Consider the following 72,089-nt stretch of genomic DNA (forward strand, 5'->3'; position numbering starts at 1 on the left):
GGACTTACAGTGCTCACATGAAGAAGGTCTCCACTCGTATTATACTTGTAAAGCAAAAATATCTCCAGAGAAAGGAACAATTTCTAGTTCCAAAGGGAAGTGAGTAAGATTAAGCTCCTCAGACGAAGGGTCTTCAGAGGCAAAAATTGCATTCCAATTACGCTGTGGAGTAGGAGAAACACAACCAGCAGTAGAAAGAGAAGGGAAATCCGAAAGCAGAAGAGAGGAATCCATGAGTTGAAGCACAAAAACCTCCGGCAAAGTTGGAGGGGGAGGAGAAAACTAATGGCGCAAACCATCTAGGGTGACAGAAAAACCCTAGCAGACGAAACCACTCTTTCAAAGTGTCGATGCAAAAGAATTCAAAATTTTTTTCATATGCACGTTTCACAAATAGCTGTGTAGTTCCTCTAAGATTGATCAGCCAAATCCAAATACAATCAATGGTTATAACTCTAGTCAAGTATATCAGAATCAAGGTGCAACTCCTATGATCAATTACAAGGTAGTTGAAAGTTCAAATGCTGGTTGTTTGATTGACTTGAACTATAAGTGCACAACAAGAGAGGGCGTGGAATGTTGTTTTTTAAAAAAATTCCTTCAAAGATTATTCTTTTTGAAAAAAATATGATTTAGTGGAAAAAATGATATGACAACACCGATCTCATAAGAACTTTATTTTGATTATTATAAGAGAAACTTTGATCAAAAAGATATTTTTATAATTTTTTATTTTTTATTTTTTTGTTATTTTGTTTGGAGAAAAATCAAAATATGCTTCTAATGCAAAGCAAAGATCACAAAAAATAGATTTAGCAATAAGTAAAATGCAAGAAATAAAGTACAGAAAAGTAAAAGCACAAAACTAAGAATGAACGCACCAAAGATTTATGGTGGTTCGGTCAACAGTGACGTACACTACTCACCGAAGTCATCAACTCTGAAAATTGCAATAAAAAATTTAGTGACTCTCATTTTCCCTCCACAGTAAGGCAAAGAAGCTTATATATATCACTTCCACCTCCTTGGTGGAGCGGAATAATATAATTTCTTTAACCTCCTCAGTGTGATAAAGTAGCCAAGTCCCTTTTATCTTCTTAGTGTGGCAGAGAAGTCAAATCCCTTTCACCTCCTCGATGTGGCGGAGAATCCAAATCCCTTTCACCTCCTTAATGCGATGGAGAAGCAATATCCATCCAACAAAGAGACACTTCCCAAAATTTCTCTCAATCAAAAATGCTGACCTTGGAGGAAGAAAGTGCCAGATCACCGAGCAACCATGTGTAGAAGCCCCTCTCATACACTCTTTTATTCCCACAAGAATTTCTCCCTAAGGAACTCATCTCTCTCTCCCCCAAAGTATTGTTACCTCTTCAAAATCTTCTCATAGAAGCTCTTCCTTAGAAAAAAAAGTAGGAAAAGATTCCCTAAGATGGATTAAAGATGATATTTAAACAAAGGCTCAAAATAACTCTAAAATTAAAGTAAGACAACTCTATTCATAAAGTACGATCATGAATCATATAATATGATTAGTTCAATTCATCATATAAGTAATGAGTGATGATCAATGGTCGTACGATATCAAGTGTCGTATAATGAATTCAATATAATAGTATTTTCACTTTGTATATTGGGTGGTGGTTAAATATCATCTAGGAAGCTAATCATGTCATATTGTATGAATCATGACATTGAATAGTATGATATGAAATCTCAATTAATCCAAATTTGATTTCTTGATTACATGATTAAATTAGGCAAAATTAAACTACATCATCCAGTACGATCATAATCACACAATATGAATATTTCTACTTTTTATTTTAAAATATTACAAATGTAGTAAAATAATATCAGAATGTGCACATACTATCCAGTTATTCTATATCGTGTGCTCAGTATGTAACATGCTTGGTATTAATACAGTGAAATAGTAATATTAAATAATATCAGTATCTAAATCGATAATAATAGCAATTCAGTGGCAGGAGCAATAAAATAATAAAATAATAATAAATCCATGCAATAATAATAAATTTGTATAATATTAAGAAAAAAGTATCAAGAATATGCATTTCAGTAGTCACACAAACAAGTAAGGTGTATTGGCTATCACGATATTTTTTAGTATTATATAAGTATCAGTAAATTATTGACTTAGTAAATAGAGTCGTCACTCTTTATTCATCAGTACAGTAATCATCTCCTTATAACTCCCAATTAATATCAAGTGAATTAGTAGATGATAACACTAAATAATAATATTTAAAAGAAAGCCGGTCTGCCCACCATCCTATATAGGTCAATCAGTCTCCAACTAATGGGTCAACTAGTTATTACCTGTTCGTTTCACACACACTTATTATTATCATAATATTATAATAATAATAGACTAAATATCACTCAAGCATATACTCACATCTACTTTCAATGTATTGTAGCAAATAATGCATAATTGAGCTTAATTAAGAAGATTTAAAAATGTCATAATGGTATACAACAAAGAATCCTATTAGACAAAAATTTATATTTTTAGAAAATTACTAAATTAATAGGAATTATGTAAACGATGTTTTAAAACTTTTATTGTACTACACTATTTTTAGAGGTTAAAATAAATTTTTGGGTAGAAAAAAATTACTATATTTTCAAAATCACCTAGTAAAAAATCTCAAATAAATACTCAAAACGTTCATAATATTAATCTCTATAATATACAAAAAGTTATGTAGTGAAGTTTTGTTAATACAAAGTTATTCATATTTTTTAATAATAAAAATACAAATTTGATCAGAAAATGCCAAAAATATAAAATCTTTTAAATCAGATATAGGGTAATGAATCCTCACAGTGAGAAAAGTAAATATCCTAACTAGCCTAACTAATGAAAATCGCTCTGCTCCCTTCAAAACTGGGTTTTCTTTTCTCTCTCTCATCATATTCTCTCTAATGGCTAAATGTTATGCGAACTATTAAGGAAAAAGAGATTTTAAAACTTCTTTATAATGGTTTGAGATATTTTAATAAAATAATTTTATAATATTAATATAATATTTTATTTGGAGTTATAATGACTCCAAAAAAATTTTGTTAAAGTCAAAATACGGGCTATTATATTAAACATAATTATTCCCCTAATTACATGATCAATTTAGGCATAATTGTCATGAATAATATAATATGATGCATATATCGTACGGTACGATTACACACAAATTTTGAATTTTAAATATTATCTAAATTATGATTGGCGGTTATTTTGATGATTATAACAAATCGTCCTATACGATAAGGATCATACAAGATGATAAGTTTAATCAATCTTATTTAGCACAGATACCCTTACTAGAGTTTTCTGGTTAACTGATCATCTAGTATAATAAAAATTATATTTTACGATTAGTTCAAAAAATATAGATTTTTCTAACTCGCAAACTCATTCTCTTGAGTGTGTGCAAGGTTACTTAGCTTTAGGATCAACCACAATACATATTTGACTCAAGAAAGATAAAAAGTACAAAGAGACTGAAAAATATAAACTATTCTTAGTCTACCTAATCTTGAGTTGATTGAGGTTGCAAGTGAGCTGTGCTCCTAAACTATTAGTGAGCAGGACAAAATAGATATGCAATAGATTCAAATAGCATAGTGGAAAATCCAATAATATTTCTTATCATCAAAATCAGAAGATATGGGTCCAGATTTACAGCAGCTATGGATAAGAGTAAGAAGATGTCACTCTAAATGAAAAAGTATGCCCCTATCTCAAGAAATATTTTGAGCAAAATCTAAAGCAAATCTATTCAAATTTGAGGAGTATGTCTCACAACCCAATCTGATATGACCTTCATACAAACATGACATACAATGTTAAATGGTATCTGGCTAAGTAGGGGCGTAAGTGAGCCGAGCCTACCCGCAAGCGGGCTTAAGCTCGACTCATTTATGGGATCACGAGCCACAAGTCTGGATCAAGCTCAAACTCGAGCTCGTTTATTAAACGAGCTTAAGTTCGAGCTTGTTGAGACTCAACTCGTGAGCTAGCTCGAAAATTATATTTTTTATTTATTAAATATGAATATTATTGAAAATTAATAATAAATGTTTTAATTTTGCATAAGCCTAATTATAAAATTTTAATCAAATCCTGTATCCCACTCGTGCGCATCGAGGTGGACGACCCGAGTACGACAGACTGTGTTGGGCTCAAGGCGGAATTTGAGCTTAACTCTCTCAGACGACTCACTCGACTCTCTTAGATGATGTGCTTGACTAGCTCGAACAACGTTGAGTCACAGACTGTTGGTGGGGGACTCGCACTCGACTCACTCGGATGACGCAGAAGGTGGACGACTCACCTGAACTGCCAAGGCTTGTGAGCCAGCTCAAGCTCATTTACAATGGGTCAAGCTCGAGTTCGAGCTCGACTCAAGCTCAAGCTCGAGTTCGAGCCATCTTTCTAACTGACGAGCCGAGTTTGATAGTGCCATTACTCGAATCGACTTGACTCATTTACATCCCTAAGGCCAAACCCAAGATCTAAGTTTTGGGAAAAAATTGTTAGATTTCTTTCATTTAAATTTTGAATTAGAAATCAAAACTTCTAATTAACTTCCGACAAAAAAAAAAACTCATCCACAAATTTTTATTTTTTCATCATCAAAATGTATATATAATATTCACAATATAGCTTATGGCTACAGTCTAAAATAGATTCATTTAACTAACTAATCATGATTGTATAAAACTTACAAAAATACATATACATACTCAAACAAATTAGATCCTAAATACATAGTTACTCAAGAAGCTCATTCCCCTATTCCTGACCTAAAACCAAATATTGAATAGGTGTGAGAAAATACAGCTCAGAATATCACACCCACCAATCTAAATTTCCAAACATTTTACTTATTATGCATTTAACTGAATTTAAAAATAATTTGTCAAAATTTTATCAATTACATAATATTAATTGCAAATAATTAAAATAAGATAGACTACACACTGAAAGTAAATAAATAAGCACCCTATATATTAGAGAAAAAAAATAATAAAATTATCTAATGCTCTTATACCATCCATTAAAAAAAGGTCCTTATGAGTCCCTGTGCAAACATATTAGAAAATAGACTCTTATGACCCATAATGCTTAGCACATATCAGATATTCAAAAATTCAAACTCTTATGACTTCGTGTGTATTCCACCACACATCAAATCTTCTAAGAATTACACATTTCAAGCAAATAACAATATAATATTGCAAGGTAGTAAAAAAATATAAATAAACTAATTTTAAAATATCACTAATTGCTTTATTAGTAGAAGGATAGAATTAACTGCTGAGCAGAACTTCATAATTTTAGAATATCACCAAATTGCCATAGATTGTTCATAGCACTATTTTGAAGCTTTAATTATACTACAATCTTATTTTTTGGGATTAGAATTATTTTCTATCACATATTTTTCAGTCTACCCAGGGAAATTCTTCTAGAAAAATATCTACATATCTAAAACTATTATATCTATAACATATATGGTGAAATTTTGTGGGTCTAGGGTTTTCCTCATTTTTATTCTACAAAATTATAAATTAAATAAAAAAATCTCAAAATTCTTGTATTTTTGAAAACTGAGGTAGATGAAATGTAACACATCACAATCTAGAAAATTTCTTAAATTAGGCTGACAACATAAAACAGATAAGAGGCACAAAAATCCCACTTTATCTCTCTAAATCCTATCCCTTCCTCTCTCTAAGTGGATGAAGAGGGTTTTAAAATAATTTGATAAAATGATTAGAAATAGATTTTGATATTTTTATAAAAATTGACCTAATGTTGTAGGGCACGAACTGCAATGCTCCACGATGGAGAACTCAGCGCCATAGTGTTAGTTTAAAATCCAAAAATCTACTGGAGAGCTCAGCGCCACAGTGCTATTAACCCAACAACGCAACACTCCCCAAGAAAATTCTAATTTTTTCATACACATGTGCAGAAGCTCCTGAGACCTACTTTACTATAGATTCTAACATGCATAACACTCACACAAACGCTGAAGAAATGAATGCAAAGATTTCACTTCATTTTTTTTTTAATAGACAAGGTCAGAAAATATGCAACTATGTGTCACCACTACAAGTATTACAATATGTTGGTATGAAACACAACTAAAAGAAACTCTTGGCTTGAAGTACACATATAGCTCAACCAATATATTAGTCAACAAGATAGTTGAAGTTAGCACCTTAGAAGTATTTCTTAATGGATTCTCAAGGAACATTTCTGAGCAGTCTTCCATGGAGCTCACTCATGCAAGATCTCATGGGATCCAACAAAATGCTTCTTAGTGGAAAATCATAGAGCACTCATAGTAAAAGCCAATCGCTCATATAATCCAATCAATTTATCTGTATAACTTAATGTTTTGCTGAAAAAAGAACTTGACAATGAACTAATCTCTCTGTGACATTTGCCTCACTCATAATCAGGGCAAAACTAATCTCTCTGTGAAGCATAGGCAAAATAGAATTATTGAGGTGAAATAAAATTTTTTTATATTTTAAGCAAATATATTTATCGAGGGACAAAATAATTAAAATACTTATTTCACTAATATTTAAGCCTCCCACCACATTTTTTTTAACGTAAAGTTCTTTATTAAGGATAAAAATTAGCTCAACATATACTAATCAAAATAAATCTTAAAATCATTATATTTATTTAATAATTAATATAATATTAATTTTAACTAATTAACCATATACTATACTCATCTAAAAATAAATTTAATTATCATCAAAATTTGATCAGCATATTATATCATCTTTTCTTTACTAATATAGCAATTGTCAGAAGTTTTTTTTTTCCAGAGACTTGAACGGGTTAAGATAAACTCACATACATATCACATAAATAAATTTTGAATTCATGACATATTAATTGATAGTTAAAACTCTCAACCAATAAATCAAGATGAGCTGCATTCAATTGCCAAAAGTGAAGGTTATACTTTGCTTCAACCACTGTCTGCTCCTGTCATTTTGAGCCAAACCGAGAGATTTTTAAATAGATTCTCATTTAAAATCTGTACAGAGAAGCACCAATAATATAGCTAGGCAAACTAAGACCTTCCTCTCCTTGGCCTATTGGTTGAGAGCTTAGGCTTCCATCTAAGAGGTCCAAGGTTCGAGTCTATTGGTATGCGTTGTGTGTGTGAGTTTGCCTTAAATTCGGCCAAATAGCATAACCCTTTTGTCAATTCAGCTAATCAAATGCACAAAGTCCAATCAGCAAACATAATAATTCTATGCAGAAAACACTAATCTCAAAGCAAATTCAATTCTTTTTAAGCTCATTCTCAAATAAAATATTCAGACAATTTCTTCTTTTCTTTTTTTCATTAATATGCAAGCTTCATTCATCATGAAATATTTCTTAAATGAATTTAACATATAAATTTTCAAAGGATAAAAATCAATATAAATAGGTATTAAATCAACAAACCACAACTTATAATTGTTGAAAAAATAAGAAACCTCATCTTCCTCAATCAACTAAAACAGCTCAGAAAAGGCCACAAAGGCGAGGTCTGGAGCAAAACTGCCTTCCATTAGCTTTCACTGCAGCCATAACCCCAGCAGCCAAGCCTGCTAACAGAATTGAGGAAAGAAAATGCTGTGGATGGCGCCCTGCTATTTGTGAATATATATTGCCAACACAATATTCTATTATCAAGTGATCATATATTTCAATAAACACAAGAGAAAAATGTATTATAATGTACTATAAATATTAGCACCTTGATTTAATGAGAAAGAAGTCACGGTAAGACCTCCAATTATCAGAGCAGATGCAACTGGAACATACTGCAAGTTTTTCACAAATAAGATCATCAGGCAATATATAAATTTTTGCTGATAGAGCAGGAATATATAAATTTTTACCGATAATGAATCCTTGAGCTGGGAAGGAGGGCCGTCACAGCGCCCACTGATGAGATCTAGTGCGTCCTGAGAAATAGTTATACTTCGGAATGTTTAGTTGGATGTATTCATCGTGTATCGCATTCAATACACTATTTTATTTTACATTGCATTCTATCAAACAGCCCCTTACTAAAGTGATTTTCAAGTGAACATAAAGAAAGCATATAATACCTATCTTAGGTAAAATAAAATTAAAAATTAAATAAAAAATACCTGTCTTAGGCCATCCTGAAAGTTATTCAAGTAATATCTGGAAAGAGCAGTTATTCCATCCTTGATCAATCCAGTTATAGTTTGTCTCCCATATCTACTCATATAATGTAGGTAAATTTAGTACTGTAAAATTAAATAGCAAGGAAAAACAAAGCGAAATAAATGGCACAGATATCCTGATCAAAAAATAAAGAACATGAATCTCAAAGTCCTTGGATTTTTTTAAAGATGAATACAATACTAAATAATTAACATACACTAATCTCAAAATAAATCCAATGACTTTGAAAGTTACATTGACAAAAATAATTGATCAGAATATCCTTCTATAATTTTTATTACAAAAGCAAAAAGGTTTCTCATAAATGAATCCTACAGTTATCAAAGCACCTTACTAAGTCTCCCTTCAAGGCAAGAGTGCCAGTATACTCCAAACTGATCTCATCTCCATGCTCAGCCCACACTAACATACGAAAAAAAACAGATTATCAGCAAACAATTTTTGTTTGGCAGGCACAAAAAATACTGACAACTTTTTCCTAAAAGGCTTACACATCTTGAACGCTTCATCTATATCGGCATACAAAGTTATGCAATCACTGGAAGAAAAAGCCCCCATTCGCTGCAGTTGTGAATTCAATGATTTCCTGGCCAAGTAACACTGACACAACAATGCAAGAAGCATATTACAGAACTGCAGGGAACAAAATTTAGGCTTCGTTTGGGACAGCTTTTACTGCTTCTTAAAACAGCTTTTTAGTTAAAAAATTTAAATTTTTGTGCTAGAAAGCCGCTTTAAGAAGCAGGAAGAAAGCCGTCCCAAACGAAGCCTTACTTGGATTTGTGCCAACATTTAACTTATTAAAGGGTAAAACAAGCATTTTAATACATTAAGACTCACTTAAACAATAAAATCTGTGCCAGGTGACTTTATTACCGATTATCATTAAGAATATATAAAAAGGCTAAAAAAGCTTTTAAATAACATTGAACAAAAACACAGATGTTCATAAAAATTGAAAAATATAAAAGAATTGTCGGCTTATATATCACCTTGTCCGTTATAAAGCCTTGCTTACTGTAGTTATAAGATAAAAAAATTATTCATTCTAATTCAGGGCAGACAATTTCAGAGTATTTTCAGTCCCTTGTGCATTTATAGTGAAAAAAAATATTAATACTAACATTGTTGGATCAAGGAAAGACTTGATTAGGGACTCTCTGTTTTCTAGTTGTATAGAATATTCCCCGAGTACTCTTTCAACAGCAAAAAAAAAAAAAAATGGCCGCTTAATTCAACGTGGAAAATGTTTTACAGAATTAAAAAATGATTAATGACAAATTATTACCCTAGTCATAATATAAAATGTTTCATCTGTGCTATGATTTGTTTAAGTAATAAAGATAGGAAAAATAGTTAATTGAGTAATCTTACTCCTAAACTAACAAAATATGGGCTTGCTCGAAAAATTTGTTAATTGGCAAACATTTATATACTTGTATGCTCAATTTTAATTTTATAAGTCCAAATAAAATAAGTTAAAATGGTAAATTCAGCGCAGTCACGCATTAGTTAATATGCCCTAACAGATAAGCATTCTTTACAAACCTGTGTAACATTTGTCCGATCCAAGCAATCAATGCAATTTGCCCGAGCAACCCCAGTCTGCTCTTGTAATATTACTCCTTCAGCATTGATAAGAAAATATCTGCTCAGCTGGCACAAAAAGAAGTTATGAAAACAATTATTTGTAACTATTGCAAATAAAATCCTCCATGAAGAAAAAACCTTCTGCATACATTAATTTTAACATTCATAACTTGATTACCCTTGTTTTTGGACGTCCTCAGAGATTTCATCATAAAGAATTTTTAAGTTTTCTAACTTTCCCTTGGCGCATTGGTAATGGAAATCGAAAGACACGTATCTGAGAATCAAACACACGGGAAATTTTATTAGTACCAAAAGTTAGTGACAACAGAACTGATTAATAAACTGCATCAACTTATAGATGAAACTTCTTGTGGCTGGGATTAGTATGACCTTAGTTAAACCTTCTAACTATATTCATAACAAAAGCTAATATATACATAACATAAACGCCATGCAAGCTTCAAAGATTTGTTGCACAATTTTCATATTTGAAAACTTCTCATATTTCAACAGAATATGCCAAATTGGTTAGATTAGAAGAAAAAAAGAAATATTTAAACGGAATAATATATAAAATATGGGGTTCAATAATAATATTTTACATATATAAAAGAAAAATATAAATGCACAAATAAATAGTTAATCCACCATAATTTTCTTTTGGAATACAAGAACAATAACATGACAGTTTATTGCAAGCGCAAAAAATATAAATTAACATTTTTTCAAAAGCGTTCTTCAAAATTGAAATAGGCTTCACAAGTAAAAGAATTAATTCTTTTTCAAAGCCTTACTTCGTGCAGGTGAATGTAGGATAACTATGGGCCATTAAAATTATTTTGCATTTCGTTTATGTTTTCAGCATGATACTATGAATGTGGGTGGATCGGTTAGTCATTATGTGATTTCCTTTAGATGTTTTAGCCGACACTTTTCAATAAATTGAGGTACCATTAGATTGTATGGAGAAGATGATAATATGATGAAGAATGAAGGTTTTGCTCATACAAGCTCTTCTCCCCTCATTCTCTTCTAAAGCTCCTTGCCTCTCTCTCTCTCTCTCTCTCTCTCTCTCTCTCTCTCTCTAAACTCTCTTCTTTATTTCCGTCAACTTGTACATCATAATTTGCAAGCTTAGTTCCAATGTCATCAACCTCCTTCCATCATGAAGGACTTGAAATTTTTTTTTTTTTCACTTTATGCAAAGATATCATGCACTAAGTTCGTAATTTGGAAGGTGGGTATTTAAATACATCTTCAATGAGAACCCATGACATTAATTTGGTATTAGAGGTATGAGCTTGCATGGATCATAATTTCATTATATTCGTCCTTATGGAGCATAGACACAAATATGACAACAAAAAGCATGACACATCATGGACATAATAATTGTAAAAAGGACAAAATAAGCCATGGATATAATGTTCTTTTCATAAATTATTAATACAAACATATCATTAGAACCAGTACTTTTAAAACCGGACCGGACCATTCGGTTCAACCGGTTTAACTGCGAACTGGCTGGTCGGCCGGTTACCGTTCATTCTAGAACCGGCTATTCACAGAATCGGTTTTGACCCGCTCGAATCGGCAGTTCGACTGCCGAATCGCAGAATCGCAGAATCGCAGAACCGATTCTGATTTTCGATAACCGTCCGGTTCAGCTACAGTGCGATTTCGCGCAGATCCGACGATAGAGATAACGAAGGCGAAGTGTATACGATCGATAGAGAAAAAAAAACCTACAACTCATTCAGATTTCGGACGTATCGCGTATTTATTCCTCTTCGGCGTATCTTCTTCCTGTCTCGGTGTCTTCGGCTTCTCCTGCCCGTTTGCAAAGCCAACATGTCTCCTACAGTCCTGCTAGTTCGTGAAGACAAAAGCCAACACCGTCTCTGATTGGCACAATATTGCTCGTTCGTGAAGCCAGAAGTTGATTTTAGCCAAGTTTTACAAGGTATTTGATTTGGAAAAAGAAGTTGGTTTATATTCTTAGCAAACGTATGCTCATGGAAATCTGGAACATGTGACACGGACAAAGAGAAAGTGGAACTACGCTCTCAAGGATGGTATCGTGCACATTAACAGTCGAGATATTCTTTTCAACAAGGTATGACTCTAGGTTCTATTTGATCATGTTTAATTTGTTCCTCCAACATTTATGAGTATGCTCTTTCATCATCCTTTCAGAAGTTTTCTTTATGAACTGGAAATAAATTAATATTGTTTACCTAATGTTTTTTTAAATATCTAAGAATCACACTTCTATTAATTGTAGTGTTCTTTTAACAATGTTCAAGTCAGGGAGATTATGTTCCTAAAGTCATCCCATTCTATGGTTGTCATTTCTTACCATTTGTTTTTATTTACTTTTAAAATAAAATCTTTGAGGACCTTTTAATTTTGATATATTCTGTCATGCCTAGTTATTAAAGTCATCCCATTCTATGGTTGTCATATATGAAATTGATTTCTGATGGGAAAAATGAGAAAGTGAATAAGAAATAGAATTTTGTTCAGGACAATTTTTTCATAAGAAAGAAAACTTTTTCATTTATAGGATCTTGTTTAAAGCTTAATATTTCCATTTTGATGAACTATATTAATATGTTTCCAAATCATACCAGGAATCTAATTCCAAGGTAAAATTTGCATTCTTTTATAATCTTAGTTCAAGTATAGCTGAACCAGATAACAGTACTTCATCCTTGTCATGCCCAGGTGGTGCATAGTTCCTCTTAAATCTAAATGTTTATCTTGATTAGGTGCAGCAAGGTTAGGTTTTGTGGAGTATGTCTTGCTTTTTATTGCCCCTCTTTTGAGTGGATCTGAATATTATTCCTAATGGATTTGTTGATAATCCATAACTGATGCCGGTTGATAAGAGTCAATTTAGAAATTTTGTAATGACTTGTTCTAGCTTGGGTATAATTTTGCATGAATTTTGATGCCAGCCAAACTAGACTTGAAGCTGAAGATGATAGGGTGTAATGAATGTTGTTATAGAATGTGTTCATCATACACAAAGATCATGGGGTTTTGAAAAGTAATATGGCATATTGTTCTTTTAACAATTTTCAATCTTATTATTTCTGACAAAAGAAACAAAAACATATTTTTTATCTCAGATTCCTTGAAAAGTTTCTTATGGAGAAAAAATGTTCTTTGTATGAACACCAACTGATAAGAGACTTAACAATGTATTTGCCAGCCAAACTAGACTTTTATTGGTCATACCTACTATTTCTACATTTCTTTGTTCGCAGTTGGTGGACTATCTTTTAACATTAACAATGGATCAACAAAACAATCAACAGGCACCTTCAACTCAAAGTGTATAGGAGAAGGTAGATATCGTTTGGAACCATTTTGTAGAGTGTAAACTGTTGATAGTAGGAAGCAATATAAATGTCTTTATTGTGGAACAACTTATAAAGACATTAATAGGATGAAACAACATCTAGCAGGGATTAAAGGTAACATTGCTTCTTATAAGAAGGTGTCACATGACATCCGATATCAGATGCGACAGAATTTGAATGAAATATCAAAGAAAAAACAACAAGCACAAGAAGACTTATCGCATAGTGTTGATTTGTTAAGTGATGAGCCAGTTGAGGAAGAGAGGGACTCATGTTCAGTCACAAAATCACAAAGTTCCAATATACATGGTAAAGAGATTGATAAAGGGAAGAGAAAAATTGATGAAATTTATAATTTTTTTGCACATAGAACAAAACCGAGATTTCAAACATTCCTAAAAAATGTAATGACAACTAAAGATGTAGTGCACCGTGCTTATTTGACAATTCCTAGGTAGTTTTATGATAGTTGCATTCCATTTAATGCTATCAATTCATCTTTTGCACAAAGAGCTATTGATGCAATTGCTACAATAGGACATAATTACAAATTACCTTCTTACTATAGTTTGAGAGTGAATCTATTACGAGATGTTAAGGAGGAATGCACGTTGTTAGTTGAATATTATAGAAGAACATGGAAAGAAATTAGTTGTATATTAATGGCTGATGGTTAGAAAAATACAAAGAGCATGACATTGAAAATTTTCTTGTTTATTGTCCTCGTGCAGTTTCATTTCTAAAATTAGTGGATGCATCTGATATAATTAAAGATGCTACTATATTATATTCACTATTTAGTGATATTATTGAATGGGTTGGTCAAGAGAACATAGTTCATTTTGTGATAGATAATATAACAAATTATAAAAAAGCTGATGAGATATTGGTCACCTTATGCTGCACATTGCATAAACCTCATTCTGAAATATATTGGAAGAATTTCTTATATTACAGAACTTGCAAGAAAAGCTTCAAAGATTACGATTTTTGTTTATAACCATGTTTTCTTATTAGCTTGGTTAAGGAAAAGAGCAGGTTGGAAAGAAATTGTAAGACCATGAATAACTAGATTTGCAACAATATTCATTACCTTACGAAGTGTGCATGACCATAAGCATGATTTGCAAACATTCATCACAAATGATTCAAGATAATTTAAGACAATGAAGTGGAAAGAGGCAGCCTCAATTATTTTGGATGCAAGGTTTTGGAATGACAGTTTAATTATTTCTAAACTATCAGGATCTCTAACTAGGTTGTTAAGAATTGTTGATGCAGATGAAAAGCCATTTTTGGGATACCTTTATGATGGTATGTATAGAGTTAGAAAAGCAATGACGACCATGTTTAGAAATAGTAAAAGAATGTACAAGTCATTCACTAATATCATAAAGAGAATATGAGATAATCAACTAAGATAACGAATACATTCAGCAGCTTATTTTCTCAACCCTCATTTTCAGTATAACAAGAAAAATTACTGCAATAAGCCTGAAGTTATGCAAGATCTAATAGAATTGATTGGTAATAAAGATATATGTGCTAAACCATTTTTAGCAATGAATGAGGTGAGGCAATTTCATGATAATTTTGAAAGTTTTGGGAAGCCAATTGCATTAACATTGGCAAAAGAAATTCAACCTGGTAAGATGAAAAATTTTGAGATTTCATTTGATATTTATGTGAACTCTAATGCTTTCGTTTACAATGAAAATATTTTCACAAACCAATGCATGTTTATTGATTTGTAGATGAATGGTGGAAGATGTTTGGCTCTAGTGTACCAAACCTACATAAAGTGATTATTAGAATTCTTAGTTAGACATCATCTTCATCAAGTTGTGAGAGGAACTGGAGTGTGTTTGAACAGATTCATACAAAAAGACGAAATCTTCTTGAGCACCAAAGGCTAAATGATCTAGTATATGTTCGTTACAATCTCAATTTAAGAAATAAGTACTATTTGAAACTACTTTAAATATTTGTTTAAATAATGATGCACATCTTATTATTAATTTTTTTATAATAATTATGTAGGTTGCTGCTTTGAAAAAGAAGTTATGATCATTTGAATTACACAAGTATTGAACTTATTGATTTTTAGATCCTTGATGATGAGCTAACTCTAGAAATGCATCTAGATGACTTGGAGATAGAAATTTACAAAGATGATGCAATTCCTATAGATATAAAACCAAACATAGCATCAATTGGACCAACTTCAAGTAAAATTATAGATTAACTTATATCTTTTGAGTGTAATATAAAATAAATACTTATTATTTCACATTAATTATATGTAGATGAAGACAACTTAGCTAGTATATGTGATGAAGATGACATATCATGTGAGGATGCAGAAGTATTTGGGATGCAAGATTTTAGTGGAGGGTTTGCAAATCCATTATTTGATCAAACAAATTTTGTGGATGATTATTAGATTCACCAAGAGTGTTTTGAGTTTTTTATGTAAACTGATATAAACAATTGAATGTCAATTATTACTTTTTTGTCTCTATGGTATTAATTTCTGACTTTATTATCTCTATGAGTTTGACATGAAAATAGAATTTAGACTTTAGAGCGAATGTATTAGAAGAAAAATTTTCATTCATTTTATAATTTTAATAATATTTTTATTTATTATGTCATCCGATTCGACCCCGATTCGACCAGTAGAACCGGTCGACCCGTGAACCTCTCCTTCTTTCATTTTGTTGTCCGGTCCGATTTTCACAACCTTGATTAGAACACTTGATACAAGTATTTTCTACTAAAGAAATCTCGCAAAACAAAATATAAAATCACATGTTTTAACATAAGAAGCTTAACAATAATAAAAGAAAATTAACAATTATTAATAATAAAGGAAATGCTATTAGCCATTAAAGCCTGAAAAAGCAAGCATGTTAATGACATAAGCTTAAAAATGTATTACTAACTAATTTGATCAGAAAATAGCATAAACATTAAGGGAAAATAAAAATTGAAATTATGGTTAGAGTAAAGCTAAAGGTTTAGAGCATTTAGCATTAGTCATAATACTAGAGCAAGAAAGAGATGGAGGATGTGTATATTACAGGCAAGAAGGGACAAAGCAGCTTGAGCATTGGGATAGCTACAAGATGGATGTTGAAGAGAGCTAGTTTGTAAACTTGCAAAGCTACTACAAAAAAAATGGTAGAGATACTAAACTACAACAATATGTTTGTGTTGGAAAAGTGTGAACCTACTGCAAAAAAACAAACAAGAGTTTTCAGACATTCATGTGAAGAGGATCAAAAAAGAAGAGCTTGCGTTGCTTCTAGATGGTCGGCAAAGACAATTAACAACAAGGAACCTACGACACTAAGATGTTCAATGAAGAGGAACGACTCTGAGAGGTTCACGCTAAGAAGCTAATGGGACATGGAAGAGGGAAAACAAACGAAATGCACGGGAAGTCAAAGAGGGAGTACATGACAACTGTGAGTGATCTTAGCATGAGAAATCGAATCAAGTTTTAATTCAAAAAAAAAAAAAAAACCTAAAACATGTCAAATGCCATTAGCCATTAAAGCTTGAAAAAACAAGCATGTTAATGACGTAAGCTTAAAAATGTATTACTTACTAATTTGATCAGAAAATAGCATAAACATCAAGAAAAAATAAAAAATTTAAATTATGGTTAAAGGAGTAAAGCTAAAGTTTTAGAGCATTTAGCATTAGTCATAATACTAGAGCAAGGAAGAGATGGAAGATCTGTATATACAGGAAAGAAGGAACTAAGCAGCTCAAGCATTAGGATAGCTACAGGATGGATGCTGAAGAGCTGGTGTTGTAAACTTGCAAAGCTACTACAAAAAACAAACTAAATTATGTCAAAACCCACTGAACATACATCAATTCCTATTGCGTGTTCCGATGAGCATTTCATGCAATTGCACGAGCATGTGTGAGCATCCCTATATACACACATGCTCATGGATCACATAGCACACTCATTTGCACCACATGAAACATGCACATGCTTGACCACACACACATTGCGTATGGTTGTGCCTAATAAATACACCCAATGTTTTCATCTAGATGCACTTGCCTTTGTCCAAATGTCAACAATTGCCACATGCACCCACAGGACACATATAGCTACATCGAACAACTTACCACTCACTTACTGCACTTTGCACATGCTTTTGCTCACCGCAATGCACCATAACACAACACATCCACACAACCTCCTTTTCACAAATTGATATTTCACCATTCAAGTTTTGCCTCTTCAGTCAGGTCCATCAAACCCGTAATTGTTGACATTAACAAGATAAACATAATGGTTGTGACCTTCCATCCAAACTACTTGAAATTTTATGAGTCATTTGTGTTTACCATCAAGTATTATACATGTTGAACAAAGCTTAATTGTAATCCTAGAGGCAACTTTAATTGGTGTCTAATCATCTCTTTTAAGGCTTCCTTATGTCAATAGATTTACCCCATAGTCATTAATGATTCTACAAGCAACCACTCAACATATAGTTCTCAACTTAGAAGCCATTAAAAATTTCACAACCCTAATTTTTTACTTAATAGTAACTAGTTTTTATTCTTTTGGCATTTTTTGTCTATTACTGAACTTAGTTATTTCCTTAATTACCTTTATTCTATCAACATTTAACATGTCTAATGCATTGTATACACCTACCTGACTTTTTAAATTTGTACTCATCATTTTCATTTTAAAATTATACATATGATTGCATACAATTTAGTTCCCTTATATCTAGAAAAATTCTACAAAATTGTACTACACTTGTTTGGGATGACAGCTCACTTAACTGTCATGGCACTCCCCTTGTTATGCTTGATGAGACAACACCACCTAATGTAAAACGCATGACATGCAGAAAATAGTGAAAAATATCACAACAAAGAACATATGATGCATGAGTACCATGAACGATTAAGGTCAAATGATTTTTATGCAAATAGTTATAGATTAAATCATCCATTCATTTATATGACATATCTCTGAGAACCCCTGGATAAACCATATTGATAAAGCATGGTTCATGCTTGAACTAATCAAATGATTTGCACCTTCACCTCCACCAAAGACCAACAACCCATAACCACCCCTCACCCCCATCTTCTTCTACCTAACACCACAAATCCCTCAAAAACCATCTGACTGACCTCTCCAATACAACCATCTCTCCCAAAACATCCAAAATACAAATCTGGTCTACCCCTACAAATTCTAAACATAATCCCTCTTAATCTCTTCATTAAACCTCAAACCACCAAGCCAAATTCACTATTTTAGCCTTACACAAAAAAATGCCTATCTCACCAATCTCACCCCAACCCACCCAATTAACAACTATTTTAACCAAAACCTCACCTAAATTTTACCTAGCATATCCCATTATCCTCTCCACATCTATTAACCCAACCTACCTTTCTCAACCCTCCGCTCACCTACCTATCCTCAAACCATCACTCCTACCAACATCACCCACCAATTTTCCCCCAAAGGAAAAAGCCCTCCCTTCCACACTAACTCCTCATACCCAAAAAAACCACCCTTTAATATCGAATTTACATGTCAAGTTTGTAATACCAACTAATCCTTCACATCACTTCTTTTATTTTGAATCATTTTGATTAGTATTTGGTTGATTCTAAGTGATGTGAAACATGTATGGAAACATGAATTGCTTTGTGAAATTAATAATAATTAGAACAAAACTTTGCCGATTGTAAATCTTATGTTTCACCAAGTTTGATTCTTGAATCTTTGATTAGAAGTTATATAATCGCATACGGTTACAAATGAGATTAAAAGGATGCTTGAAAATAACAACATAATAAATAAGTAAAACTAACGGCAATGAATAACAAAATCCACAGGTTAACAATTAGAAATGTTCACCCTGAGTTCCCTGACTCTCGCTCTTGAAAGTGGTTTTTAGCAGAGAAAGATTAAAAGTAACCCTAGTGATGCCCTCACAAGACAAGTGACGCTTAAGGTATTGTTCACCGGAGAAGTAGCTGGAGGAGGGGAAGTTGATGGTCGTCCGATGATTTGCCACTGCCCAGTTGGTCGTTGCTCGTCGATCGTCTCGGCAATGTGATAGAGTATGCGATCTACGTAGCTTTCAACTGAATCGTCGAATTCCCAGTCAGGATCAAAGAAGGGTGACTAAAGGATGTCAATTTGTCCTTGGGAGTTGTATGCAAATAAGTGGTCGACTTCAGGATCGGCCATTCATGAAGGCGACGTCGGCTTGTTGGACTTGATCCTTGAAAGGATTTGTGTTGGAGGAGAAGTTATGAGGGATTTGGAGAAGATGGGAATTTCGGCTAGGAATAGGAGGGAGTTGCTCTTTGGAATTAGTAAGGGAAGTGAAGAGGAAGAGCTTTTGGAAAATCTGAATATTAATTTCAGATTTTCTAACGAGGGAAGGACTAATTTTGCAAAGCTAAAGGTTTAGAGCATTTAGCATTAGTCATTATACTAGAGCAAGGAAGAGATGGAAGATCTGTATATTACAGGCAAGGACCTAAGCAGCTCAAGCATTAGGATAGCTACAGGATGGATGTTGAAGAGAGCTAGTGTTATAAACTTGCAAAGCTACTACAAAAAAAAAGGTAGAGATACTAAACTACACCAATATCATTATGCTAGAAAAGTGTGAACCTACTGCGAAGAAACAAACACAAAAGAGTTTTGAGACATTCATGTGAAGAGGATCAACAAAGAGGAGCTTGCATTGCTTTAAGATGGTCGGCAAAGAAAATTAATAACAATGAACCTACGACACTAAGATTTCAATGAATAGGATCGACTCAGAGAGGTTCACGCTAAGAAGCTAATGGGACATGGAAGGGGGCAAACAAACGAAATGCACGAGAAGTCAAAAAGGGAGTACAGGACAAGTGTGAGCGGTCTTAGCATGAGAAATCAAATCAAGTTTTAATTGAAAAAAAAAAAAAACCAAATCACACTCCACTTCATTACATTTTATTTTTTATTTACTTAAGTTTTGATGTTCAATATTTGCCAAATGTTTGACAAAATTTCATAATTTATTTATTCACTTTAATAAAATATCATGATTATTCTAGTTGATATAAACCCCCAACCCACTGAATATTCATCAATTCTTATTGCGTGTTCTGACGAGCATTTCATGCAATTGCATGAGCATGTGTGAGCATCCCTATACACACACGCTCATGGACAACATAGCACACTCATTTGCACCACATGATACATGCACATGCTTGAACACACACACACATTGCATATAATTGTGCCTAATAAATATACCCAATGTCTTCATCTAGATGCACTTGCATTTGTCCAAATGTCAACAATTGCCACATGCACCTATGGACACATATAGCTACATTGCACAACCTACCACTCACGTACTGCACTTTGTAAATGCTTTTGCTCACCACTGCACCATAACACAACACGTCCACACAACCTCATTTTCACAATTGATATTTCACCATTCAAGTTTTGCCTCTTCAATCAGTTCCATCAAACCCGTAATTGTTGACATTAACAAGGAAAACATAATGGTTGTGACCTTCCATCCAGACCACTTGAAATTTATTGGTCATCTGTGTCTACAATTAAGTATTATACATGTTTAACAAAACTTAATTGCAATCCTAGAGGCAATTTTAATTGGTGTTTAATCATCTCTTATTAGGCTTCGTTCTGTCAATAGACTTACCACATAGCCATTACTGATTCTACAAGCAACCACTCAACATATAGCTCTCAACTTTGAAGCCTATACATATTTCTCAACCCTAGAGAAAATTAGAATAAGATCTCGCTTACAATCCAGTGTATGCATTTGAAACTATGATATATTGTCGATACATAGAACTCATAGAAGAGGGTCTAATCAATAATTCGACCTTAATCTCTTTCCACTTGGAGCTAGGTTGTGACCTTCTACGAAACTTGTAGCAGGTTGGTCCCCTCAGCTATAAGCATAAGCTTATATTGAGAAAAAATTAATTAGATATGAGGAACTCAAGTACCCAGCTTCTTCTAAGTTATCAACATAGAAATTCATGATGGAAGAAGAATCATGCTCTAAGAATGACCCTTACAAACTTTGAAGTACAAGTAGAGCAAAAGAAAAAGGAGAGTTTATGTGAAGAAAAAAAATATCTGAAAAAGAAATGAGAACGGTAAGAGGGTAGTGATTAGAGGAGGGGGGGGAGAGAGAGAGAGAGAGAGAGAGAGAGAGAGAGAGAGAGAGAGAGAGAGGATCTTGCACGAGACAAAATTCTATTATTCACTAAATTTCTACTTCCTTCATAAAACCTAATGACACATTGTTTATAGAAAGAGATCAAGCTTTTAATGGCATATTTATGGACAATCACATAATGTCTGACATATCCAGTATCATAATGGAAAGATAAGCAAAATACATAGATTAAGCTTAATAGCCAAAGATTATCGTGGATCAATGTGTCCTACATCTCAAGTCTTGCAAATCTATATCATCTTTAGGATGCCTATCATTAACCATTGAGCAGTGTAGTAATAAGATATGTTAAGGGATGAGACAAAAATGTGGATTGAAATAAAATTAACTGCTATTGCTATGGACAAAGAGGGAATGACATGTTGGTGACTTCATTGTAAATTTCTTTGGGGAAAAAAAATTTCATATGCAAATTTATCTATATGAATATCAAGTGTGGACACGAAGCTTTTTTATGACAAAACATTAAAGAACAACTGGATAACTAAGCACAGTTCTTAATAACAATAAATAAAGAAATCCTACCATATCTAAAAATGTAAATCGACAACCACTTACATACCTTCTATGAACTAAAAGAAGCTTAGGGATCGATCATCCACAGCCAAAAAATAACATAGGCATAATAACAAAAAAATACAAATAAGGTGAACAAAAAAAGGTCTATAAACCCTTTCCCTCCTTCACAAACAAACTACTATATTCAAATAAACAACTAAGCACATATAATAACAAACAATTTTAGACCAGTTTTGACGTTCAAATAAAAAAAAATTGAATAGTAATGGTACCTCACATGCGCAAGTTTCTCCATTTCAGAGGCAAATGCAGAGCTTAGCTGTCCCTCATCTCCATGCTACGTGAAATTAAAAGAAAGAACATCAAAGAATTGAACATGAATAATTTAAAATTAAAGGATATGTAAAAGCTGCCTCTTAAAAAAAGCCCAGAATTTCAAAATGAAATAAATAATTTTCCAGACCATAGACATGGTTTTATGCAAAACTATGGAGTCCACTCCACTGTACGTGTATTTTTACAAAAGATTTTCACCATCTGCTCCTATAATAGTATGAGGTTAATATTATTGTTCATTTTACCACTGCCTGTTTGTATTGTCACGCCTATAGCAAGAGATACAGGTTTTGTTGCTGCTTATAAGGAAATTCATGGGAATTAAATGCAAGTCCTACTCATCTGAATATCAGAAGAATTATGTAATTAAGTTATTTAAATTTTTTATTTTTGGATAAGGTTTAAAGTCATGATGGTTATCTGAAATTAGACTGGGTTAATACTGTATCAACCATATCCTTCTAAATTACAGACAAGAAATCTATGAGTAGATATTTTGAATTTATCAAATTTAATTGAATAAAACTTATTATACTTTTATTTTTCACTTGACCTAAATATTTCTACATATTTTATTATTGGCTTGCCATTATTCCTAATTTGGTTAGTTTTGGCAAAATTAAAATTCAAATTATGGTGATTAAATTACAACTGAACGAAGAATTTGTCTAGTTGAAATTTTCGACTAATTTCTTTGGATTTAGTCAATCATTATTGGGGTCTAATTATTCTATTTATTAGCCTATAGTTTTTTGTGATATATAAATCCTAAGTCCTCTTGCATGATAAACATACATGACATCGTTCTAATTACATTAGGAAACCCTAACCCTAACCATTCTCATCCAATAAGTATCAGAGCTTTAGGTTGTGCAATATGTTACTCAGAAGCGGAGCTAATTTATCAGGGTAACATAACATATTCTAAATGACTGTGATTATGACAACATCGCAAAATCAATTCTTAAATAAACAAAATCAATTGTGGGATGATATTAATTTGGTTAAAGCACGAATTGGCAAGTTAATACATGCAAATCTGAAGTTGATTCCAATCATAATGATGATTCCATCCATTCCTGATTAGAGACAAGAAAATCATCTTGATAGACAATTCAAAATATTTAACAATGATGCTTTTAAAAATCACAAACATCAAAATTTTGATATACACGATGACATAACAAGAAAATTTATGTTGAAGTGTCAACCTATGATAGTAATTGACCTAAAATGTTTACTGGCTAGTTTTAGATTTAGATAACTTATTTAAATGGCAAATCATGTCTAAGGAGTGACAAATGAAGTTCACAAAAACAAAAAAAAAAAAAAAAAAAAAAAAAAAAACAGAAAGAAAGTAATCAGGGAGACTAAAATTTATTAGGATAGCGTGAAAAGATAAAGAAAATGTTAGGAATAGAACACGCAACCACAAGGGCTGCAGGTTTAATTAACTTTTATAAGAAAATATCTTTTTGTCACACCTTTATTGCTCATTTGATGAATTTAATTCATTTAAGGGGCTGAATTTCTTACTGAATACATGCAAATTTGAAGAATTGTTGTTGTATTTTGAGATCATTAAAGATGCTAAAACTACTTTATAGGTTTATGTATTGTTGAAAAGTTGATATCAAAAGATAGATGGCAATTCACCTAATTCCATCACTGGAGCATATTTTTCAACTTGACTTTGCAATTAGATTTTTCAACAAGATGATTACAAGAGAATTTATGGACTTTCTAAAATAATGGGAAAGGCATGTGATAGAAGAAGTTACACTCGATTTTGCAATAGTATATGATCTTACAATATTGAACAAGTATACTAAAAAATGAAAAGGGATATTAGTTACTTTCAAAAGTGGAGTTATAAGATAATAAAGATTATAAGGTGATTCAAAAAAACATTTGAACACTAAACATACATTGTCAGTCAAGTTTTGATACCTTATAAGAACTAAGAAAATCAATCAGAATATATAACTGCATAGGATAAGATCGTGGAGCATACAGGAGAGAATTTATAAGTATTTTAAATATTCGTTAAGAGAGATAAATTGGAATCCCATGGTATATAAGATAAGATAAATAGTTGCATCAAGAAGCTCATAAAAGAGTATCAGAAGATTCTAGAAAAATATTTTATATATCAAGACCTAAAGGTGAAGGAGATGCACAAAGCTACTAAGACAGAAATTTGAATTTAATTGAATTAATGCTTTTGGAGCTTCTAATAATTATAAATCAGCCAGAAGGATTTTTAAGATTATAGGAAGCAAAGAAAAAACTATGAACTTTCAAGGATTTCTATAATATGCTAAACACTGAGGAAATAGAAAAGAAGATTCATAAAATAATTATGACAAAAGATAGGAGCTTTAGAGACTTGAATCAAATTAGATTTACTAATTAAGGAAGAATTTATTAAAATATTGTTTTAATAAATTACTAAATGAGTGTTTAAGGAAAATATCTTTTCAAAGATCACATTAACAAAATCATTAAATATAACATACATTAATCTGGAAAAATGAAGATAAGTTAGCTCTTAAAAATATGCATGAAAGTAAAATTTTAGGTCCATAGGAATTATCTATTGGTGAATTTTTAAAGATATTCGAGTAGTTTGGTTAGAAAATAAGTTTAATGAAATCATAAAACAAAAAAGAAGTTAAAGGATTGGCGAAGAAAATAATTTAGCAGATCTATTAAAGGATAAAGAATATGTGAACAGTTGATAATTATCAGTGAATTAAGAGTTTATGTTACTGCACAGAAATAACGGGAGAGATGATGGAATATTAAATTTTGTATGGATTTTGAAGTTACCTCTTGATATACTAATATTTCTATGAAAGCAGAATTTGAACAAGCGTCTTCAGCATTTTAAAAAAAAAGTTGAAAGCATATTAAATATATTTCAGATTTGCTAATAAGTGCTCTCCTAGGATAGAAAAGTTTAATAAATTAAAAATTGCCACATGATCAAACAACAGAATTACCCCAGTCGACATAATTTTTTCAGAAGTTCAGTTTTTTAAAACTCCTTATGATTTCGCTAAGATCTCATTTTTAAACTTGTATAGAAATTCACAAGTAAAGTAGGACACTATCTGGATATCAGGACTTGTTGCTTTGATAAATTGCCCTATAGTCATCACTCACGTGAGTGATCTTCTCATATGAAAAAATATGCATGTCTCATAGATGTTAAACATAGAAAATCAAGAAAATCTCAAATAGATAGTTTGAAAAGGCCATCAAAAAGATCAACAAAGAGTCTACCAGGAACTTTGCACACCACGCAACACCCACCACTGCCTATGCCGACAACAGTATTTCTCAAAAATAAATATCGAGTCATGTACAATTTGGTGAAAATAAAATAGCCCCTATTCGATGATATTTTAAAAACAAGGTTATTTCAACTCAAGCTGTTATTTTTATGCTATTAAAAATATTCATCTACAAAAGCTCTTAATCATTCAAGATCGTCCATTAAGAACACGAAAGAAGTAACCGTGGTGATGGGGACATCAGATCGTGGAAGGTTTATAAAAGACGTGGCCGCCAGTCTACGGCCACGATCGAGTCTTTATATTTACGAGTCATTTGTATTATTTTATTATTCATGTATTTTCTTATCTGCTTAGGTGTCATTTTATTTCCCCGTTGTACCCTCTTATGAAAGGTTGTCATGTGTAAGCCCAAAGGGCATTTGTGTCTTTTTTGTTTTGAGTCCTTTGTATGAGGCTTTATGTAGCCCTCGTTATTTTTCTTTAGAGGAAGGAATGATTATTATGATATTTTCCTACTCTTGTGTTGTAAGAGCGTTTGAGAGTTCTTGGAGAGAACTTTGGAGAGATCCCTAGGACAGGGAGATCGGATTACCCACCAAGATGGCCGGGTTCGTGGTTCGTTATTTTATTTGTATTGCTCGTGAGTCCCTCCTTCATCCCCTCAAGCAACATCTTCCCCTAACCAAGCTCTACAATTTCATTCCATCCCATCAAGCCGTCGGCCACCATACAACCTCCACACCACCTCACCCGAAAACCCCTCTCCTTCCCCATTCAACACCCACGGCCTCACCTCCTACCCGAGCCCCGTCATCAAGTCACGCACGGATTTCCCCTAAACCGCCGGCCAAGCTCTCATGCCACCGGCTCTAGTGTCTCTCCCCACCTCCTTGAGATTTCCTATTTTGGTTGGGAACTAATTTAGGAATTGATTTGAATTTGGAATTAATCAAATCTAAATTTCAAATCCTTTCCTAGTTTAGAAGGTCTATTTTAGGAAAGTTTCTAATTTAAATCCGTTTGAATTTGAAATTTAAATTGGATTAGATTATTTACTTTCCTAATTCTTTAAACCAAATTAAGAAGCCTTAAATGCTCTCATTAAATATCTCCCATGCCCCTTCATGCCGCCGGCCCCTATAGAGAAGGTTTTGGAATTATTTCCTAATTCCTGTTTAGCTTCACTTGGAAATTTTCTTCATATTTCAGCCACCTCTCTTAGCCGACCCTGCATAAGTTTATTGTTTAATTGATTCCCAAATAAAGCCCATTCAAATTGGAATTAATTTGAACACCTCCATTTTCAAGAGCATTATCAAGTGTGAGGAGTTTTAATCACCTAGCTCCCATGCATGACGGATTCGGAAACTGAGTACGGCATAACTTGGGACGAAGACGGCTTCACCGACATCCTACGATCCACTTTCTTCGACGTGAACTCGAGGATAGATCACACCGTCGAAGACTACGTGGAGCGCATCCTATTTGCCTTGGTGGAAGCCATTGACGAACACTTTGAAGGCGTCGAGCGGAGGATCTCCACCAACCCTTGACGAAGGTTTCTCCTCTCCCGAACATCGTATATCTTTTAGTCTAAACTCTCCTGGTTTAATTGCAGTCACGGCGAACTCTACCACATTGCTCTTGCTTAAGCTTAGTAATCGTAGGATTTGAGTGCACTTCAATGCATCCTAATTCTCATTGTTAGACTAGGGATTAACTTGGAAACTACTACTACGTGTTGTGTTGTTGTTCTATTTATTTTGGAAGTTTCAAAGTTCTTAGCATGTGATTTAAACCTAAGAAGATAACTCCTAATTGTTTTGAATCATTGTTTGAATCCACTAGTAATTTTGTTCCTGAATTATTCTAATCACAAGTTGTGCAAATCCTTTTTAAGTTAACTTGCATTTCAGTTGCATAGTCCTGCATCACATGGATTGTGCTCACCTGCTTAGGTGAGAGATGAAAAAGAAAAATAAAAAAGTGGGCGGTGAGCATGCCAATAATTATAAGGCCATCAGCTTATAGGAAAAAAATATAAAAATTACTTATTAGCCAAGAAAAGAAGAACTATTCCAACAAAAAAGGTTCATTCTAATTTTATTTGATTGAGCGCTCACACATTAACAACCTTCAAATAAGTAACAACTAAAAAGAATTTCAAGTCATCCGTATCCTAAAAGATTGTATATTAAATTTTAGACATTGTTAGTTATATAGAATAAGCATTTTATTTTCATGAAAGAAGCCAGCCACGTACAATGAATTGAAAAATGCAGGGAAAAAATATTATGAAATGTTAAATTTAATATAAAATACAGCAAAAATGAGATTCAAATAGAAAAAACTAATTAAAGTCTGTAGATTTTTGAAAGGATGCTTACCTTATCTGTCAGATCAAGTACTATTATAGTTCCATATCGTTGTATAAGATCATTAAAATGACGCTCAACAACCTTGGCCTGAAAGCACCAGGTTTATTACATTAAGGGGCATATCTTCTGCATACGAAGCTATGCTTGTTAATTGATATGCAAGAATGGAATTGCAGTCTCACTGTTTCTTCATGCCCAATTATCTGAAGTCTTGGTTTGTAGCTCAAGTCTACAATCTGCTCCCAGAGAAGTGGAATGGAACCACGAACCTAATTAAAGAAAAAAAAAAAGAATTTTATGATACCTGACCAAAATTACAAGCGTCATAATAACGGATCCTATATTCAATGAAAAAAGCATATCCTTTAATATCATGAAGTCGTCAAAGTTTAAAGAATATCAACTTATTAGTAATACTCTTTGCATACAAGGTTTAGTTTTCCTCAGTATTAAGCCGGATTAAACTATTCAGAATAAAAATGGCGGATTCCGATAATATCATCCTTTCAGGAAAAAGGTTTTGAGAATTCAATTCACAAAACAGAAATCGACTCCGCATGAATTATATTTAACTAAGGTCGTTTGATTAGATGAAAAAGTAATGTAGAGTAAAATGGAATACACTATAAAAAAAAAGTACAGTGTATTTGAAATATTTGGAATTATTTAGATAAGTGTAGAATAAATATAGATAATTATTTTTTTTTTGTTTGGCTTAGAGTAAAATGAATACAGTGTAAAGCTCAATAAAGATGGTTGTCGATGGCTGGCGGGTTATAGTTGTGGTGGCAAGGACGGTGATTATCAGCATTAGGCAACAACCAATAGTGATACACTGTAGGGGGGTAGGCAGGTGGCAATTGTAGTTGATGGTGGCGGGCGGTTGCCAACAATTGCGGCGGTTGGAAGTGGTGACAATGGAAATCAACAACGGATGGCATTGACGACCGCAATTATAGAGAATGTACAATGTATTTGGAAATCTGGCAAAATTTAACAAGTTTCAAATACACCAAAATTGGACCAGATGGTAAATTCTAAATATTTTAGAATTTTATACTGCATTTCGTCTACTTCATACCAAACACATATTTTCAAAACTCTTATATTTGGTATATTTCATGCCCCTTTTGCTTCAAACCCCACAGCCCCAAAGAGCTTATGTATGGGATAGGGAAACTAGCCACAATGAACTACCAAAAAGGATTCGAGTAAAGTTTCGTATGGAAACAAATAGAAACAAACTCATGACAACCCAGCAAAACTCAATAGAGCTAACATCAATAGTAATCCGAATCAGCTTAAATAATTTCTTACACCATCACCAACAACATTAAACTAATGCAAACCAGTCATCAAGAACATGCAACCGTTGAAAATATTACCAACTACACTATTTGGGCTTAAAAATAGCATGTCTCTACTCTCTACACTTCTGAATCCACAATTAATCTGTTTTCACCCTCCAATGATTCAAAATAAGAGATGAGGTTGCCCATTTAGACACTCAGGATTCTCTCAAAGGCCAAAAGGCAACGAATAACAAGGAAACACAGTACTAAGTTGCAAAAGGCTTCTTGAAGGCTAGCAAAAACAGCAAATTTCCTCTGCTTGAGGATGATTACCAAGCTGCATCGGTCTAGAAAAAGAATTATAACCATACATCATTCAATTTATCTCAAATGTTAAAGTTTGATGCTTGATGCTGTAGAACCTAGTTCACTTGAAAGTAATAAAGAAAATGCCCCCTGTAATTTAATTAATTTCAATTTTGAAATGCACCGCTAGGGGAGTAAATGAACCAAGCCGGCTCGAATTTGAATCGTTAATGAGCTCGAGAGTCAAGCTTATCGACTCACGAGCTTGAATATTAAACGAGCTCGAGCTCAAGTCGACTTGTCGGCTCGTGAGCCGGCTTGAATTAATTAATTATTTAAAATTTAAGCTAACATAAAGTTTTTATTTATTAGAAAAATATATAACATTTACTATACATTATTGTAATTATAACATTGTATAACAGAGTACAAATTTAAAAAAAAATTAAATAGCAGTTGTTTAAGAAAAAGGTTTTGGAGCATGCTACATTCCCCAAAATGTGTACACATAATTAAAGCTGCCTTCTTCGAAAGCAGCACCCTACTTCTTCTTCATTTTTTTTATCGAGCTTTCTTCTCTACAGCGAGCGAGGTTTCTTCTCCACAGGCAGCACTTACCAGTGACAACGAAGCAAAGCTTCAGCTTTTCCGATTTTTCTTTCCGAGCACTCGAGTCTCGAGCTCGAGCTCTTTCTTTGGGCTCGACACGAGCTCGACTTCGAGCTGCTCTTTCAAGTGATGAGTTAAGCTCGAGTTTGCTGCTACTCGAGCTCGACTAGACCAATTTACACCCCTATACATAGCCTCTTCTTACAGAACTTTTCTCATTGCACGAGAAAACAATTGGTATGATTCAACATACGGAAATCCCTTTGCGTGATGAAAGACCATTATGCATAAAGCCAAAATAATATACTAAATAAAAGTGGAATATGAATACCTCACGAACATGCCGCATAATGATTCAAACCTTGGCATTATTATTTAAACATTTATTCAAGAAACTGTATGGATAATCAAAGCATTTCAAATTTTAATAATTTCAAAGAAGAAATTTTGTATAACTTTGAAACTAAAGCCTTTATAAAGAGGCATACCTACAACATGAAATTTCTAATAATACAGGGTTTAAGGAAGGCATAACGCATGAACTCTTACCCCTATAATGTACGGGAATGTTACTACGATTCAAACTCATCACCATCCCATAATAACAAAGAAATACTAATAATTTCACAATACTGCGAAAGAAAACCAGCTTGAAAACAGAAGGTACTTCTCCTATCGGATTATATATGGGCAGTTTGGACATAATGCTATTCAACAGACCTTATAGCTCAAAGGCAGTTGAATTTTCAAGCGTACCTCCAAACTAAAATAAAGTTTATGCATCCAAATAAGAAATTTTGCCAGCTGATTTCACCAATTAATGTGCAAAACATACAATCACCTGCAAGAATGAGAACTTAAACCCTTCCAATTCTAACAACTGCTCTGTTTCAATAAAGTTAGCTGTATCACCTTCAAGATTGGCTCCTCTCCTCCACATTCTTGTCCCTGAAAAGAATGTTTCAACATTAGAAAATGTTTTAAGCATGTTTTAACCGATTTTAGACTACTAAACTTGGATGCAATAAAACTTCTCAAGAGTAAGCATAGCCAATTACCAAGACGACGGTTGCACCTCCGTGAGATCAAAGTAATCTTGGCAGGTGAATCTTTAAGGATCAACTCAGTAGTCTGAAAGCTTAAAATCTTATTAAGGTATAACACAAGCAGTGTTCTTAAAGCTACATATGAAGAACAAAATTGCTATCAATTCCAATATGCGCAAGTCATGATAAACAACAAAGGCACATGAAAGCTAAGGCCAGCTTTCTCCAGAATAAGAATACTGCACATGCGAATATATAAAAGTTCTTTCGTTTAAAAAGAAAGGATATTGCCTTGTATGAAGGGAATAATAAATGCGTCAAGCTGCAAAAAAATGAAGATCCAAGTTAATATCAATCTGCAATGTTTATCAATCAATAGTATGATTATGAGTCACATAAGATGACAACCTTATGCTCAATAAGGTCTTCGAGCAAGTTCTTATTCCAAACATAGCGTGGGTCAGCCTGAAATGTGGAGTAAGCCATTAAAAGTAAATCCCATACATGAAATCACTAATGTATACGGTTCTAGTGAAAAAAAGAGGCCAAGTTGGAATTCTGTAGTTAAGCATAGCATAGACATAGAAGGGAAAGCAAAACTAGTTCTGGACATTGTACTCCATCTCCCAGGCCTCTGGCAAACACAAAAAGATGATTACTGTACGCACAGAATAATATATCTTCCACTCTCCACTTCTGAAGTTTTCCCTTGATCTAACCATGAGTACATTCTAGGCATCAATGTTAAATTCAGCATTTTCCAAAGCCTATCTTAATATTGCAAACAGAACGTACAATAAAAATTATACTACCAAACTTTAAAAATACCAAGGTTCACAATTAAATTAATCAGTCCTAGAGCCAAATACATGCATGATAATATAAACATGCTATAACAGGATGTCTTACATATTTTTTCTTTTATTTGTGTTAGCATAAAAAAACAACACTTTATGAGTCACTGAGGTCACTAAGAAGATCCAATTAACCCCCAAAACATGATAAAAGATGATTTTAGCTTCCACAATTTCACCCCGCTACCATTTTTAGAAATTCAGGTAAAACAATCTCAAGCATGGTATCCAATCAAGAAGTGCAAGGTGAACAGTCATACTTTCTAAGTTTGTGATAGTTGTGTTGTTTGGGTGAGGGAGCTGAAATAGGGTGAGGGTGTCTACTTAATTCATACTCTCAGGGCAAGGAACAAAAACAAGAGAAGGGAAGAAAGACCAAAAGTACAACCATTTACACAGTAGCTAACCTGTTTCCAAAGTGGTTTGCTAAATCTCACTTCATCCAACTTGCATGATCTCTGTAAGCTATATAAAAAAGGCCCACATATTGATTATGTTCAACAGAAATAAATTTATCATGCTATTTCAGGTAAAATTGATGTCATTCAAATTGAAATGGAGCTTAATTGAAGGGAGATACTACTAGGAAACACATGTGGAGAAACGTACTTTAATGTTAGATCTGATTCATAAGAATAATATAAACCAGGTGTAGACTCCACTATCCTCAACAAAGACATGAAGTAATCCTCATCTCTTTTCTGCAAAGGGACATGAATAGATGGCATTAGTCTTGTTTGTTCATATATAATTGCATTTACGAAGGAGTATGAACTGAGGAGGTAGATGCGCAAGGATTTTATGATTGTCTGAGTAGAGAACACCAAAGTCAAAACAGTGCACCTCCTTAGAAGTCCTCCAAGCTTCACTGCAGGATAAAAATTTCATAGTCATCGCAGAATAAACTGGGAAGCCAAGATAGGTTCCAACTTCTTTCCGGGAAGAAATAACCAGTATGTATGTTCCTGTATCAAAATAATAAGTTGAATCTAGATTAAAATAGACAAATATAGAAGCTAGAGTTATATTTTTAAAAGAGTGAGAAAAACTGGTTGGGTGCCTTTCCCTAGTTGGGAACATGGGAGGCTTTGTAGGATGGGGTGTCAACTGTGTTTAGACTCTTGAATACTAAGGAATTACTGGAGATATGGCTCAGAATGTTGATGTTTCACCCCACAGTTGTGTTACAAGAACACGGCAATACTAACAAAAGGACCAACTTCAACCAACTACTGATAATCAAACATTTTAATACAGTAAAAAGTTACGAAGGTACGTGTAATAATCTATGATAGTTTACTATACAAACTATAGCTATTATTTTCCACCTTTAGATAGAATCACATGGGAAAAAATTAATAATTGATACAAAACATAATGAGCAGAGTCATTTGAAAAGATAAACAAGTATTTATCTTCTTTTTCATTTACTACTTACAGACTTAATTAAAAACTATGGAACTTCTCTAATAAAAAAACATGATAGATGATAGGAACATTAGTTTACAATGCATCAGAATTGAAAAACTATTTAGAAGATAATTGCCAATAAACTACTCTTTAGAGTATAATGTCTGCATATTCTAATTGAGATCAAGTTTCGCTAAGGAACAAAAAAAAACATTAGGTTAACCGCAGAGTAAATTAATAAGGCAATATAAAATTCTAGGTTATGCTGTTAAATATATAACTAGATATCTCGGATAAATAGCTAGGTTTATATATAGTATCGCTGCTACGGTGTTACCATGATTCAGATCAAACAACACCAAGCATATCAAACTTGGTTAATAAATAACTACAACTGAAAGTTCACGGCCATATTTATGGTACTTAAAGTGGCAATAAACAACAGAGGAATAAAATAGGCTTAAAAGCAGTTTTGAAGGCTTGTGGGAGTACAAAGGTTTGAACAGCTGTAAAAAAGTGAGATTTATCCAGAAAAGGCATCCGGTTGTCTCAATTAGCTCCTGGCCCACACAACAACTCATCAATCTTCGACAAGTGCCAACAACTTTCAAGAGAAAAAAAAAAGGTGGATTTCATCCAGGAACTAGGCCTTGGAGAGAAAAAATGGCTATTTATACTTTATAGAAAATAGATCTGTACGATTACGTAGTGTTTGCACTAATCAGATAATACATTAAGTTGAATTGATGGATGGGCTCCATCAACACTAGACTAGATATTGATCTACTTGTTCAGATTTGTGTCAAAATACAAAATCCATTAGTATGCTTAGTGTTACTAAGTTGAAATAGATTCATTGAAGAAATACATCAACAAACTCGGAATTTTCAAGACATACTGTTTGAAAATTCATAACAAGTGTTTTTTTGGATAAAAATGAAAATCTCAAAACAGCGAAAGCAACAAGGAGCGGACAAAGTTTGAATCCAATACTTTTTCTGTGCAAGAGGAACCATATGAACAGTACCTTCAAAGGGGCAACGCATCCACAACAATTATTCCTGGTAATGTTTTCCAATAGTGGTATTATTCCATGTAAAACTTCAAGTCACTTTTACAGTGATCGAAAAGATGAGGGTAGAAAAGAAAGGATTTAGATCGACAGAACAAAAAGGAAAAGAAATATATTTTGTTCATTTTTTAGGAGAAAAAAATTATTCAGTTCATTAATGATTAGGAATTGAAAGAAAGAAAAATAAAAGTCATAATTAATTTGACATATATATCCTATGATGCACCGACACTCCGTTTTAAGAGGCAGTGCAGTGTTGGACACGTGTTGGACACGGACATGCGCCCGACACGGCGGGGACACGTGTCCGACACGTTTTGAGCGTGTCCAGGTTTTTTTTTTTTAAACTTAAGCCGGACACGCGTGTCGCGTGTCCGGCTATTTCATATTTTAAATAAAATAAAAAATAAAAAACATAAGGAATAAACACCGGTTCACTCCTATTCACCCTAATCCCGCATTATTTCCGCTGTTTGCTTTCACTGGAGCGAAGGAGCATTCCGCGACTCTTCCTTGAGCAGCCGTCACCGCGAGCAGCCCCTTCGAGCAGAGTCGTCACCGCGAGCAGCCCCTTCGAGCAGAGTCGTCGCCGCGAGCAGCCGCACCGTCGTCGCAAGCAGCCACACCGTCTTCACGTGATTCTTCAGCGTTCCGTCGAGTGAACCATCAGCCGTAAATAAGTTTCTGTAAGTTAGATTTTGATTTTTTTTTTTTTTTTGCCATTCATCATTTCTCTCAATTTATTCTTATTTATCATGTGGATTTGTGTTCACAAGAGATTGTTGTGGGATTTTTCTTGTTTTTACCTAAATCAAACCCTAGGTTGTAGATTGTAGGTTTTTTTTTTGCTTTTGATTTTGGTTGACAAGAACAAAAAATGGTAGAAAATTTGCAAGTTGCAACCCGTTTATATATATATATATATATATAACTAATTAACCCATAGGAAGAAATATGATAAACTAGGATTGAAAAGTAATAAACAATTATTCTTTAATTAGAGACAGATTAGTTTGGATATTATTAAAATTTTCTTGTACCAATTCCTTTTAACTCCAATTTTAGCTCTTTTTGGGAGGAGAGAAATTAAATCTTATTTTTGGAGGAAAACTTTCCTTTCACTTTCTTTCTTTCTCTTCTTACTTTAAGCTCACAACCAAAATATATATATATAACTTTCTTTCTAATTATTTTGTTTAATCTTCAAATCTGAACTCCTATGAGAGTGCTTATAGATGAATGAGTTGTTCTGCAATATGTTTCCTATGCAACCCGACAAAAAATTCCCATGCAAATAAATTGTGGCATAAAACTTTCTGTAAAACAATGAAGAATGTAAAACAATAAAGAAGAAAGCATTGCCAAATGGAGTTAAGTTCAGAGGGAACTTTGTGAAAATTCTATTTTGATTTATTACAATGAGAGAGGAGGAGAGCCTAAGAACTGGGCATTAATCTCAGGAAATAAGTGGCAGGCAAAGGCATGGATTAATGAAGCATTATAAAAATGGTACAGTTAATTAATCAAAAATCTATAAAATGTCCAGATGTCACTTCACACTAAAACTGTTGAAGCATCATAACATAAGATATTGCAGTTCACTTGAAAAGAAATAAAAGAGTTTAATGATACTTATAAAATAATACATCAATCTAAGATTACCTGATATCAATCTTAGAATTCCAACAACGCCAAAAATCTGTGAAACTTTAGTAGGATTTTCGGATTTAGCATCCCCTGCAAAGAAGGTTGAACAAGCTGTGTGATGAGAGTCAACTAGCCTCAATTATAGTCACTATAGTTATTCAAATATGCATCACTTTGATCTCATATAACTTTGATAGAACTTGGAAGTGAAAACAGCAAGTAAAAGAGAAGAACAGTGTAATAACACAAGATAAGACTGATTTTATTATTTCTCTTCAACAAATAATGAAAGATAAAATTGATCTACTATTCAAGAGATAGATCAACTCTCCCACAAACCCTAGACGCCACTAAGAACTCACAACAAACACTAGAAAAATAAACTTAGCAATATCATGATACCTAACCTTAATCAAAACTCCCCCTTAAATAGCCTCAGCCACAATAAAACAAATAGAACATTCCTAAACAATTAAACATATTTTAGGAAGCTTGCCTAAATAATTAAACATGATTTAAGAAACATTCCTACATAATTAAATATGATTTAGAAAACCTTCCTAAATAGCATAAACTCAATTAAGAAACTTTCTTAAACAACTTTCTCTTGATTAGGAACCTTCCTAAACAATTAAAAACTTCCTAAATAGCATAAACACAATTAGAAAATTTTCCTAAATAACTCCCCCTTGATTAGGAACATTCCTAAATAACTTTCTCTTGACTCCTCCTCCTTACATAATGAATAATAGCTCCCCTTGGCCCCACAAGTTGACCCCCTCCCCCCGGGCATATCAATACTCCCCTCCCAAAGAGCCACCTTGTTCTCAAGGTGGAACAAAGGAAATTGCTGCTAAAGAATTTTTTTCTGGTGCTTCCGCTTATCGGTTAATTCTAGGAGGTTAACCGGAAATGTGTTAGCGCTCCCAGGATCCATATCGCATTCAAAATTTTATTTATATTCCTTCACAAAATCAACATGCTTATTCACAGGATCTATAGAGAAACAAGCCCTAAAAACTACTGATAGCTCCTTTTTAAGAGATTGTGGAACCTCAGCAATGGTAGCGGTTGGATACTTGTAGCAATGATGAAGTGATGCATTAACAATAGCAAGAAGCAGCTCCTCGGGAAGAGTAAAAAATCTTGAGCCTATTTCAAGTTCACCGGCCAAGTTTGGGTGCTTGTTTCTAAGAGCTTCCATTATGTTCTTTGCAGCATTAAATGCACTAACAGTAGAAGCTGCCCAACCAAGTGCAGTATTAAGCCTAAATGAAAGTTGGTTGTTTTCTTGAGTAGCTGCAGAATGAGGCACATTCTAACTTACATTTGTAGCAGACACATCCAAAGGAAGGCTTTGAAATTGTTCAAGGATAGTTGAGAGTCAAATAGAGTGGGGAGATTGATGTGGAATAGGTAGCCAGTATCCTGGAACTGATGTCTCTGTAGATGACTAGATGGGCCCAATGTTTAAAATTGCGCATTCGGGTATTGAGGCGTTTTTCATGTTTTTTACTGGAATTGCGCAAAGGCGGGCCTCAAGGCGAGCCTCATATTGCGCAATTTTAAACCATGGATGGGCCTAATATTGAAAAAAAGGAAAAGGTGAATTTATTGTTTTAATAGCTGATTCAGAAGACAAATGTTCTGCAATAGTTGGTACGTGGGCTACTTGTTGTTGACCATAAACAACATTTAGATTGCTGGTATCAACCTTGTTCACATTCACTGTAGAAGCTTCTGAGCCATACTTCCAGTCAGGCTGCTTTCCGGCTTGTAACATGTAGTTTGGCGACCAAGAAACTACCTTCTTGGCTTTTAGGACCTTATCCCTTCTACTGGATTCAATCACAGATCCAGTACATGATGCAAAGATGAAATCAGTTTCTCTTCCAGTTGCTAAGGCCTTTATATATTCCAATATCAACTTGAAGCTCCTAGGATCCTGTATCATTCACGTAGGTCCTTCAGGAGGTCTTTCTCTTCTTGGTTCAAATTGAATTGCTGAAGTAGGTACTAGGAAAGGATCCAACAAAGGATCATCTGGTTTAACAGGTCAAAAAGATGAAAAGGGTATTCTCACTCAGCAAAAGCCCTTTTTTTTTGCTCATTCAAGCAAAATATAATTTGCTTTGGGAGGTTTCAGTCAATGGGTCAGCCTCTAGAACTACAATAAATGACCTTCCATTTCCACAAATAGAGCAAAGTAGACTGTCATATCTATCAAGGGTGGAGCCCAAAGGCAAGGACAGTCTCTTGTAAAGCTAGATATATCCACCTCTTGTAAATATATATCCTGAAAATACAGCTTATCATATTTCTGTGAACTCCAACTTTGCATCAATTCTTCTATCATATTTCAAAGCAAGAACATCTTGAAAGTAAGTTCCTTGGCAAACTTCCCACCCATCTAAAAATTTAGATGATTTGAATTTAGCTAGCAAAAATTTGCTCTTACTGCTTTTTCCAGCCCTTAATTGTGCAAATTTATTGTCATAATCCTGAAATGCCTTGGTGACATTGTATGCTCCTCGGTAGTCCACCCTGTAGAGGTCTGCAGTTATAAGAGAGCGAGCCGTGGCACAGTAAATGCTCTTGTTGCATCCTTCTATGGTAGTCTTCAAAGTTGAAGATTCACCTACATCACCAAGTACAATGTTTACCGAATGAAGCATATCTATCATTTATGAATCAGCTTTCCTTACTAGAGCCTTATACTCAAGGTTGGTTTCTCTCTTCCTCAGTCCTCACCATTCATTTGACATCTTCCTTTTATACCTTACCTAAACAAATCCATCACCATAAGTAGAAGCTTCAATGTCGGGTTGATTAAAAATCCTAACAATGCCACTCCGCAGAGGAGCATCGATATCATCCTCAAGAAACCCATTCTTCTTTAAATTCTGATGAATATAATTTTCTCAAAAGAATTGTTGTAAAGTAAGATGAACCACTATCTAATTCTGAATCCTTAGCTCTTAGGCCCAGCATATATTGTCTCCCCACCTTCTGAAATACCTCTTGGCAAAGTGTCAAAGGCTACTTGCTTGAATTTGGACATAAACTGTATATAAGCTCATGATATTTTTGACCCATTCTTCCAATGCAGTTGGTGAGAAGTCCCCATCTTCTTCCAAACTTTACTCCACCAAAAATCCCTCTCCTTCACCCTTACCCCTCCTTGGAATTGGCTCCAAAGGTGTCAACTCCTCTTCTTCCCCTAAAATTTTCACCTCCTGATCCTCCCTCATCGAACTCCTCCCATCAATCATCTTTCCCTTATTAGATTCAGCCAAGGGAATCCCAATCAAATATTGTGGTTCGATTTAGCAATTAGAACCACCATTAGAGTTTCGAATTGCATCTTCATGAGGTTTTTTAACATCTCCTCCATCCTTCCCAATCGGTTTTATATAGATGAAAATCGTCCTTCCATGGTTGAGAAATTCTCCACATCAGACTTGATTTGCTCCACTTTTCCAACGCCTCCACCTTCTTTGTTGCCATGGGTCCGAAATAAATGCTCTGATACCAATTTGATGGAACTTGGAAGCAAAAACAACAAGTAAAAGAGAAGAACAGTGTAGGAATACAAAGATAGTGTTGATTTTCTTATTTCTCTTTAACAAATAATGAAAGATACAATTGATCTAATATTCAAGAGGTAGATCAGCTCTCTTATAAATCCGATACTTTGCTAAGAATTCACAAAAAACACTAGAAAAATGAACTTAGCAGTACCTAACCAAATCAAAACTCCCCCTTAAATAGCCCTAGCCACAATAACACAAATGAAACCTTCCTAAACAATTAAACATATTTTAAGAAACTTTCCAAAAAAAATTAAAAATGATTTAGAAAACCTTTCTAAATAATTAAACATATTTTAGGAAACCTTCCTAAGCAATTAAACACTTCATAAATAGCATAAGCACAATTAGAAAACTTTTCTAAACAACGTCTCCTTGATTAGGACCTTCTTAAATAGCTTCCCCTTAATTTTTCCTCCTTACATAATGAATAATAGCTCCCCTGTGCCCAACAAGGTAGACCCCCCCGGCATATCAAACTTAAAGTAAATAATAATTAGACCATGCTGCACCGTATAGGCCAAAGTATTTAAACACTAGAAAGATTTACGAAGCTACTACTATTAGCATATGGTTGCTTAGTTGCACCAGCATTCCATACCCCCATAAATGAAATTTAAATTTAATTCATGTTGATCATATTTAAGCATAGAGAAAAGAAAAGAAAAAGATATAAGTGTACATAAAACAAAAAAAAAGATACATTATATTTTCTTCATGATTGAGAAATTTAAGAGAAAATTTTATTTATTCAATTCTTCGCTGAGAGTTGAAAAAAAAGAAAGAAAATGACATATTATAATTAATTTGATATATATACCATCATGGAAATAAAAATAAGTCAGGATTTTTTTGTTAAAATGGGGGCAGTTTGTGTATTATCAAAAAGTTACTTAATCGGTTCCTTCTCTCCACTTTCCCCTTGTTTGGGAGAGAAACAAAATCTTTCATATAAAGTAAATTTTATGTTCTTGTCTTTTCTTTTTCTTCACATGTAAAACCCTCAATCAAATGAAAATATTTATTTCTATTTTTTTCCTTTTTTCTTCAAATCCTAACTCTCAATCACAGTGTAAAACTGTTTGGTGGTTGGGGGTTGAGAGAAGAAAGAAAAAATATATTTTATTTTATTTTTATTGGAAGTTTTAAGAGAAGAAAATTATTTATAAGAGCTAAAAATATCATCATCCCGTCCAAAATTTTATCATGCGAAGAACATAAGAGTATGAATCAATATGTCATTAATCAAACAAGTCGAATCAATAAGAAGTTGAGTGACAATGATGAGCTCGTCAGCTGGCCCTGTCATCAAACAAAGAGCATGCATAAGGGGTTTGTCCTAAAAAATAAGCAGCAAGTAAAGGGGATCTATGTTGTAACCATGGAACTTAATACCATCATTATTATCTCGCAACCAAAGGAAGGGGACATGTATGGGTCTAAGTTGAAAGGTTGGCATCCAAGCTCATCGCCAGCACCTCAAAAATCAGACAAAGCTCATAGATGAAGTCTAAATAAAAATTTAAGCATCTAATAGCACTGCTACAAGCTTATCACCAAAAGAGCAAGTAGAAAGTGTATGAACTAGAAATTTGATGGTTAAGCTCACCATTGCCAGCTCAAATAGGAAATGAACTACGTGCAAGGGGGGATGGGCTGAAATATTAGCATTGAGATCACCATTTCCACCTTGTCGTAGAATGAAGGGTGCATGAAAGGGTGCTAAGCTTAATGTTTAGCAATTGGGCTCACCACTGTTGCTTGCAGGCCAAACAAAGAGCACGCTAAGGAGCTCTAGACAAAAATCTAGAAACCTAATATCAACATTGTAGCCTCAACAACGAACAAGAAGCATATTACGATGATTGAAGCTAAAAACTAAACATACTTATTCCATATATTCTTCCCATTCTCATTGCCTCAATCATCATTTTCTGAGACTTGCATAGTATACAAATGAAGATTTAAGAATATTTACAAAAACCATGGACCATTTTATCATCTCATAAAAAGATGTTCCTAACCTCCTATACAATCACCTTACAAGAGGGGGTTGACAAAAAAAATTGTCGCCAAGAGGCGAAGAGGGCAGTGGCCCATTATCACCTCTCAGGCACTCAGCCCGAGGCCCATGCAACATCAATGAACCACACACAGAGCCTTAGCAGGCACCTAGAAGTTGCATGTCATGATAGGCTAGGGAATTGTGTTTCAAGCTATCTAGGTTTTTTTGCTTCAAATACGGAAATAAAGTCAATTTTGACCCATAATCAAATCCAAGTAATCATATGAAACAAGGTTTAAAATTGCACAATTGGGTATTGAGGCATTTTTTGTTTGTTAGGTGAGGCGTCAACCTCAAGGCGTTTTGAGGCGCAAGCCTAAAAATCATAAATTTGCATAAAGTGAAACTAAAGGTTAAAAATGATTTTTATATAATACCCAAGTAATATGTTAAAAGATACATATTAAGTTTCAATTGATTTATGAAGAAAAAAATTGGTATTCTTATGAAACAAAAACTTTGCCCAAGACATAAAGCGGCAAATGATAAATTGCGTGAAATAAAATTAAAATCCAAATATTGTAAGAGTAAAATAATACTAAATAAATGAATTTCATAAAAGCATCATATAACATCAAGTTCAAATCCAAATTCCTTCTTTCTTAGTTCCCTACTCATCCACATTTAATTCCTAAATAAAGTCAAAATAATTGGCAACAACTCAAAAATCATCTGCACTATCATCATTGAGGGGGTCTTTATTTGATTCATCATCATAACAAATTGGTCTCTGACCAGCCTCTTCCTATGAAGTCCAATACCTCCCAAGCTATTCCTTCTTCACATATTTCAGTCATTTTTCTTCTTTCATAAAAATTTTTCATCAACATAAAGATGAGATTAATACTCCAAAATTTTAGAGGAGTCGATTGTGGTGTGCGGCTTTCAAGTGATCTCATTAACGACTATGATGGTGGTGACTATAACGAATGCGACAGGCTGAAGGTCGAGGCAATCAAGAGGAAGTTGTTACTGCTCGGGGGTGCATGAATGCATAATTTATTCAGGGCTTTAGTTTAGGATTTAGATAAGTTTTAAAAAATATATATAAATAGAGTGAGGCGTAAGCCTCACGCCAGCAAAGCGAGACGAGCCTCAGGTGCCTGAGGCACAAGCCTCATAAAAAAAGTTTGAGGCGGAAGCCTCGAGGCATTTTCTACTAGAATTGCGATGAGATGAGCCTTATATTCATCGCAATTCTAAACAATGATATGAAAGTTTTAAGATGATATTTAACTCATGCACAACTTTGATGACTAAAAAATTAATGAGTCTGCTTCACTATCAATCTAAATTAAATTTCAAAATAAAAAAATATTAGAAAATGATCGGTCAAAATTTGACTAAAAAAACTAACCAATTAGGACAATTCAAACCCACTTGGTCTGCAAACCTAACGGAACTTTCACGTTGGTACTTTAAAAGCAATTGTAGCCAAAGGAACCTAAATCGACCCATAGTTTTAGAAGAATCACAAGTATGCCATCAACATTCCTATGATATAATAGAAATATGAGTAACTATTGATTGATGTAATGACTCAAGTCAATGTACTTTTGAATTTTTTTACTACAACAACAACAGCATCAAGCATTTATCCCACTACATGGGGTCGGCTACATAAATCCTTTTTTTCTTCATTGTGTCCTATTAAGAATAAAAATTTTATTTAAATATAATAAAAAATGTCATTTAAAATACTTTCTAACCAAATCTTTTTTGGTCCACCTCTATTTTTTTTTAACGTAGGTCAAATCTAATACATCTACTCTCCTAACTAGGCTATCAGAAGACTGACATTTTATGTGACCAAATCATCTAAGGCGACTCACTCTAATCTTATTTACCACTAGAGCTACTCCAACATTGTCATGTATATACTCATTTCATATTTTGCCTCTAAAAGTCCTAAAAAATAATTAATGATATTTGGGTGCAGCTAATATAGCCTAAAAAAATAATTAATGATTATTCTTAACCATTTGATCAAGAGCACCATCACCATGCTTACATGATCTTCATCCAATGACAGCACTTCTAGTACTGTAGTGCTCAATCACATCAAAATTTGTGTTGACCAAAGAATCAAGCTAAATGAAGCATATTTTCATCAGCATCAATGTCATGGTAAGTTAGATCATTCAATTAAGATCACTATCAACATTGATCTCATAATCATCCATATAAACCTAATCATTCAATCCAAATCTTCATCAACGTGAACCTCAAGGCCTAGGATCTCAATCGATCCTCCATTATTGTTAAGGTGATGATAGTCTAGCACAAATGTTAAAAGTAACATGACTTAACTATCCATTCTTTGATTAACCAAGAAAAATTAAAATGCCCTCAATCGAGAGACATTTTAGTTCCATCATAAATATCAGGGCCAAACTCTTGTAAATACCTCATGAAAGGTGAGTTACAGTACTTCCTCTCGCTCTTTAGTCTCGAAGCAAAACTTTGTTTGAAGCAAAACTTTGTTTGAAGCAAAACTTTGTTTGATTTTTTTTCAACAATTGATCACTTTCAAGGTTAGTCTCTGACGTCAAAGGGTCTCTGTGAAAACAAAATCCCTAGTTGTCCAAGTAACCTTCTGTTTGAATTGATTCTGAAAAAGACACGGTATCAGGCTTAGGAAGATCTATCTACCCAAACTCTACCAGCATTGAAGAATTTTTCCACCATGCAACAAGATCTTTTTAAAGATCTGCTTACAAAAGTAGATCTCGGAAGATCAAAATCATAAATTAATAAAATTGAAGTCTTGCTCCGATCAGTCATGCGCCAAAAACCTTATTTTGATTTTCTGAAACATAGTTAATAGTTACTATTGAACAACATTTTATGAGTTACAAGGAAATCTATAATACTATATGAACAGGCCAATTAAAATTTTAAAGGAACGAAAATAAAAACAAAAATGAAGCAAAAGACAGTATGGAGTCTTTTTAATCACTCCAAAACGAAAAATCAGTTCAGAGATTTGAAAAAGAAAGAATATTGTGCTTTAGATATCGAGACCTACAAGAAAAATCCCAAGAGGAAACTGATGAAAGGATCAATTGTATTGAACAATCTGTAGTAGTAGAAGGCAAAAGGGAAAGGAACCAACCAGTAAGCAGTTTAATATCGCCGTCCGAGCGGCTGACGGAGAAGGCTTGATCCGGAACGTTGGGATCGAGGGATCGGATCACGTACTTATCGGGGTATTCTTCAAGCTCAAGTTCCCGGCAGCAGAAGCCCTGCTGCAGCCCAACGTCGCGGCTACCACCCCCGGCTTCCATTACTACGTCTCAGCAATCCAACTCTGAAAACAAATCGTGGAGCATGGAAGAAGCCTGTCCGTTTGGTTTGGTTTTCAACGAAATGGCCGAGGTAGTGTTTTTAACGCTACATGCGTTTGACATCAAAGTGAAATATTAATGAAATTTTTATTTTAAATGTACCATAATATTCATAGTTAAAGAAATATATCAGAAGTTTTTTTTTTAATGTCTAAAATTTTATTTTTGACTAAAATATTTCATCTTTTGATCATAAACAATACTTATTAGAAATATAAAAGACATTGGCTCGAATAAATTTGAAGAACACTATATTCAAATAGGATTCAAACATAGCTAAAAAATAATTTAAATGGAAACAAAATACACACTAAATACCGCTTGAATGAGGTTCAAGCAGGATTCCAGTATAATATATTTAGAGATTTCCTACAATAGTTACAACATAGAGCAATTAAACATCTTTAAAATAACAAACTATAAAGTTATATAATAGAGTGTAATCACAATACCTATAACAAATTATATATATATATATATATATTGCAATTTAAGAGCTATAATATAGAAGAAAGCAAACCCAATAGTCATAACATAGCATAGGGCAATCACTACAAAGAAAACTAACTTTTCGAGACCAGATTTGCAGTCGGTTGTTGGGTCCATAACAAAAGTTTAATCACCCTAAACTGAACCCTAATTTTCTCTTTCTTTATTTCTTCCTAAATCAAGCTAATATTTGTTTGTCCTGCAAAATCTTGCCTAAGTCCGAACTCCTTAGTTACTATGGAAACCTCTCACCCTCTAGTGGCTTTCCCATGAACTTCTTCCTCTAGCAACTAGAGATGGGTAGGTCTCTATTATATATTTTTAATGAACTTCTTCCTCTAGCAACTAGAGATGGGCAGATCTCTATTATATCTTTTTATTCATTAACTGTCACTGTTATCTTCTTCCTCCACTCAAGGTGTTCGCCGCTTTCTCTATCCTTTCTCCATGTTGTTCGTCAATCTAGTTCCACCAAAATGAGCTGATCTTAATATAAACTTTGAAATTCATCCTAACATAATTTAGGTCAGAATATCATGATCCAAACCCAAATTTTTTCTGAACTTTTTAAGGTATTATTGATCAATCTTAAATCAAGTTGTTTCTTATGCATATAATAATACTCCATAATTATTCATAATATATCACCAAAAAAAGTCTTCATCGTGCATGAATCTTGAGGCACATTTGATTTTAAAACTTTCATAATTAAAATTATAATTGTCTAAACTCTTGATTCCAACAAATTTATAGTCGAACATAACATCTCGATGAGATGAACCAAACGACAAAAAATATTATCCAATTTGAGCTCAAATGAGTCTAAATTAATGGCCTGAAGCATAATTGAAAACTTCAAGATATTAATTGGGTAGAGAAATGATTTTGAAATTTGACGTGCTTATAGTCGTATCGAGCGGCTTGATGAGAAGAATTCAACAAGGCCGAGATCGCATAATTCTATCATCATTTGGGTACTTCAATACTGAATAAATGATCTATGATATAGGGAATCAATATATACTTCCAATGGAGTGCTTTGGAAGGCATGCCACACCCAAAAATCTATAAATAAGCCCCCATTTTCTATATAAAGAGGACCTTAGATAAAATTCAAGAGAGCTATGAGGCTTGAAGAATTTAGGAGTTCCACTAGAGCACCATAGCCAGCGAGCCCTCACCGACAAACCACCGTCATCAAACCTTTATTGCCCAATTATCACCGTCAGACCATCATTGCTCGACCATTGTCATCAACCTTTCATAGCATGGTCATAGCCTCCAAATCAGCCTTCCTTGCTTGCATGCAAATGCAATATTTATCTCATATATAAGTTATACCTTTTTGTCAATGCAATATAATATCATGTATTAATGCAATAATCCATGAAATGAAGAGAAATATTTAAAATATTCATTAATTTAATAAAATTAGAACTTCTAATTTACACAATGAAATTTAGTAATATTGTAGTAAAAAATTTTATAAGAATCATATTTATTACATATAAAAAGTTACATAGTGAAAGCTTGATAAATTAGGAGAAAAAATATATTAGTATCAATTTTGAAAAGATTAAAATCTTAGAAGTCAAAATTGCTAAAAATAGGAGTAAGACTATAGTCACTTTAAGTTGAACAAAATTTATAGCATAAGTGATGGGTAAAACCACCACGAAGGGCTTTCTCTCTCTTATCTATCTTCTTCTCCCATCCCCTTCTTCTTGTCCTTTCATTTCAGGATGAACAGCATGAATGAGGGAGGGAGTAAGGGACGATAGGGTATTTAACATAAAAAATTATAAGAACTAATTTTAGTGCCTAGCACTGTGGCACTTATCCACCACAGTGCTGCAACTATGTTTGCCGCCCCCCGAGTTATTACCAAACAGAGTCTTCAATGTCGCAGCAGTATTTTTTGACATTGTAGCACTCTCAATGTCGCATCGTTTAACCCAAAAATTTCATATTATTCTAGTAAGTTTTTTTTTTTTTAACTTTTGGATTATTATAGCTCTAGGTAACAATATTTAATGATACTTAAGGAACTGATTAAAGGGAAATCTCTCACTCTTGACCATGAGATCATTAGCCTCAAACTACTTAACAATTATTTCATCATATATTTTTTCTCTATATATGATTCAATAAGTACGATTATTGTAAGCTTCTGTATAAATAGCAAAATAACTCATATAAGTTAAGTCCATAAAATATAATAAGGGTAATATTATATAATTTGAATCATGATCTAATAATGTTTGAACCTTATTTGAATCTTACTCAAACCATGACCAAACCTTATTATCCAATCTCATGACACTAACTTCAACTTACTCAGTAAGGATTTTCTTAAAATAATTATTATCTTTGCATTTGGTTTATTGATTATTAAAGATGACCTGCAAATTATCTTTATGAGAAATGAGCACAATTTTATAATTAATGTTAATAAAAAAGTGTTTGATTTTGTATTTGATAATGAATGCATTATATTTACAAAGCATATAATGAATTATGTATTGTTAATATTGTATGTATCCACTTCGATGAAGATATGATAATAATCAACATTTATATAGTATATGGATTCAAATAGAGATGCATAAGTTATAATAACCTAAAATTAATTTTCCCCTAATTTCTTGAAAAATGGATGATTGAGCATCGCAATCCTGGGTAGATAGCACTGTGGCATTGAGCTCTCCAACAAATTATTCAAAAATAAACTAACAATATGGCACTGTGATCTCAAATGGTAATCGTTGTGACATTGAGTCTAGAGCACTAAATTACTAGGTCTAAGAACTTATTTTTCTTAAATAAAAATAACTAAAATAATTTTTCGAGAACCCTCACCTCACCCCTATCTCCTTCTTATTCTTTTTGGCCAATAAGAGAAGGTAGAGAAAAGGACATAAATGAAGAGAGAGTAGGAGAAAAGAGGAGGGATAAGATAGGATCAGGCCAATATTTTTCATCGCTCCAATTGGGAAAAGTATTCTGATTGTGATAGGTAACCCTAACCCTTCATCTATTTTCAATTATTTTGTGTTTTGCTTATTTTTCATCTTCCTTAAATTACTAAAAATATAACATATCTTATTTTAATGATTTTTCACTATGTAACTTTTGATATGCAGTATATATTATTAACCTAAATATTTTAAATGATTAATATTAAAATTTCACCAGGTGCTTTTATTTATACAACATTTTATTTGAAATGAGTAGTATAATATTAAGTATAAATTGATCATGAATCAGTATACTATATTTAGATATAAAATACACAATATACATATATTTACTATTTATTTAACCAAACATACATTTTTTGGTATATTACATACTTATTGATGAGTATAGTGATAATTTCATTATGTATATAACGATGTTTTCTATCATGATCTATATAATGTGAGATTTGTGTAAAGGCAAGAAATGTTGGCTAGAAATAATTGACTGATTCAATTTAGCAAGATAAATGTTATCTTATATAGGAGGGTGAGCTGATGAGTTTTCCTTTAAATAAGGTTTGTAATGTAATCTTAAATGATATGAAAAAAAGAGGTATAAGGAGACTGATTGATATGATATGACATGCCAATGGGCAAAAAGTGACAACTTCTAGCATGAAATACACTCAACTTGTGACATATGATATGAGACTAATTCTTAACAACATTACTAATATAATTAAGACTAATTCTTGTAGGGTTGGCGTATAGGACCTGATACAGGAAAAATACCAAGTATAGTTAAGTGTCTTATCTTGCTTGCATATGCATATGTCATGAGTATACATAATAAGTTGTATAAGTGACATGATATATGGTATATGCATGATATAGAAAATGACTGATATAGGTAATGATATGACTAATAAGATGTATAGTAGGGCATACATAATATACAATGATATTGATGTTATACGACAGGCATACGTAGACCAGCATATGAAACTGTAGATAGGTTGATATAATTGATGATACTAATACATAATACATTTCATTGATAGTAATAATAATGTACATACATATGATATATATAACATAATGAGTATTCAACCAATGACAGATAACCTTATTTATATAAAATAAAATATAAATGATTTTTAATAAGAAATGATATAGTGTATTAATCCTTTATATGTCTATTGATCACTATTTATGAATCACATTGCTTTAATTAGTTTTCATTACCCATATAAGATGACAATGCCCACATTGACCGCTACATACTTTTACATTTATATGTTTATACTGATATTGATTGAATGATTACATGCATATTACTTTTTATTATCATGCATCACTTACAATTGTTGTTCTGTTAACATACTAAGTGTTAGCTCACTATATAGTTTTTATATGTTTTAGAAAAGGGTTAGTATCCAATGAAGTAAGATCAATAATGACTCAACAAATTTTATTTTATTTTATTTATTTTTTGTTTTGTTCTTTTGTGGTCATGATTTTAAAAAGATAGAATGATGCATTAATTGATCTTCTGGCTATTATATCTAAAGTTTTGGAAATGAATGAAATTATAAATGATAGAAAAGAATATATAATTGCTTATGCTAATTTCTATCTATTTAAATAAGAATAGTTATTTTGGTAGATTATCTAAGAGTTCAAATTAGACAATTCTTATAAATTTTTATCATGGAAGTTGACCTCATTTTTGTATGAGGTCATCATGAACTAACCAATTTCTTATTTTCAATTTCATATGTGCCAATCATCCATCATACAATCACTTAATTTATAGTTATATGATTTATAACCATCTAGTCAACAATCACTAAACCTCAATCATTAGACAATTACAGCCCTGCACTATAATCAGGTTGCCTAGTGCACTGTGCCTAGTACAATACACTGACTCCTTGACCAAAGTAATGAACTAAATCACCTCAATAGGAGCTCCATAAATCAAATCATGGATTATTGAGTCTTTGAGCCAATGACTGACTCCTCTGACCTAGTTGAGCTAGCTCATGCTAGCCCAATTGATCATTAACCTTAATTGCCTCCAATTGAACTCCAAATCATTTTAAATATTCACCAAACTATTTGATCATCAAACATGATTCACTTTTATGGGTTAAAATTTTGACCCAAGTAAATCTAGAATAATCCATCTACGATGACATATCCAAAACTCTTACCACCTAAATTAGCTGACTAACCGGTCTGAATAAATTTATATACAAAATCACTAGTAATCTAGTGGTAGTTATTTTATTTGTATAATTAAATGAAGACCTAGTTTATTTTCCCAATTAAAAGCATCACATAAGTGGTCCTTAGTTAAATATAGCTTAGGAATGCATCTAACTAACTCCTACTGGGTGATTTTTCTAAGAGTTTACATACTAGCATAATATAGTGGCCTATGCCATAGCCACAATTCATCCATAACAGTTTGCAAACAGCATAAATTTTTAGAAATATCAATACAAGATAAATTAAGCATATAAATATTATTGATCATTTTTCCTAATAAAAATAAATTTATCATTTAAAATCATTAAGTTTTTATTAGATAAAAATTTCACATCAAATCTCTTATCACATTGTTGACTAATACTAAGAAGATTATGCTTTAGGCCTTGTACTAAAAGAATATTTTAAATTATATTGCAACTTAAGCTTACGAGTTTATGTTTTTTTATTATAACAAACATTCTGACTCACATCCTTATGTCTACTTATATTTGTAATGTATTTTTGTTTGTGTGTGTACTAATATTTCAGGAATATCATGCACCATCCAACAAAGATTCAAGGCTCGAGATTAGGTTATGTTGTAAAGATTTTTTTAATATTCAATGATGTATTCTTTATTTCTTGAGTCAAGTTCTGTAAGGGTGTGTGCTAACTTGGTGATCATGCACACACACACTTAGGGGAGGGGGGGGGGGGGAAAAGGTGGGGGGGGGGGGGGGGGGTAAAAATTGAGTCAAAACTAGATGTTGATTTTTTTAACTAATCATACTGTACAATCAACTCATCTAGTTATTTGTACTGGACCATTTAGATTGTCCAGGACGATCAGTTATAATCATGAAAAATAGCTGCCAATCATAATTTATGCAATATTTTAAATTTCATATTTTGTTTTAATCATGCTGGATGATGTGAATCATATGGGATGATCTATGACAATTATGCCTAAATTGATCATGTGACTATTCAATCGAATCTGCTTAATTTTAATATTCTGATCGTATTATATGAAATTGATTATATTGTACGATCATCATAGATGATTTTGGTCGTCCCTTATTTTGTCCTAGACAAACTACATTTTGATTGAACTAATCATCCTGAACAATCTCATGATTGTGATGGACGATCTATTTAAATACTTGAACTGATCGTACAGGGTAATACTGATCGTACTGACTAAAAGAGCTATTTTAAATTAATCTTTCAGGATAGTCTCAGGATCGTATTATATGATCTTTGATGGAAGAATTGAATTTTTATGGTTTTTAAAGACCTCTAGTTAATGTTTCTCAAAAGATATTGTAAGTGTCTTTGGTATGCATTGAGTCTTTGTTCTTCTAGAGAAAATTTGAAGAGAGAGCCTTGAAAGTGTGAGAGGAAAGAGTGGAGTTTGAGAAGGGGAAGATCCTTGTCGGGTTCAAGGGAGTGTGGAGGGGGTTTAACATGGTTACTCCGACAAGCTTGCACTTAGTATCATTGGATTTAAGGTTTATCTTGAAAGCATTTTTTGGAAGAAGAATATCTTTTTGGTGTCGAAGGACTCCGCTACCCCTCCACACTGGGGAAGGTGAAAGTGATTCATTGTTCTCTACCTCACCAATAGGGTGAAAAAGAGTCCAGGTTCTTTGCCTCACAATGAGGGTGAAAAAGAGCCAAGGTTCTTTTTCCTGTGAAAGGAGTTTGATCCTCTACCGCACCAGATTGGTAGAAGAGAGTTCATAAGGGCTTCTCCACCGAGCTGTTAGGGCCAAAGGAGAGTCACTAAAGAGTTTAGTGCAATAACTGAAGAGGGAGTCTCCGAGGAGTGGACGTAGGTCAGGTTGATTAAACCACTATAAATCTCTGGTGTTTATTCTTGATTTAATTTTTTCTGCATTTTATTTTCCGCATTTATTTCTGTATTAATTGTGTGGTTGAAAATCTTTATTTTTGTTATTTTAAAATTATTTTTCTTCCACATTGAGAAATAAAACTATCAGTTTTTTAAATGTTTAAAAAAGCTTTAAAAAGGGGATTTTTCTTTGTGTTTAAAGAAGTTTTTTAAATAACCAATTCACACCCCTCTTTTGGTTAGCCTTGGGACTAGTTCTTTAGAGATTAACAACCTCCAAGATCTTTCAAATTACAAATCCATTACTTTTAGCAATTATACCTAATTCTACCACTTTTCTAGTGGTATTGTCTCCATGTGTCACTTTACCTCCACTCCTAGCCTCCAACATGATGAACTGCTTCTTATCTCCAGTCATATGCCTCAAATAATTATTATCTAGGTACCACATACTCTCACTAGGCCTTTTATTATAGCATCCATCCTCCTTATTAGAATTAGCAATTGAGTCATTGGCCATTAAACTTAAATTTGTTAGCTCCTCTTCAGGTTCTTGCTTAAATGAGGTTAAGGCTGTGTCCGTCTAGAAGGCTTTTTTCATCCATTACATGCCCTTTTTAAAGTTGGATTTTTCTTTGCCCTTCTCCTTAGTGGGGTAATTTTGAGGTTGGATTAATCATAGCTTTAGTGCCCTTGCTTCTTACACTCAAAACAAATAACATTAGATGAACTTTTTTGAAATTTACATTCCTTACCTTTACCCTTCTCAGATTGACACTTTTGTTTCACCTTAAGAAGCTTTTGAGTTGTCCCGTCATTAGGGCTATGATATCGTTATCATTGGATCTAGAGTAATTATTGTCTGAATCATTGGTCTTAAGTGCCATGATCTTCTCATTTTTATTTGTCACATGAATCCTACAATCTTTGCCTCACATTTTGCTCATATATAATGAGAGAGACTAACAAATTATCAATAGAGTAAATATTTAAATCATTTGATTTAAAAATAGCAAAGACTTTTGCATCAAAGCTATTAGGCAAACAACAAAGAATTTTACTAACCTTTTCTAAGTTTGATAACACTTTCTAAAGCATACAAAGATGTCCTTATTTTTTGTAAACCTAGTATACATGTCACAAATTATTTCACTAGGTTTCATGTAAAAGTGTTCATATTCAAGAGGTAAAAGGTTTAAATAGGATTGTTTGACTTCATTAGTTCTTTCAAAAGTGATGCACAGTCTATCCCAAGCATCATTATCAGTTGTACAAGTGGAGACTCTTATGTCATTCTCAAATTTAAGTGCATAAAAGAAATAATTCAAGCATTTTGGCATTACGTTGTGCTAAGTGTCATTCTTCTAAACTCCATTTAGTGAAAGGAATGTCAATTTTATTGCCATTAACTGTATGTGATAGTAAAGAATAATTAGATTAAATCATATGCCACGTTCTAAAATCAATAGACTGTAAGAAGATTAGCATTCTTATTTTTTAAAAATCAAATGGAATAGTATCAAATAACGATGGATGAGTTATTGAATAATCCTCTATGGTATCCCTATTTCTAAAGTGTGCAATTGATCTTTTCTCTAGGATTTTTTACATCACTAATTCCGACATCGTCTTTAATACCAATTGAATTTTGTAGAAAAACAAATATCAAAGATTTTTTTTTTTGGCCTTTTTCTATCACAAGTTTATTTCACGCAAATATCACTACAGGAAATTCATCAATTACCGACAGTCTAGACTGGCGGTTCTCTAGTCGCCGGTCATAATGGCGGCATAATCGGCGGTGTGTCCATCTAGAAGGCTTTTTTCATCCATTACTTACCCTTTTTAAAGTTTGACTTTTCATTGCCCTTCTCCTTAGTGGGGTAATTTTGAGGTTGGATCAATTAGAGCTTCAGTGCCCTGGCTTCTTATACTCAAAATAAATAACATTAGATGAACTTTTTTTAAATTTACCTGCCTTACCTTTACCCTTCTCAAATTGACACTTTTGTTTCACCTTAAGAAGATTTTGAGTTGTCCCGTCATCAGGGCTATGATGTCATTATCATCGGATCTAGAGTAATTATTAGCTAAATCATTGGCCTTCAGTGCCATGATCTTCTCATTTTTATTTGTCACATGAATCCTACAATCTTTGCCTCACATTTTGCTCATAAGTAATGAGAGAGACTAACAAATTATCAATAGAGTGTATATTTAAATCCTTTAATTTAGAAATAACAAAGACTTTTGCATCAAAGCTATTAGGCAAACAACAAAGAATTTTACTAACCTTTTCTGAGTTTGATAACACTTTTTAAAGAATTCAAAGATGTCCTTATTTTTGTAAACCTAGTATACATGTCACAAATTATTTCGCTAGGTTTCATGTAAAAGTGTTCATATTCAAGCGGCAAAAGGTTTAAATAAGATTGTTTGACTTCGTTAGTTCTTTCAAAAGTGATGCATAGTCTATCCCAAGCATCATACAAGTAGAGACTCTTATGTTATTCTCAGATTTAAGTGCATAAAAGAAATAATTCAAGCATTTGGCATTACGTTGTGCTAAGTGTCATTCTTCTAAACTCCATTTAGTGAAAGGAATGTCAATTTTAATGCCATTAACTATATGTGACGGTAAAGAATAATTAGATTAAATCATATGCCACATTCTAAAATCAATAGAATGTAAGAAGATTAACATTCTTATTTTTTAAAATAAAATAGAATATTAACAAATAACAATGGATGAGTTATTGAATAATCCTCTATGGTATCCCTATTTCCAAAGTGTTCCATGGATCTTTTCTCCAGGATTTTTTACATCACTAATTTCGAGATCGGCTTTAATAAAAATTGAATTTTGTAGAAAAACAAATATCAAAGATTTTTTATTTTTAGTTTTTTTGGTCTTTTCTATCACAAGTTTATTCCATGTAAATATCACTACACGAATTTCATCAATTACCAGCGGTCTGAACTGGCGGTTCTCCAGCCACCGGTAATAACGGTAGCATAACCGGCGGTGTGACCGATGGTATTTACCGGCGGTCTAACCGACCGTTATGTAAATTAAAGCCGCCAGAAATAGTGGTGGTCTGAATACCTTCGGTTAGACCACCGACATTAAAACTTACCGGCGTGTAACCGGAGGCTTAAACCGCCAATGTTAAATAAATTTATTTCTGGTGGTCGAAACCACCGGAAAATGCTTTATAATACTCCATCCCAAGCCTTCCCTTTCATTTCATCGACTGCTCTCTCTCTCATGTGCGATGCTCACCCCCATCTCCTTCGCCCTCTTGCGATCGAGACGCGTCCTCCAGCCGCCGATAAGGTCCCTCCGGCTGCCGACGATTCATTCCTCCAAACAAAGATCTCGCCCCCACTATAAGGCCGAAGGCTCTCCCCTCTCCCGTGCGTGAATTTGACCTCCGTGGTTTGCATTTTGTTGCTATGTCGGTTAGATTACATCAAGGATCAGCCTTAAGCCAATATCTTTTTGCTTTAGTCATGGATGTTCTCACTAGACATTTGTGAGAGGATATACCTTGTTGTATGCTTTTTATTGATGATATTCTTCTTATTGATAAGACTAGAGAGGGAGTTTATGGTAAACTTGAATTATGGAGGTCGACCATTAAGTCTAAAGGTTTTCGCTTGAGTAGATTTAAAACTAAATATATGAAGTGTAATTTTAGTAGTAATAGACCTAGTGAGGGGTTTGTGACTTTGGACGATCAAGTCATTAATAAAAGTACACATTTTTGATATCTTGGATCCATTGTTCAGAGTAATGGTGAAATTGAAGGGGATATTATCAGCTGAATTTAAGTTGGATGGTTGAAATGGAGGAATGAATCAGGGTTGTTGTGTGATAGAAAAGTCCCCCTCAAACTTAAGGGAAATTTCTATAAGATGGTGGTGAGATCTGCAATGTTTTTTGGTGCTGAATCTTGGTCATTAAAAGAGAAGCATAATACTAAGTTAAGTGGTGCAGAGATGAGGGTGCTCAGGTGGATGAGTGTCTTTACCCATAGAGATAGGATATGAAATGAGCATGGATGTTCTTTTTTTCTTTAGTCATGGATGTTCTCACTAGACATTTGCGAGAGGATGCACCTTAATGTATGCTTTTTGTTGACGATCCTACAAAGATGAAAGACAAAAAAAGAAAGAGCAAGAGCAGCCACATGCATCACCAGACAGTGAGGATATAGAGGAGGATTAGTAATCTTTTTTATTCGTTGAACTTATTGTAAACTTATTTGGTTATGAACTTATTTGGTTTCAGTTATTGAACTTAGTTATGAACTTATTTGGTTAAATGTATGAATTTATTTGGTTTCACTTATTGATTTATTTTATTGAATATATTTGTGATAATTATTGTGATTGACTATAGTAGTATGTTGCCCAAATTTATGGAAATTACTGTATTTTCTGTGTAGGTTTAGAGTTTAGGGTGAAAATCAATAAAATAGAGGGGATGCTGTCAATTTTTTTTAGATGCTACAAGTTTTCGGTGGTCGACCAGCGGTTTGGCCTCCAGAAACTTCGATACCGGACGGCTAATTAAAGCTGCCGGAAAACTACTATAACTGTTGGTAGATATTGATGATATTACGATGGTGTCTGGCGGTTCACTGGAGACACATCGGCAATCTCACCGACGACATTTCCTTCGGCTTGAACCACCGGTAAATCACCGGCGGTGTACCGGCAGTGAACACTGTAATAATAAAGATACTTTTTTGACAGTTGAATGGCCGGTACGCCGCCGGTACAAAACTGGCGGTCAACGGTGCTTTAGCTGCCGAAACTGAGAGTGGTATACACCGCTGGAAAACCATCGGTGGAAAAAACCACTGAAAAAATACCGTCGGCAAAGGTTTCCAGAGCCATTTTTACCGGTGGTTTTTGAACCGCCGACAGGTCACCGATGTTTTTCAAAACTGCCGGATAACTAATGGTAACCGCTGGAATAAACTGCCGGTAATGAGTAATTTTCCTGTAGTGTATAAAATATTATCGTATCTCAATAATAATGAATCTTAACATAGATTTGTAATGAAATAAATGTGCAAGGAAAATAAAATGTGATAATAATAGAACAAGTGAACCAGATTTATAGTGGTTTGGTCAAATGACATACGTTCACTCCCCGAAATCCTACTCTCGCAGTATTACACTAAAATCTTAGTCACTCTCCTTTCACTCCCACAGCAAGGTAGAGAAGCCCTTACACAAATCACTTCCACTAGAGTTATGTTTCATAACCAAATCACTTTCACCTTCCTCTGGTGTGGCAGATAACCAAATCACTTTCACCTTCTTTAGTGTGGTAGAGTTGCTGATGATATTCAGCCTTAAATACTTTCTTCTATAAAGCTTCCCTCAAGATCAACAAATAGACAAGGAGGAACCAATATAGAATTTTGCATGGAACAATTGCATGAAATCTCTTCTCACACTACCTCTTCCTCACACACAACTTATCCCCTTTTTTCTCGCAAGCTTTAAGTTCTCTCTCTTCAAGCTCTCTTAAGAAAACAAGTTGTCACTAAGAACTCACTTAAATTCTCCAAAGAGTCAGAGACTCTTCAAAATAAATTAAGAGTTATTTAAATACAAGGCTTTAAGAAAAATTTTAATTTTTAACTCTATCGTAACTATTCTTACAGTATAATAAGGACATTGTACACTATAATTAGTTTACTCCATGGAATATCATCTAGTATAATTTTATAATTTTATAATACAACCATTTAAAATTAAATATCAGATCATACTGGATAAATAAATTTCATCCAAAGAGCACTTGGGTTGTTCGTACATTTTACTTTTTTTACAGTATTATATGAACTAAATTTCATCTGAAGACTCCTTAGGCAAGTCATATAGTATGATTAATGATAATGTGGTATTATCAAATATAAAATCAAATCTAAATGCTTTTATTTGAACCCTCAATTAATGATCCTAATTACGCATACAATCAACTGATCGTACATTACAAAATACATCATAAAGTATGAATATTTCAATTTTCAAAATTTAAATTCACTTATTTTTTGTAACACATATTCAATGATGGGGTTTTTTATTATTGATTATTGTTCAGTATGAGGTGGTGTTCATATTGTATGATTAGTTATATTTCAAGATAATCATTTTTATTTAAATAAAATAATTTAATTAAATTCTATTTCATCAGATTATATAATAGGATTAATAATAATATAATATGATTTATAAATAAATAAAATATTTTCATTTTCACTTTTCTTGTGTGTGTGCACGCTTGCTAAGCTAACATACATCTTTTTCATTACATAGGCTCAAAAAAGAAAAAATATAGACTCTTACAAACATCAATCCTACACTATCGAGTCTTGAACCCTGATCCCTTGACGATGCTTAATGTATGTTGTTCCTAAAATATTAGAATATATACAAAATATATATCCAATATAACATGCAGGAGAAACTAACTAATCATCCAATAATGTTTGTAATTATTGAAATATAAATTCGAGCTCCCAGATTGCAACCCCAGCAACCAATATTCCATAGATTGGGGTTCTACAACTCCTTTGAATAATAGGCACTTTAGTTTATGAAATGTTTGTAAATGCTTATCTCCCTCTTCTTCGCTACTTCTAGCTGGCTTTCTCTTTTCATCTCACATTGCATATGTTATAACACTGGCCAGCAATATCACATTATTTAATGGTACTGGAACTGCACTATGTTATTAATTTGGTATATTTTGCTCTAGTATGACTATTGTAACAATTCACTAGCACAATTCTATCCGAATAACTCACATATATAATTAATTATATATGCAAACTAATGCACCTTAATCAAACCAATCTTACTCGACTCACAATCAATTCCTACAGCTCTCGTAATAATTCAATTATTCTAATAACCATGCTACGATACCAAATTTGGTTTACCCTAGAATCTAAATTGGAAATAATTGTATCTTTTATCATTTAATAATAAAAACTAGAGCTATCTAATTTTTTCAATGATAAAATATATGTGAAAATAAATTTATTGATCAAAACATCAATATATATTTATATTTAATTTCCAAATATCATATATAATAGTTAAGAGTTATATAATATTATATAATATCAATCCACTCTTGACTATGAAAGAATATATAAAGACAAAAAGGTAAAATAAAAGTAAAGCTTAAAGAATCCTATAACTGGTCAATCTCACACTCATGATCATCTTTCTTGGCCTTAAATCATTTAAATAACATATGATGAGCCAAAGATGTTACAAATATGAATCCAAGTACTATGATTTTATGATAACAAATATAATTATTTTCTTTACCACAACTATTATTGCATATCTATTTTGTTTGCTCTGCTTACTAACCCTTTAGGTCCACAAGATCACTTGCAATGCAAATTAGCTCAAGATCTAGTAGACTAGGATTGAGTCTATATGTAATTTAAATCTCAATGTACTTCTTATTTTTCTTGAGTTAAGTCATATATACGGTTGATCTAAGCTAAGTAACCTTGCATACACACACTCAGGAGGAGAATTTTAGTAAGTTAAAAAATTCTTTATTTTTGACTTAATCATACATGACGATCAGTTAAAAATAAAAACTTTAATTAGGGCATCTCAATTTTAAGAGTGATTAAACTAATCATACTGAACGATCCCTATCATCTAGGATGATCAGTTCATATTGTGAAAATAGCCGCTAACCATAATTTATGAAATAGTTTAACTTTCAAATTTTATACTAATCATACAGGACGTAGTTAATCATCCTAGATGACTTGGGAAAATCATTCTTAAATTAATCTCATGATTAAGAGAATAATTATGATAAAATATAATTCGATACAATCGTACAGGATGATCGGTGACGATCATCCTAGACAATAAAGAATATGTTTGGTATAATAAGGGATCGCTATCTATCATACCGGATGAATACCATTATTTTTTTAACTAATTTTCATGATGATATACCCATATCATATTAGACTATAAAGAAGTGCATGGGAAGATAAGGTACAATACCAGGCATCGTACTAGACGAAGTTCAATACTTCAATTGTGAAATTTATTTTTCTTCCACATCAAGAGTTCTTATTTTGTTTTAAAATATTTAAAAAGATAAAAAAGATCTTCTTTTAGTTTAAGAAATTTTAAAACTACCAATTCACCTCCCCTCTTTGTTATCCTTGGACTATTTCTTTAGGGTTGAACGCCCCTCATAAACTTTCAAGTTATATCAAAGCGATATTCATAAAATCAAGTTTTAAAAAACTTTTGAATTTTGATCCATGGCTAAGTTTAAAAATAGAAACACCCTGGAAGGTTATTCAATCACTAGACCACCTTTTTTGATAATATGCCTTTCGATTTTTGGAAAACTAGCATGTACACCTTTTTACAATCCGTTGATTATCACATGTGAATGTTAGTAAAGGAAGGTTATTCTACACCTTTTAAACTTGTTAATGGGATAAAAATTAAAGTCCTTTTTATGAATGGACTCTATTCAAGATAGAGATTTAGCACAACTGAATGCGAAGTATTTGATCTATTTTTTATGTGCCTTAAAATATGAAGGACATATGTATGTTTCCACTTATTCCATGGGAAAAGAAATTTGGCACAGGTTATGCATAACATATGAAGGTACAAACAAAGTTAAATAATTTAGACTAAATATTCTTCTGCATGATTATAAACTTTTTCATATGAAACCTATCGAATCTATTTCTAAAATATATATTAGGTTTATACAAATTGTTACATCCCTATATGTCTTAGGAAGAAAACTAACACACTAATAAAAAGTTAAGAAGATTTTGAGATGTTTACCTTCTTCCTTTGATTCAAAAATTATTGCCATTACTAAATCTAAGGATTTAAATATTTATTCAATTGATAACTTACTTGGATCACTAATTGATAACGAGCAAGGAGTGAACTAAAGGTAGCTTGATGTAGGAGAGAAGAAAAAAGAGAAAATTGTAGCCTTAAAGGCTAATGAATCTAACACTGATTCATTTGGTTCTCAAAATGATGATGTTGTTTTAATTACTAAGCAATTTAAGAGCTTCTTAAGGAAAAAGCAAAAAAGAATCATAAAAATGGAACAAAGGTAAGAACCATAAGAATTCTAAAGTTTCTTATGATGTTATTTATTTTGAATGCAGGAAGCCAGGGCATCTGAAGTCTGATTTCCCAACTCTGAAAGGTCACCCAAGTAAGGAGAATTGTAAGGAAAACCTAAGTTTAAGAAGGATAAGAAAAGGATCCAAAAGGCTTTCTGGGCAAACTCAGCATCATACTCCTCTGAAACTAAAACTAAAGAATAGGTAACAAACCTGTATTTATTGGGTGATGAACATCTTAATCACTCTGATCAAGAAGAGGTATGTGAGCTTACTTATGATCAATTACTTAAAGTTTTTAAAAAAAATTCATTCTTCATATAGGGAGCTTAAGAAACTATATGTTAGCCTTAAAACTGATTTTTTAACTTTACAAAAAGAGCATGAGTGCCTGAGAAAAGATCATTCCACTTTAGATAATAATCATATGACTTGATGAATTTGATGAATTGAATAAAAAGCATCTTGATTTAACAAATGAGCATGATTCCTTAAAAAGTTTAAATGTTTAATTAGAAAATGTGTATAAGGACTTAGATACTCTTACAACTGATTTAGATAATAGGGAGCATGCTTTAAAAATAGAAAAGTTAATTCTTGAAAATGAAAATAAGTTTTTAGAAGCTAAATTAATTGCTTTCAAAGAAAATAAAGAACTTCTTATAATGCTTACGTTTTATAATCCATCAGATCAGTATGTATCATTCAAACCTAAGAAGAGGCACCATAATCCGAGTAGATTAGTAAATCCTTTTCCTGGTGTTAGTTTTTTTTCTTTTGTAATACTAGGACATATCTCCCACACTTGCATCATTTACCATAGAACACTTTTGGTATGGAGACCCAACTTCAAAACTCATAGCATAGCATGCATGCATTTCACTCTTCTTTTCATAAGATGGGACCCAAACCTATTTGGGTTCTCAAATCTAACATCTGATGATTTTGTAAGGTTTCTCTTAGAGATGGCCTCATTAGAGCATGTGATACGTGGACATTGGATATTCAAGGTATATGATTGGAGATACAAGTCAATTTATTTCGCTGGAGGCCAGGGTAGGAGGCAAGGTAACACTTGGAGATAGCACCACCATGAGAGAGGCGAGATCATGTATAATTGGAAACTCTAAAAAATTTATCAGTAAAAATATTTTACTGGTAGATTACTTAAAATATAACTTGTTCAACATCAGTCAGCTCTATGATAAAGGCTTCAGTATAAAATTTCTATCTAATAGCTGCATAATAAGATTGAATAACAACATTATTTATAGGGAAAAAGAATCAATAATGTCTAAATGCTGATTTACATTACATTAAATATGATAATTCTCTTTGCTTAAAAACTGTTGCTGATGAATCTGATAATTCTGGAGGGTCTATATTAGAAGAAGTAACTTAATGATTGGAATCTATAAATTTGGAGGAAAGGTTAGAATCTAAAAATAATTTGTCTAGATAATGGAGATATTCTTTGATTTATCCTAAAGAATTGATCTTATGAGACGCATCTAAAGGTGTTAGAATAAGGCATAAACTTAGAAAAGAGGTAAACCACTCTGCCTTCATTTTAATGATTGAACCCACCAACCTAAATCAGGCTTATCTGATGATTTATGGATCTTAGCCATGCAAAAAGAACTATATTAAATTGTAAGAAATAATGTTTGAGAGCTAGTTGGAAGACCTAAGGATCAGAGTGTGGTTGGAACAAAATAGATTTTTTAAAAAAAAAAGAATGATTCTGGAGTAGTAGTGAGGAATAAGGTAAGATTGATGGCTAAGGGGTATAATAAAATAGAAGGGATTAGTTTTGAAGAGAATTTTGTCACAATAGCTTGATTGAAAGCTATTAGAGTGCTACTAAACTTTGCTTGTTTTAAGAGATTCAAACTGTATGAAATGGATGTTAAGAGTGCCTTTGTGAATAGGGTGATAAAGGAAGATGTGTACATTGAACAATTCCCAGGCTTTGAAAATTCACAATTTCCCAATCATGTGTTGAAATTAAAAAAAATATATTATATGGACTTAAATAAGCACCTAGGGCATGGTATGAAAGACTAAACACATTTATACTAGAAAGATCTTTGTTAAGGGGAGCATAGACACCACCCTATTTCTAAAAAAGGTAAGAGATGAATTACTTATTGTTCAAATTTATTTTAATGATATTCTATTTAGATATTATGATAAAAAATTATGTGTTGAATTCTAAAAAATAATGAGTAAGGAATTTGAAATGAGTATGATGAGAGAACTGACTTACTTTTTGGGGTTTAGCATAAGGCAAAAGGATGATGGGACTTTCCTTAGTCAATCAAAATATATTAAGGTCATCCTTGAGAAATATAAAATGGATAAAGATAAGTCAATCAACACTCCCATGAGTTTCACTGTTTAGTTAGACAATGATTCAAATGGAAAATCTATTATTCAAAAGAAATACAGAGGGATAATTGGATAACTTCTTTACTTGACTACTAACAAACTTGATATTATATTTAGTGTTTGTCTCTGTGATCGATTTTAGGCTAATCTAAAAGAATGCCACTTGAATGCTGTTAAGAGAATTCTTAGTTATCTCTTAGAAACCCCTGACTTAGGAATCTGGTATTCTAGGCATAGCACCTCATTTGAAATCATAGGATATTCTAATTTTGATTTTACAAGGTACCGAGTTGATAGAAAAAGTACTTTTGGAACTTATTAATTTATAGGACAGTCCTTAGTGTCCTGGTCTAATAGAAAATAGAACTCAGTTACCATGTCCACTACTGAAGTTGAGTACATTGCCTTAGGAAGTTGTATGGCCCAAGTCCTCTGGTTAAAGAAACAAATTCTGGATTTAGGTTTACATGTAGGCACAATTTCAATCCTCTGTGATAACACTAATGCCATCTACATTTTAAAGAACCTAATATAAAACTCCACGACTAAACACATTGACATAAGATATCACTACATTAGGAATAATGTTACTAAAGGAGACATAGAGCTACACCATGTAGCCACTCAAAACCAACTTGTTGATATCTTTATAAAATCACTAGCCTTTGAAACTTTCAGCATCTTAAGAACTAGATTAGGTGTCATAGATATTAATGCTTGAAATCGACGCCTTCTATTTTCTGATGTTTTTGTTTTATTTGCATGTTTATTTTTATTTATGTAATTCTATTTTTTCTATGTTATTTTTCCCTTTAGTTTATCTTAATCAGATCAATGGTCACTATTGGTATTGATTTCTTAAATTAGATTTTCACCTTACATTTATTTTTGAAAATTTGTAAGCAGTGATTGATTTCCTTCAAACAGTTAAGGGAAGAAATAGCGATGATTGTTTCTCTTTCTCTAACTACTTTAGTGATATATTTTTCTTTTTGAAGCAAAATCTATTTCAAATTAAAAGTTGAACTTTGAAATTGATATCTTTCTATCTTTTTACAGTAATCCATCTCATATAAATAATACTCAAAGTCATTAAATCACTTTCAAGATTTCTCGATCAGCTTACTGCATTTATCATATGGATATGATTCTGATTTGTGGTTTATTCTTCCTTATATTAGAAAATAAGTTTTCTTCTCTTATATATAAAAGATAATTTCACAACTGAGAGTCTTTAAAGGTGTTGAAAGAAAGCTAACTTGCAAAAATTGACAAGAGGCATAAAATGAGCCAAATAGAAAAATGAAAAGATACGCAATGACCATCCAGTAATTCCAAGATACATCAAAATGTATCACAAATCAAAAGATGCATAAAGTGTACTAGATAATTGAAAAAGATGCACAAAATGAGCCCATAAAAATAAAATTCCTTCTCTTTTAAACCTTTAAATGTTAGAAGAATTCATGTGTCACTTGATATCTTTAAAAACTTGATTCTTGAAACTTATGATTTTGATTGATAACTTTGCTATATTATTTTATCATATATTTTCTTTTGAAACAAAGGTTGAACATATCACTTTTCTTACCCAATTTTTTTTCTAAATTAGATTTTTATCTTAAAACGATTTTTGACCTCTAAGGAGTCCAAGCTAAGGTTAACAAAATCAATTTTTCTACCTTTTCTGAATTTTAATGTAGTTAATTCATTTCGTATTATTCTTTAATCCAATCACAAGAAAAATTATCATTTACTAGAGTTGATCGATTTTTAAAAAAAGACTTTTGTTTTGAATTTATGGTTGGTTTTTGTTTGCTTTTATGTTATTTTATATTCTTTGTGTACTTTTATTTGTGTCATGATAAAATCCTGATCGTCACTCTTCATATTCTAAATTTTTTCTATTTAGTGTTTTTCTAGTTTCCTCCTTTTTGTGATGTCATAAGGGGGAGTAGTGTAGTTTTACTTATATTTTTTGTGGAATTTGCCCTTTTTTGGTATTTTTTTATGTCTCATTTTATTGTTTCTTTAATTTTTTTAAAATATTATAATCCTTTCTTGATATGAAAATTTTAACAACAATATTTGCTATCATAAAAAAGAAGAAGATTATTATAAATCTGGATTCAAGTACTATGATTTTTATGATAACAAATATTATTATTTTCTTTACCACTATTATTATTGCATATCTATTTTGTTTGCCCTACTTACTAACCTTTCAGGTCCACAAGATCACTTACAATATAAATTAACTCAAGATCTAGTAGACTAGGGTTGAGTCTGTCTATAACTTAAATCTCAATATACTTCTTATCTTTCTTGAGTTAAGTCATATATCTAGTGGACCCCAAGCTAAGTAACCTTACACACATACACTAAGGGGGAGAATTTTAGTAAGTTATAGAATTTTCTATTTTTGACCTTATTGTATAGGATGATAAGTTAAAAATAGAAACCCTAATTAGAGCATATCAGTTTTAAGAGTGATTAAACTAATAATATTGGATGATCCCTATCATTCTGAATGATCAGTTCATATTATGAAAACATCTGCCAACCACTATCTAGGAAATATTTTAACTTTCAAATTTTGTACTAATTATACAAGATGATGTTGATCATCCTGGATGATTTGGGACAATTATTCATAAATTAATCTTGTGATTAGGAGAATAATTATGGTAAAACATAATTCAATACGATCATACACGTACTATATAATTTAACTTCGTAATGTATGACCATTTTTTATAATGTATAATTTGAATTTGAACTTTACGATCTATTGTGCTTTGTCAAAACCCTAGCCACTAGAGGTTAAGAAAGATACTAATTATATGTTGTTCGTACAAAATGATTTTGTTCGTAGTGCTCACCTAATTAAAATCTTTCTAAATTAATCCCTCGATATTAGGCATTCAAATCATGGATAATTATTTTGACCAATCATACTGTATGATATAGTTCCTTCTGTATGATTGCATATATACAAAATTGGTTATCCCAGAGATCGTACTGAATGAAATTCATAATTTTAATATTGATCGTAATGTATGATGTCCACAATTCTTGACAATCAATAGTGTACCAAGTTGGTCATTCCAATTTAACGGAAAAAATTTCTACATTTTGTTCCGTACGATGATTGGATCGTACTGTACAAAATGTTATAAAGGTTAAATAGTTCATCTGCATAACCTTGCTGAATGAGTCTAAATTATACTGTTCATACGATATTATACATATATCGTACTAAGTGAATAAAAGATGGATCTCTTAAAAATTAGGGTTTCTTGTAGACCACTACTTAATGTTTTTAAATACTTCTATTAAAAAATCTTTTGCTCTTGTGATTTCAGTAGAGAGAACCTAGAGGGATAAAAGGAGTGCTTTGTGAGAGAAGAGGGGAATGTTTTGTAAAGAATAAGTTGTGAGGGGATTCACAAGATTGCTCCAAGAAAAAATCTTACATAGTATCAATAAGCGTCTGCTTGGATTCCCTGTGGCCCTGGATAAGAAGTTCCTCAACATAAATAGTGGTTCTCTGACCATCATCTTGAGGGTGAAAATAGAGTTGTGGTTCTCTTCGTATAAAAGAGTAATGGTTCTCTACCACACCAAGGTGGCGAAACAACATCTGTACATACTTCTTCGCCTTGATATGGGAGAAAAAAGAGAGACACTACTATTCAGTGTAATACTTAGAGAGGGAGTATCCAAGGAGTGGACGTAGGTTAGGTTGACCGAACCACTATAAATTCTGGTGTGTTCATTATGATTATTTTTTGCACTTTATGTTTTGGAATTATATGTGTGGTTGAAAATTTGATTTTATTTCATTGTTATGAAATTTACTTATTTCTATATCGACTGTATCATTTATCGTATGTGGGTTTGAAAAGTTTTTTAAAGAATTTTTTTTACTAAAGAATTTTTTTACTAAAGAATTTTTTTAAATTATCCAATTTATTACCCCTCTTGGTTAACCTCAGGTTAGTTTTTAAAGGTCTAACAACCTTTACAAACTTTTAAGTGGTATCAGAGCGGGATTCATAAATTATGTTTTAGAAAACTTTTAAAAATTGATCAATAGCTACCAGCTCCATGATTAGCTTAAATGGAAACATTGTGTTATAAGGAAATAGAATTAATAATATTTACATGCTTGATTTAAACTATATTGAACCCTCTGCTTCTTTTTACTTTAAAACTTATGCTGATGAATCCTGGTTATGACATAGAAGATTGTGTCATGCAAGCATGAAACACTTTAGAAAGATCACCCAAATAGACTTAGTAATAGGAATACCAAAACTAGAGTATACTAAGGACCACATGTGTGATGCCTACCAATTAGGAAACCTAGTCAAATCCTCCTTGCACTCAATTTTGGACATTAACATGAGCAAACCTTTAGAAGTCCTTCACATTGATCTTTTTGGACCTATTTGCACTATAAGCCTATGAGCGAAAGTCTTTAGGTATATGATTTTTGATGATTACTCAAGGTTTACCTGGGTTAAATTTCTATCTCATAAAAGTGAATCATTCAAGGAATTTAAATCATTCTCTTGGATTAAGAGGAAGCTAGGTTGTAAAATTCTGACAATTTATAATGATCATGGTGGAGAATTTAAGAATGAGAAATTTAAATCTTACTGTAAGAAGTAAGAGATAGATCACAATTTTTTAGCTCCTAGAACTCCTTAGCAGAATGAGATTGCTGAAAGAAAGAACATGATCCTAGCATAAGTCACTAGACCCATATTACTTGAATTCTTACTTCCTAAATATTTTTAGGCAGGAGCGGTCAATATAGTTTATTATGTTCTTAATATGTTAAATGTTAGATCTAACTTGAACAAGATACCATATGAAATTCTTAAGAGTAGATACCCAACCTCTTTTACCTTCATGTCTTTAGATTTAAATTGTTCATTTTGAATAATGACAAATTTTCTTAGGAAAGTTTGATCCTAAATCTGATGAAAGAGTGTTCCTATGGTACTCAAATGTTGGAAAATCTTTTAGAGTTTTTAATAAAAGGACACTGGTGGTAGAGGAAATCACTCATATTTTATTTGATGATTTTGATAATTCTAGAGGGTCTAGGGAAAAAGAAGAAGAAGATGTAGGAATCACCTAAGGAGTAGAATCTACAAATCTAAAGGAAAAGGTAGAACCTAAAAACACATTTCCTAGAGAATGGAGATATTCTTCAAGTATTCCTAAGGAATTGATCTTAGGAGACCCATCTAAAGGTGCTAGAACTAGGCATGGGCTTATAAAACAAAGTAAACCACTATGCTTTCATTTCAATGACTGAACCCACTAATATAAATCAAGCTTAAAAACTAAAAGGATGCATAATGACTACCAAATAATTGTAAGATGCACAAAGTATATCAAAAATCAAAAGATGTGTAATGTGCTCCAAAAGATGATAAAGATGCAAAAAAATGAGCCCACTGAGAGTTAGCTTACCTTTCTTTATAATCCTTAAAATCTTAGAAGACTCTGTATACCAAATCATATCTCCTACACTTGAATTTGAAAATCATGATTTCTAATTGATTACTTTGTAATATTGTTCTATTAGATATTTTTTTGAAACAAAGTTTGAAAAGACCACTTTTCTTATCTAATTTTTTATGATTTAGATTTTTATTCCAAAGGATTTTTACATGTAAGGAGTCCGAGCTAGGGTTGACAAAAATAATTTTCTAACCTTTTTAAATTTGAGTATATCAATTCATTTCTTGATGATTTCTTCTAATAATGAGGTAAATGTATCATTTACTAGAGAAAATCGATTAAAAAATAAATCTCTTTTTATTATTGTCTTCTATTTGTTTTTATATTTCTATTTTTCCTTCCTACTATTTTTCCTCATTTTATGATATCAAAATGGGGAGAATTTTATTGGTGTTGTTGTTATGTTGTTATTCATTTATTTGTTACATATGATTTTCATCTAACGTGGAGTTTTGATGAAATAATTTTTTTGAAAATCCTATTTATAAAAATGGGGATATTATTGCAAATATTATCCAAATATTATAATTTTGATGATAACAAACTTTTTTATTTTTGTTACTATTTTCTCCTATTTTTGTGATATTTGTTTTATTTTTGTGTATACTAATGTTTCAGGAAATTCATCCAGTGTTCACTTTCAATTTTGATCAGCTTAAGACTTGGTAGACTAAGATTATAGTTAATTTATATTTTATAATGTATTTTTTCCTTTCTTGAGTTGTATCATATAATTGGGTGTATATCATTGCAGAGTAACCTTGTATACATATAGGGGGAGATAGAAAATGTTTTTTTAGAGAGTTTTTTTAAGTACATCATAATATACAATATTGGCTTCATACTGTATGTCCTTGTTTTGTACCGTACGATTTGAATTTGTACTTTACAATCTATTGTGCTCTTTCAAAATCTTAGTCATCAGAGGTTAAGAAAGATACTAATTATATGTTGATTGTACAATATGATTTGGTTCGTACTGTACTTCCTAATTAAAATCTTTCTTAATCAATCTCTCGATATCAGGCAATTAAATCATGGACAATTATTGTGATCGATTGTAATTTACAATACAGTTCCTATTGTACGATTGCCCATATATGAAATTGGTCATCCTAGTTATAGTACCAAATGAAATCCATGATTTTTGTACTGACCATACTATACGATGTCCATAATTCTGGATGATTGACAGTATACAAATTTGGCCGTCCCAAAGGTCATCCCAAACGAACAAAATAAATTTTTATAGTTTATACCATACGATGTTTGGATCGTACTGTATGAAATGTTAAAAGGTTGAATAGTTCGTATGTATGACCTGGTTGGACGAGTTTGAATTATAATGATCATACAGTATATTATCATACTATATGAATAAAAGATGGATCTCTTAAAAATTAGGGTTTCTTGAAGCCCACTACTTAAGGTTTTCTAATACTCTTATTAGAAAATCTTTAGCTGTTGAGACTTTACGAGAGATCCTTGAGGGAGAGAAGAAGGAGAGCTTTGTGAGAGAAGAGAGGGAGATTTTGTGAGGGGATTCACAAGGTTGCTCCAAGTAAGAATCTTTCCTAGTGTCTACAAGCGTTTTCTTATATTCTTTGTAGCTCAGGAGAAGAAGTTCTTCAATAAAGATTGTGGTTCTCTGACCATCACCTGAAGGGTGAAAATAGAGTTAGGGTTCTCTGACCATCACCTGGAGGGTGAAAATAAAGTTGTGGTTCTCTACCCATCACATGTAGGGTAAAAATAGAGTTGAGGCTCTCTTCCTATAAATGAGTCACGGTTCTCTACCGCACTGGGGTGGTGAAACATCGTCTGTACATACTTCTCCACCTTGCTGTGGGAGCAAAAGGAGATTCAGTACTATTTAGTGCAATACTTGCAGAGGGAATCTCCAAGGAGTGGAGGTAGGTCAGGTTGACCAAACCATTATAAATTATGTTGTATTCATTCTGATTATTTTTTGTACTTTATTTTATGTAATTATATGTCTGGTTGAATTTTTTTTTATTGTTGTGAAATTTACTTATTTCCATATATGTTGTATCGATTATTGTGTATATGTTTGAAAAGTTTTTTAAAGAATTTCTTTTTCATTAAAGAATTATTTAAAATTAT

The 72,089-nt window shown here is 32.6% G+C and overlaps 1 protein-coding gene and 1 pseudogene across 3 annotated transcripts; both read right to left on the bottom strand.

Annotated features, from left to right (window-relative positions):
* Positions 1–7,433: 7,433 nt before the first annotated feature.
* On the bottom strand, positions 7,434–45,325 carry LOC110105029 (phosphoinositide phosphatase SAC8). Of its 3 annotated transcripts, none has more exons than XM_028698607.1 (20): positions 45,066–45,325; positions 36,311–36,406; positions 33,010–33,131; positions 32,776–32,867; positions 32,574–32,631; positions 31,721–31,777; positions 31,601–31,634; positions 31,325–31,405; positions 31,108–31,214; positions 28,242–28,328; positions 28,069–28,146; positions 22,316–22,380; positions 10,041–10,139; positions 9,821–9,920; positions 8,764–8,872; positions 8,602–8,674; positions 8,212–8,305; positions 7,957–8,022; positions 7,812–7,878; positions 7,434–7,704 (listed from the first exon to the last, which is right to left on the bottom strand). In XM_028698607.1, the coding sequence occupies exons 1-20, from the start codon at positions 45,235–45,237 to the stop codon at positions 7,577–7,579; spliced, it is 1,785 nt and encodes a 594-aa protein (XP_028554440.1). In that variant the 5' UTR covers positions 45,238–45,325; the 3' UTR covers positions 7,434–7,576. The 3 variants fall into 3 exon arrangements, with proteins under 3 accessions (XP_028554440.1, XP_028554441.1, XP_020690034.1); XM_028698608.1 differs by having other exon boundaries at positions 7,434–7,701; positions 45,066–45,324; XM_020834375.2 differs by having other exon boundaries at positions 36,311–36,385; positions 45,066–45,323.
* On the bottom strand, positions 37,876–39,185 carry LOC110105019 (annotated as a pseudogene).
* Positions 45,326–72,089: the final 26,764 nt, after the last annotated feature.

Source organism: Dendrobium catenatum, unplaced genomic scaffold, assembly GCF_001605985.2.
Source record: "Dendrobium catenatum unplaced genomic scaffold, ASM160598v2 fragScaff_scaffold_128, whole genome shotgun sequence".
NCBI lineage: Eukaryota > Viridiplantae > Streptophyta > Magnoliopsida > Asparagales > Orchidaceae > Dendrobium > Dendrobium catenatum.

Coding starts and splice junctions, on each gene's coding strand:
- LOC110105029 (XM_028698607.1), bottom strand. CDS start 45,237: ATGGAAGCCGGGGGTGGTAGCCGCGACGTTGGGCTGCAGCAGGGCTTC. Junction 8,306..8,601: donor TTGAAGGGAGACTTAGTAAG/GTGCTTTGATAA, acceptor TTATATGAGTAG/ATATGGGAGACAAACTATAA. Junction 8,023..8,211: donor TTCAGGATGGCCTAAGACAG/GTATTTTTTATT, acceptor ACTATTTCTCAG/GACGCACTAGATCTCATCAG.